The 72,089-nt window shown below is 39.6% G+C and overlaps 1 protein-coding gene across 1 annotated transcript; it reads right to left on the minus strand.

Moving 5' to 3' along the window:
• Positions 1-14,422: 14,422 nt before the first annotated feature.
• Positions 14,423-37,596, minus strand: LOC114661257 (cytochrome P450 3A30-like). The gene is made up of 13 exons (XM_028814474.2): positions 37,382-37,596; positions 30,315-30,408; positions 29,060-29,112; positions 28,479-28,578; positions 24,483-24,596; positions 23,897-23,985; positions 23,571-23,719; positions 21,378-21,505; positions 20,783-20,849; positions 19,128-19,288; positions 18,272-18,498; positions 16,507-16,669; positions 14,423-16,067 (listed from the first exon to the last, which is right to left on the minus strand). The coding sequence occupies exons 1-13, from the start codon at positions 37,450-37,452 to the stop codon at positions 15,972-15,974; spliced, it is 1,512 nt and encodes a 503-aa protein (XP_028670307.2). The 5' UTR covers positions 37,453-37,596; the 3' UTR covers positions 14,423-15,971.
• Between the last annotated feature and the right edge of the window lie 34,493 nt (positions 37,597-72,089).

Consider the following 72,089-nt stretch of genomic DNA (forward strand, 5'->3'; position numbering starts at 1 on the left):
TTTTTATATTGTCATGCTTGGGTCACAGATTTGCGCAGAAACACAGGAGGTTGTAGAGAGACAGGAACGTTATTCAAACACTGCAAACAAACATTTGTCTCTTTTTCAAAAGTTTAAACTGTGCTCCATGACAAGACAGAGATGACAGTTCTGTCTCACAATTAAAAGAATGCAACATATGTTCCTCTTCAAAGGAGTGCGTATCAGGAGCACAGAATGTCACATAGATAGAGAAAACAATCTCTAGCAAACAAATCAATAGGGCTGTTTGGCTTTTAAGTATGCGAAGCACCGCGGCACAAAGCTGTTGAAGGCGGCAGCTCACACCCCCTCCGTCAGGAGCAGGGAGAGAGAGAGAGAGAGAGAGAGAGAGAGAGAGAGAGAGAGAGAGAGAGAGAGAGAGAGAGAGAGAGACACAGAGTTTGTTTTTCAGTCAAAAATCAATACGTGCCCTTCGAGCTTTTAAGTATGCGAAGCACCGTGCACCATGTCGTTTCAGGAAGCAGCTGCACAAAAGACAGCAACGTGAAGATAATCTTTCAGCATTTTTAGACGAGCGTCCCTATCGTCTAGGTTTGCGAACAACCTCCCTGCTCAATCCCCATACGTCAGGATCAGAGAAAGTCAGCGCAAGAGAAAGAGAAAAGTAAGCAATCTAGCTTCTCAGCCATCTGCCAATAGCGTCCCTTGTATGAAATCAACTGGGCAAACCAACTGAAGAAGCATGTACCAGAAATTAAAAGACCCATTGTCCGCAGAAATCCGCGAAATATGCTTTTTAACAGAATGCTACTTTGTGCTAGGTGTATCTGTACACAATGTTCAAAGCTTGCATATTGGAGAGGTTAGTCAGTGACAAACCCGCTTAATCCAAGTCAATGTCACGTGGGGCTGAAGCCTATCCTGGCAGCACTGGCTGCAAGACAGAAAACATTTCTGAACATGATGGCAGTCAATCACAATTACCATTCTTACACATACACACTTATACTGTGACCAGTGTGGAATTGCCATTCCGTTTTACCTTCAAATCTTTGGAGAAGTGGGAGGATATCAGGGTTCCTAGTGGAAAATCAGACCATGGGAACATGCAGATGCCTTCTGGATTTGAACCCAGGAGGACGGATCTGTGAACCAGCAGTGTTAACCGCTGAACATTATATAGATAAATGAACTGAATAAGCTTTGCATTGTATGTTTATAATTACTAATACATTCTGTTGAAATTAGTAATATTTTGTATTTAAAATTGTTTTCCTTTTTATTAAGGTGTCCTGCGCATTAAGCAGAGAACTCTGCACCTGTGTAATCTATTGGTTTACGTATGAACACTATTGGTTTATGAATATTTACTATCGGTTTGCGTGCATACTTAATTGGTTTGCGTGCGTACAATACTGGTTTCATTCATATGAACTATATTGGTTCGTGTCCGTATATTATCAGTTTGTGCATGAACTATATCCGTTTGTATCACGGCCGCTGCTGGCCAAATGGGTGCCCTAAGCAGAAATTTACTTTTGTGCCCCCTCCCCCAAATATTACGGAAGTAAAAATAAAATAATAAAAAAAACACCTACTATAGGGGCCAAAATAGAACTTTATTCAAATAAGGTGTGCTAAGCCTACTCTGCGTTCACCGTAAAATGCAATATATACGCTTATATTTTTGTTTATTTGTACTGTATATGTATATTATTAATATTAATTTATTATTATAATATATAAAAACGATTTTTTTGAGCAGCTGGGATGGTGCCCCCCTGGGAGTTGGTGCCCTACGCAGACTGCGTACTCTGTGTATAGGGAGCGGCGGTACTGGTTTGTATATGCATAGCACTGGTTTGCATATGAACTATATTGATTTGCATGTGTATATCAGTGGTTCCAGTACGTTTGTTATTGGTTTGTGAGTGAACTGCATTGGTTTTCAGTTGTATGTTATCGGTTTGCGTATGAACTATACTGGCTTGCGTTCTGTGCCGGTCTAACGATGGATTTGTGTATGCACTATATTGGTTTCATGCACGTCTTATACTGGTTTCATATGGGTAACATATCGGTTTTGCGCTTGAACTCTATTGGTTGTATGTGTGTTCCATGTCGGTTTCTCGTACGAAACATACTGGTTATGCGTGCGCACACTATTGCAACTCTGTGTATGAACTATATCGGTTGTTCACGTGATCTTCAGTGGAAATGGGCGGGGCAAGAAACAGGAACTCAGGGGCCGGTAGTGTCATGGAGCGTGTAGAGAAGCTGACAGGAGACAGATCTGGGTTTACTTTAAACAGTGCAGTATTTTTTTCCGCACAATAGGTTTGGGAAAGGACTTGGTGGTAATTATTACTATTTAATAGAATCTGCCATTGAGTGTGTAATGAACACAAAGCTGAAGTTAAGTACGTATCTGGTCGTCTTTTTATTCGCTTCCAGCTACATGCTCGCTTGCAACCCACGACTGTACTTTTTCACACAGCTTTTGCAAGCTAGTTCTTATTCTAAAGGCAAAATATTCTACATTTACGACTGACGCCTTTATCCAGTATAACATTTAGTTACTACTGGTTACATTTCTTATGCCCAGCGATCCCGCACCGTGCCGCCTATTCAGGTGAAGTGACATGCTCATGGTCACACAGTGTCACTATCAGGACTTTAACCGAGAAATGTAGGATTTAGAGGGCAAAGCCCTTACCACAATGCCCCAATGCTTGCACATCTGCAATGCGTATATTATTTGACATAATATAATCTTGTCCAGGACAGATTCTTTTGTTAAAATTGAGTGTAACATTTTCAACCCGTTCAAGTCCTAAATCTGGGATATTTATTCTTTCAAATAATGTATCAGTTTGCAGATTAATGTACATGCTGTATAATATTTTGCCATGCACTTAACATTGAAGAAGAAGCTGGTTTGTGAATAAGTTGCTGACTACAAGCATATGTGTAGCTAGGAATGAATAAAAAGCCACCTGAATGTGTACCTAACTTAAGTCCCGTGATCATTTCAGATGTTAAACGCTAATCATCACCAAGCCCTTTCACAAACATTAAGTGGCATACAAATTATTCAATCCTCTTGAAAGTCATAATTTTCTGCAAGACAAAAGATTTATACACATTTATTCATTCAGTATTTTTCTTATGCTGTGACAAAACATTTCCAAAGACAAAATAAACCATTTTCTGTAGACTTTTAACTGAAGAAGAAAAACTCCAAAGTTAATGTTTGCATTGGTATTTAAACCTGTGTGCTTTGGAAGCTCCATCATTACACCAATGACAAATTAATTACAAAGGTGACAGTCGTTTAACAGTCATAATTAAACATGATGAGGTGCTACTTGTGAGTCCTTTCTGTCTCTCTGGATATAAACAGCCCCCTTTGTAAGGGCCGTAATCTTTGGTGGACGGTCACTGCAAAAATGAAAACAAAGGAGCATTCTACTGATGTGAGAAACAAAGTTATTGAAATGCACAAGACTGGGAATGGCTATAAAAATATCAAAAGAGTTTGAATGTCCCATTGCGCGCTGTTGCATTCATCACCAGAAAGTGGAAGGTTCATCAAAGTACACAGACTCTGACTAGAACAGGCTGTCCCTCAAAACTCAACATCAGAGTGAGACATCAACTGGTGAGAGAGGCGACTAGAAATCCAACTGTCACTCTCAGATGTCTGCGACAATCTTTAGCTGGAGTAAAGGTGCAGGGGTCCACAATTTCAAGAATTCTCCATAAAACAGGCTTCTATGTTAGGGTAGCATGAAAGAAGCCATTCCTTAAGAAAGTCCACATAAAACAACGTATGGCGTTTGCCACAAAGCATGAGAAAGACCCAGTTAAAATGTGGGAGAAGGTTTTATGGTCATATGAGACCAAAACAGAAGTTTTTGGACAGACTTAAGAGGTATGTGAAGTGTAACACTAGCATTGCCCAGGCCTCAGGAAACAACATTCCTACAGTGGAATATGGTGGTGGCAGTCTCATGGGGATGCTATGGGGATGTTTTTCATGTGCTGGGTCTGAGAATCTTGTCAGAGTTGAAGGGACAATGGATGGACACATATACTGCACAATTTTGCAAGAGAACTTGTTCCAGTCTGCTATGAAAGCTCAGGAGAAGATTCATCTTTCAACATGATAATGACCCTAAGCATTAGGCCAATGTGACACTGGGATAGCTCAAAAACAGAAAGGTGAATGTTTTGGAGTGGCCAAGTCAAAGCCCTAAGCTTAACCCTGTTGAGAATCTGTGGCACTGTTTGAAAACTGCTGTTCAGAGGTGCCATCTCGCCGACATAGAGGGTCTCTAGAAATCCTGCCAAGAAGAAAGGGGCAGAATCACTCCTGAGCAGTGTGCAGAACTGGGGCCTACTTACAAAAGAACGAAGGCTGTTATGGCAGCAAAAGGGTTCTTGACCAAATATGAATGTGTTGGGCTTGAATACTTAATGCAAACACCAACTTTGGAGTTGTTCTTCTTCAGTTAAATATCTACAGAAAATGGTTTATTTAGACTTTGGAAATGTATTGTTACAGCACAAGAGTTCACATTAAAAAGAATGAATAAATAAACGTGGAAAAATCTTTTGTCATACAGAAAATTAGGATGACTTTTAAAGTGATTGAATACTTTTGCATGTCACTGTTTGTTTCTGAAAGGGCTTGGTGGTTATTATTTTTAACAGTATTTTCCCGTAATTCTGAAATATTCACGGGGCTGACGTGAGGTGCACATTCTGCTGGCTTTTTATTCAGTCCTAGCTACATCCAGTATATGCTTGCAGTCAGCTACTTATTCATACAGCTTTTGCACACCAGCTTCTTATTCTATTTTAACAGCATGGCAAAATATTCTACAGCATGTACATTAATCAGAATCATTACAAACTGATCAATTATTTGAAAATATAAATATTCCACATTTTGGTTCTGCACAGGTCAAAAATGTTAAACACAACTTTAATATAACAAAGGAATCTGTCTTGTCACAAAACTGTGAAAATTAAGGTGGCCGAACGTGATTTAACACTTTACAGTGCCCATTAAATCCTATTTATCAGATATTGGAGTGAAAATACGCAGGTACTCATACCTGGCAGGGCAAAACTCGGCTGCATCTTAAAAAACGCATATGCCTTGTCACAAAACTGTGAAAGGTAAGGTGGCCCAATATGATGTAACTCACATATACTGGTCCTAAATATGGAACATTTAGCTTTTCAAGGAATGGACACGATCATATCATGTCAAATAATATGCACGTTGCAGATGTGCAAGCAGTGGGGCATTGTGGTTAGGGCTTTGTCCTCTAAACCCTACATTTGTAAGTTCAAGTCCTGACAGTGACACTGTGTGACCATGAGCATGTCACTTCACCTGTCTCGGCGGCATGGTGCGGGATCGCTGGGCATAAGAAATGTAACCAGTAGTAACTAAATGTTATACTGGATAAAGGCATCAGTCGTAAATGTAGAATATTTTGCCTTTAGAATAAGTAACTAGTTTGCAAAAGCTGTGTGAAAAAGTACATTCGTGGGTTGGAAGCGAATAAAAAGACGACCAAATACGTACTTAACTTCAGCTTTGTGTTCATTACACACTCAATGGCAGATTCTATTAAATAGTAATAATTACCACCAAGTCTTTTTCCAAACCTATCGTGCGGAAAAAAATACGCCGCTGTTTAAAGTAAACCCAGGTCCGTCTCCTATCAGCTTCTCTACACGCTCCCTTACACTACCGGCCCCTGGGTTCCTATTTCTTGCCCCGCCTATTTCCGCTGAAGATCACGTGAACAACCGATATAGTTCATACACAACATTGCAATAGTGTGCGTTCGCAAACCAGTATGTTTCATACGCAAAACCGATATAGTGCACACATAAATCCAGCATGTTACTTTCACAAAGCCGGCATAGTACGCACACATAAAACCGGTCGAAGACTGACAAGGACTCAATGTAGTGCATACACAAAACCAATAGCGTTCATATGCGAAACCAATATATTACCCACGTGAAACCAGTATAGTGCATATGAAAAACCAGTAGTATACGAACACAAGCCAATATAGTTGATACGCAAACCGATTGCATACGCACGCAAACCAATGCAATTCCCTCACAAACCGATAGCAAACGCACGTGAACCAGTAATAAAGTTCAATTCAATATAGTTCATTTGCAAACCAGTGCTATGCATATACAAACGGATATAGTTCACGCACAAACCGATAATATACGGACACGAACCAATATGGTTCGCACGCAAACCGATAGTAATCATCCGTAAACCAATAATGTTCATGCGTAAACCAATACTTTATGTACAAAAATATATGATTTTTGGCCTGTTTGGCCCCTCATACTCGGAGAGCAACTGGTTTCCCTTTCGGAGCTGGCTTCTGTCTTTCATCCATTGCTAGCATAACAAGCTCTGCGCTGAGCTGGGAAACAAGTTGAATTCCATTTCAGGCCATCAGTCTGTTTAATTTTCTCAAGACGCAGACCAACCTGGCCAAGACGACTCGCATGTGTGCGCGAGCTCTAAGATTTCAACAAGTTACCTCATCCAAGAGGCTGCGGAGAAAACAATTATGTTTCGATAATTTACTTTTTGATCGCCTGAGTATCCTCGAAATACAGATTGCAGTATAGCATCCTAGACAGGCAGTTTAGCCTGCTGCAATTAAATAACAAAAAACAACTCACAAAGCCAGAAGGGTGAATAAGATTACAAGGAGCGTCCACGTCTCAGGTGACAGGCTGGGAAGAAGATTCATTTTCTACAGATCCTTACTCCTCCTTCTAATGCCCGAGTTCACATTCACGTCTTCTTGTTTTACAGTCGTCTGCACATGCCCCTCCTTCACACTACGTAGTTTTAAATGCTTGCGAATAGAAGAGGAGAAAATTCAATTCACAGTACGCCCAGTGTCATAAATGAAACCCTTGACAGTTACAGATGATAGTGACGCCGAACGGGGAACAGTACAAACTTTCATTCCGGAAACGAGGGAAGCGCCGGAGAAAACGGTTTGCTCCATGCATGCAGATTTTGGATAGGATTTCTTACACGCCTCAGTTCAATGTACATAAATAAACACTTTTTACAGATGGGAGCCCCTTCGTTAATGTATCCGTCTGCCCGCACGTTTAATTCCTCGACTGTATACCGACTCTACCTAAGGACAACGCAATTACAAAAAAGTGTTATATATAGGCTATATATATATATTTTTTTTTTTTCAAATAAAAACAGATTAGAAAACGCCGCGATCCTGAGATGCTACAAAGGAAGGTGGCTGTGAAAGTTTTGGTAATATTTGCCACATGACAACTGAGGTAGCGGTGTCGAAAACACCCTTAACAAGCATAGTGTACACTGATCCATCCATCCATGTTCCAACCCGCTGAACCCGAACACAGGGTCACGGGGGTCTGCTGGAGCCAATCCCAGCCAACACAGGGCACAAGGCAGGGAACCAATCCCAGGCAGGGTGAGATCAAAATGTTTAAATCTCAAAAACAAACAAGTACTGAATTTTATTGAGATAAAAGATTCAGCAAATTGTGTTAAATGGTGAGAACATCCAGATTTTCAGTTTAGAACATTCCGAGTTTCACCAGATTCCTTCGAAAGTCAGTTATACAGTATAAATAACTTCAAATATCCGATCAAATCAAACTATTGTTCTGTCCTCTTCAAATTCTGTAGGCTTTGTACGCATGTGCAAAGCCTCAGACCATACCATCAAACACACGACCCTGAAATATATGCGAATCGGCGGTATTTATGTTTTGGCTCAGTCATAGGTATGGCTTTGTTTATATAAGAGCGTGGTTTACAAAATGACTCCACCACCTTAACATCAGTTTAGCGATATAGTACTGCGTGAAAGCGTCGACGAAAGGTGAAGGACTGGCGCGGTCAGCTTCAGATGAGTTTATCAGCTGTATATTACTCTTGCATCGATTCACCTGAGTCAGCAACTGAAATTTAAACACCAGTTTGTACTTCCTCGTCTCCAGCTGATTGCCGCTTTGCGCCGGATGATTCTGGATTGTTCCGCGGATTTCCTAAATCTGCTAAACCCAGGTAACGCAAAGGAATGCCTCCAAAATATTTCCAGTAAAACATGTGAGGCTATTGCTGTATTTTTCAATCAAAAAATTAATGATATTAGAAATAACATAGTATATCTCCCCAACACTGCGGATCCCCCTAAGCCCCAGTATTCAGTTATAAACAAATTAAATTCTTTCACCAGGATAGATTTACCTGATTTACATAGAATAATTTCTCAACTGAAACCCTCCATCTGCGTCCTTGACCCAATACCAACAAGTTTTTTCAAAGAAGTATCGGACGTGCTAATTGATGATATTCTTGACATAGTAAATTCGTCATTAGATACGGGGGTCTTCCCAGACTCTTAAGACTGCTGTAGTTAAACCCCTACTCAAGAAAAATAATCTTGACCCCTCTGCTTTTGAAAATTTTAGATCCATCTCTAACCTGCGTTTCTTAAGTAAAATTCTAGAGAAGGCAGTCATTATGCAGTTAAATGACCACCTCAATAAACATGCTATTCTTGATAAATTTCAGTCAGGTTTTAGAACAAATCACAGCACAGAAACTGCACTCGTTAAAGTAGTAAATGACTTGCGGGTAAATGCAGACAGAGGCCATTTATCTGTTCTCATCCTCCTAGATCTGAGTGCCGCATTTGATACCATTGATCACAATATTCTTAGAAATCGCCTTAGTCAATGGGTGGGCCTCTCTGGCAGTGTCTTAAATGGGTCTGAACCCTACATGGCAGGGAGAAAATTCCTTGTTAGTTGTGGTAATTATAACTCAAATACACATGATATCCTATATGGTGTTCCACAAGGCTCTATCCTGGGTCCGCTACTCTTCTCAATCTACAGTGCATCCAGAAAGTATTCACAGCGCATCACTTTTTCCACATTTTGTTATGTTACAGCCTTATTCCAAAATGGATTAAATTCATTTTTTTACCTCAGAATTCTGCACACAACACCCCATAATGACAACGTGAAAAAAGTTTACTTGAGGCTTTTGCAAATTTATTAAAAATAAAAAAACTGAGAAATCACATGTACATAAGTATTCACAGCCTTTGCTCAATACTTTGTCGATGCACCTTTGGCAGCAATTACAGCCTCAAGTCTTGTTGAATATGATGCCACAAGCTTGGCACACCTATCCTTGGCCAGTTTCGCCCATTCCTCTTTGCAGCACCTCTCAAGCTCCATCAGGTTGGATGGGAAGCGTCGGTGCACAGCCATTTTAAGATCTCTCCAGAGATGTTCAATCGGATTCAAGTCTGGGCTCTGGCTGGGCCACTCAAAGACATTCACAGAGTTGTCCTGAAGCCACTCCTTTGATATCTTGGCTGTGTGCTTAGGGTCGTTGTCCTGCTGAAAGATGAACCGTCGCCCCAGTCTGAGGTCAAGAGCACTCTGGAGCAGGTTTTCATCCAGGATGCCTCTGTACATTGCTGCAGTCATCTTTCCCTTTATCCTGACTAGTCTCCCAATTCCTGCCGCTGAAAAACATCCCCACAGCGTGATGCTGCCACCACCATGCTTCACTGTAGGGATGGTGCCAGGTTTCCTCCAAACGTGACGCCTGGCATTCACACCAAAGAGTTCAATCTTTGTCTCATCAGACCAGAGAATTTTCTTTCTCATGGTCTGAGAGTCCTTCAGGAGCCTTTTGGCAAACTCCAGGTGGGCTGCCATGTGCCTTTTACTAAGGAGTGGCTTCCGTCTGGCCACTGTACCATACAGGCCTGATTGGTGGATTGCTGCAGAGATGGTTATCCTTCTGGAAGGTTCTCCTCTCTCCACAGAGGACCTCTGGAGCTCTTACAGAGTGACCATCGGGTTCTTGGTCACCTCCCTGACTAAGGCCTTCTCCCCCGATCGCTCAGTTTAGGTGGCCGGCCAGCTCTAGGAAGAGTCCTGGTGGTTTCGAACTTCTTCCACTTATGGATGATGGAGGCCACTGTGCTCATTGGGATCTTCAAAGCAGCAGAAATTTTTCTGTAACCTTCCCCAGATTTGTGCCTCGAGACAATCCTGTCTCGGAGGTCTACAGACAATTCCTTTGACTTCATGCTTGGTTTGTGCTCTGACATGAACTGTCAACTGCGGGACCTTATATAGACAGGTGTGTGCCTTTCCAAATCATGTCCAACCAACTGAATTTACCACAGGTGGACTCCAATGAAGCTGCAGAAACATCTCAAGGATGATCAGGGGAAACAGGATGCACCTGAGCTCAATTTCGAGCTTCACGGCAAAGGCTGTGAATACTTATGTACATGTGCTTTCTCAATTTTTTTATTTTTAATAAATTTGCAAAAACGTCAAGTAAAGTTTTTTCATGTTGTCATTATGGGGTGTTGTGTGTAGAATTCTGAGGAAAAAAATGAATTTAATCCATTTTAGAATAAGGCTGTAACATAACAAAATGTGGAAAAAGTGATGCGCTGTGAATACTTTCCGGATGCACTGTACATGCTTCCGTTAGGTCAGATTATTTCAGGGCACAACGTGAGCTACCACAGCTATGCTAATGACACACAGCTGTATTTATCAATAGCACCTGATGACCAAGATTCTCTTGATTCACTAACACAATGTCTTACTTGTATTTCTGAATGGATGAATAGTAATTTTCTCAAGCAAAATAAAGAGAAAACTGAAATTTTGGTGATTGGCAATAATGGATACAATGAGGTTATCAGAAATAAACTTGATGCATTAGGATTAAAAGTCAAGACGGAGGTAAAAAACTTAGGGGTAACTGTTGACTGTAACCTGAATTTTAAATTGCATGTTCATCAGACCACTAGGACAGCATTTTTTCACTTAAGAAACATAGCAAAAGTTAGACCTCTTATATCATTGCAACATGCTGAGAAATTAGTTCATGTGTTTGTTTTCAGTCGACTAGATTACTGTAACGCACTCCTCTCAGGACTACCCAAAAAAGACATAAATCGCTTGCAACTAGTGCAGAATGCAGCTGCTAGAATCCTAACTAGGAAAAGAAAATCCGAGCACATCTCTCCAGTTCTGATGTCACTACACTGGTTACCTGTGTCATTCAGAATTGACTTTAAAATTCTGCTTATGGTTTATAAAGCCTTAAATAATCTCACTCCATCTTATATATCGGAATGTGTGACACTCTATATTCCAAATTGTAACCTTAGATCCTCAAATAAGTGTCTCCTTAGAATTCCAAGAGCAAAACTTAAAAGAAGTGGTGAGGCGGCCTTCTGCTGTTATGCACCTAAAATCTAGAATAGCCTGCCAATAGGAATTCGCCAGGCTAATACAGTGGAGCACTTTAAAAAACTGCTGAAAACACATTACTGTAACATGGCCTTCTCATAACTTCACTTTAATTTAATCCTGATACTCTGTATATTCAATTCATTATAATAACTATTCATGGTGGCTCTAAAATCCGTACTAACCCCTACTCTCTCTTCCGTTTCTTTTTCTGGTTTCTTTGTGGTGGCGGCCTGCGCCACCACCATCTACTCAAAGCATCATGATGTTCCAACATTGATGGATTAAAAGCCAGAAGTCTGCATGACCATCATCATCAAGACCATCATCATCAAGTCCTTCCGTGAGAACCCTAAATACAAAGAGGACCGTTTCATTTATATTAGGTAGAATGCCCAGAGGGGACTGGGCGGTCTCAGGTCTGGAACCCCTGTAGATTTTATTTTTTTTCTTCAGCCATCTGGAGTTTTTTTTTTTGTTTTTTCTGTCCTCCCTGGCCATCGGCCCTTATTCCTATTCTATGTTAATTAATGTTGTCTTATTTTAATTCTTACTTTATCTTTTAGTCCTCTTTTCTTCATTATGTAAAGCACTTTGAGCTACATTTTTTGTATGAAAATGTGCTATATAAATAAATGTTGTTGTAAAGTTGGCTAGACAACAAGAAGTGACTTCACTCAGACTGTGGAAGGGCTGGGAATCTGACCGGTGTTATCGAGAGCCATTCACCGCCCGTGTCAGTCGTGTATTCAGAGACTGGCATTGTAGACACCTTTGGCCATAATAACTGCCTTATGGTTTTTAGATACGTCTTTCTGATAATGACCTCTTTGGGTGTCATTCATTGTTGCACACCACTGACTAACTAACAGGTATAAATTGAAAAAAAAATGTTCTGATTATTTCATTTAATTTTTAATGTTATTAGGGAATGGTTTTAAAAACTATTTTTCTTCATCGTGTAACATTTTTTCACGAAAAAAATTAGCTGTCATTTATAGCCTTTTTATTGTTTTTGCACTATAGTTAAAGCTTGAATTTAATATTTCCAAATTTTTAAATCTGTGTTAAAAGAACTTTAACAATCTTCTCAACAAAATTAACTACAGAGACCACCTTTGGTTTGTATGTGGTAGGGGGCTCAAACTTTTGTGCATTTTACAGGGTCAGCAGTCAGAGTATACACAATTTCCATGTTATCTCTGTGAGTGGGGCAGCAGAGACAAAAAATTCCATTGTGTTCAGAAGGAATGGCCAACTAGAAAAAATCCATAGCTTGGTGTCAAAAAATTCATCAGACCTATAGTGGATCCAGATAAAGTGTTGCTACCACTACTTTATATTAAGTTTGGTTTAATAAAGCATTTTCTCAAGGCACTATCAAAAGGTAAACATTTTACAGCAAAAAAAACAAAAAACATCGCAGCGAGACAACGATTGAAAAAACTGGGTCTTGAGTGGTAAAATTATTGTGGTCCTAAATTTAAACCCCTTCAAGATCTTTGGCAACAATTTGAATTTTGCACTTCATAAGAGATGCCAAGACAACTCCAGAAACACGCAACAGTCAGAAACAATGCTGGCACATACTCTTAAGATGTTAAACTAGATATTATGTGGATAAACCTTATTTCAGTTCCGCACAGTGGCACATTTGCTAGGGCTTCTGGTTCACAGAGCTAATGTTTTCAGTTCAAATCCTATTACCTGTTTGTTGTCTTAGTGGAACTTCTACATTGTCCTTATGTTAGCATTGGTTTCTTTGAATGTATCAGTTTCCTCCTGCACCCCAAAGATCCATGTGCAAGCTTAACTGGCTACAATAAACTGAACCTGAACCTGTATGTGTGAGCCCTGCAGTGAATCGATGCTCCATCTAGAGAGCACCCCTGAATTGGAATAAACGGCTTTGAGAATGTTGTGTTAGCAATTTTTTCACTAACGCTGCCTCCACCAAATATTCAAACGAGGACTTTGAGTACACTACAAATTCAGTTTTTCCCATTATTTGCGTAGATTACAAAATTCACTCCATGTCTTCATGAGTGCCTTTCATATCCTAAAAAGGTTATCTGATCGCTTTTTCCCAGAAGGAAAATTGTTTAACAGGACATTCTGGAGAAACGTGGACAAAAAGATCACTTTATTATGTATATTCTTAATTTGGAAGACATTCCTCTGAAAATGTATTTCAAATGTTCACAGTCACAGAAATTGTATAAATGGTATACTTTTTCCATACTTTTGTACATGTATTTAATATTAAGTAAATATCTCAAGCTACTGCCTTTGGTAGTTATGTGTCTTCTAATGACAGGATGACCCTTAAATGATTGTAACCTCCTTAGCATTACATTTTTTCTCAAAAAAAAGTATAAAGCATTGCATTTTTTGGCATGAATAATTGCATTTTTTGAAAATATCATCTGTAAAACATGCAAAACACAAAAAATACAAAATCACAAGTGTAGAAAGTATAATAACAATAATAATAATGTGAACAGTACAATGCACATGTTGAGTGACGCTAGTGTCATTTTCATGCAGATTCCCAGAATCACTTTCAGTTTCACTGACTGTTTCAATTTCACTACTTGAAGACAGATTCACCTTATCATCACTGCTGACAATTACTGACAATGAGACACCGTTATGAAGCTTGGAGAAGATGTGTCTACACCGTGGCCCGAGTGACGCTCAGGTCTAACACTTAATCTATGCATGTATGTATGTATCAGATTTTCTGTTTATCTTATTCTTCTAGTAAGTATGCAATGAAGGACATTCCAGGAGCTTTTGGTTAGTCTACTGATAATAAGCTTCTGTCGCATGTCATGTGGTAATATAACTTTCAGTCTTGTGTTTTATAATAATATTCATTAATCTGCATATGATAAAAGATAACCAAGCTAATATGTACAAAGATTAGAATGTTTTTAAAAACAAGGATATAACATTGACTAACGTCTAGTCCTTAGAAATTTCTTTAGTTTGTAGTAATGCTACCAATTAGATGTTATCCTTATTGAAATTTCAACATTAGATCTTAAAGTTAAAATAAAGACAAGTCAAGGCAGAACTTTTTAACCTTTAATAAGATCTTGTAACCAACATTATTTAAGTGAGATATAGGTGCATCATTTTTTATAATAATAAAGAAAAAAAACAAAACAAATGCTTTGATTATGTAAGTGTACATCCTTTTAAATTAAGCACCTTTTGCATTGATAACAGCAGTAAGTTTGTCTGTCTGGGTCTCTGCATTCCTGGATTTTACAGTTTTATGTCAGTGTTCTTCACCCAAGTGCACATTTTTTTTGTAAGTTTGAGTTCCAGGACATTGATGGGCCCACACACACACACACCCACATCTCCTCGCATTAACAAAAGACCAATTTGCAATTGGCAGTTAATCTAGAAAGCACAGTTTGAGGTAAGTGGAGTACCCACAGGAAAACCCTTTCAGAAATGGGAAGAAGTTCCCAATCATAAATAGAAAAATAAAGTCAAGTGAGTGTTTAAATTATTTTGCTTTATCTTTAAAACCAGATCAATCTGACAAACATGGTTCTTCTAAATCAACTGGAGATGTTCTGCTGTACGACATTGTATAAAAAAACAACAACAAACAAATAAAAACATTGCTGACTCATTCACTAATAATCACCTTAGTACTATGGATCTTTAGAATCAAAGACACACTGTCTTAAAATTACAACTCTTTTCCAAACAAAAAAATGTCTTGCCTAAATAAGACGAAACAAAAGTAGAATAACTGTGACAGTAAAATGTGTAATTTAGACAGTCTTCTAAAAATGTACAGTAGATTTACACTAAATGTAAAGATTCAGGATTTTTTGAGCCCCATTTTCCTTGGATTTGAGTTCCCCTCAAAATATTAAGAAACAACGTACTGTGTTTTTAAATTATTTGTTATCATTGGATTATTTAAGATGAATGTATTTCACCAAAGTACCCTAAGATTAATACCACTTAACAACACTAAGATCACCGGTATGCCAACAAAATAAGAATATAAAAGTATCATTGTGATGAAGAGAGATGGATGTATTGCTACCAGCCAGTATCAAATTATCTAATTTCTGGCCAGTCTCTGTATCACCACTCATTAAAAGAATTCATTCTGTCATGATGTTGCTGTTATATTTCTGACAGATCATCTGGAATATTTTAGGAGAAAATGAGCAGCAGCAGTATTTAAGGAAACAAAGGAAATATGTTCAGTGCATAAGTACATGCTATAGTTTATATACAGTATATATATATATATATATATATATATATATATATATATATATATATATATATATATATATACACACACACATATATATATATATATATATTTAATTTTAATTTAAGAGGTGAAAGTAATTATCTGTTTATAAATGTATGATTATTATATACTTTTATATTGCTTTGAATGCATGTTTTGTCTCACTGATATTTACAAATGCTTTCCTGCCTATCAGAGAAATTGGACTGATTTCATTTTGTATTGCAATGTGCAACAAATTGGCTAAAAAAACTTTATACATAAACCCATCAATAACATAGTTAATGTACCAAAACACACTACTAGCTCATTTTTCTTCTTCCATCAGTTATTCTTCACTACTCGTCATTGCCCGGGGTACAAGTTTCAGAGTGATGGGTTTCACCGGCTGGAGGAATCCCTTGATGCTGAGTTCAATAGGGTACTGCAAAATATCAGGAACAGATTGTCTGTGTAAGTCAAGTAATAACTGGGGGGAAAGCAAAAACGCTGAAAAACATCATGATTATAAAAATGTGGTTGCCATTATATGGGTTATAGTGTAATGTTAAAACACTTGAACTTGACTAGATTCACTCTTTAATTTAAAATATATATTTAGAGGCAGTATTCATAGCTAAATAACCTCCTGCTCATATTTGCCTTTTTCTTTCAAAAAGACATTTCCAAACCGTTGCTGTTAAATTTTTGTGTTTTATGAGTCACCATAGCATTAGTTCTTGTTGTAGTCCTCCGCCATTTCTATCCATATTAATAAGGGTAATTTCATTGACCATGTCTTATCTATGAACCTCAGGAGGCTTCATTACAGTTATGTTTAAATAAATTAAAGTCATGCATTTTCTTTTGTTTCTTAATCTCACCTGCATATCCTCAGTGGGAACAAAGTCGAAATTCTGAAGCAGCTGAACTATGGCAGCTTTCATGATGAGGAGGGCAAACCTCATCCCAATGCAATTTCGAGGTCCAGATCCAAAAGGCAGGAATGCGTAGGGGTCCATACTTTCCTTCATCTCTTTGCTAAATCTGAAAAAAACCACACATGTATGCAATCAGCTAAATACAGTTACTTCCTGTTTTACATCTTAAATGTGGTTAAATGTACACCATGAGAAAATTAATTCTTCCTCATAAAATCATTTGAAAGCAATTGTACATTGGAAAGCATGTGATAAGTTAACCAACAAGATGACAAGACTGGGGAGTGGTAACATGTTACTCATATCTTGTGCTTGCCAAATAGACTGCTGGAAACACTGGACTTCTACAGAAAATGAATTATGTCAGTCAGTCAGTCAGTCGGTCAGTCAGTCAGTCATCCTCCAACCCGCTATATCCTAACACAGGGTCACGGGGGTCTGCTGGAGCCAATTCAAGCCAACACTTGAACACATTTGTTCCTGCACAAGGCAGGAACAAATCCCTGGGTAGGGCACACACACACACACACACACGCACACACACGCACACATACACACACATACACACACACACACACACACACAGGTTTATTTTTCTTTCACACAAACCTCACACACAATGTCCTGTGCTGTTGTATAACTTTTGTTTCTTTTATACCTCTTGAGGCCGATTGCCTTTTGTTTCTGACCACTGACACAATTGTGGCAAATCACCCTTTCTCTCGCAGCCAAGTCGTCCTCTTTCAGGAAAAGTTATGATTCCCAATAAAATTGTGAGAAGTGAGTTTTTAACCAAGTGCCTGGTTCACTTGTCTTTTCATGGCTTTTACATGAATAATTATTTATATTGTGAATGACCATTGTGGAAAACACAGAAATGAACACCTCATTGAAACTGCAGAGCTTGCGCATATGAAAATCTTACTGGCACTTTGTGTAGAGTCTTGTATTTTCCAGTTGGAATGATTTGTTATTTAAGAATGTTACATTTGTAGCCTTAGAAGATGTGGCCAAGTGTGTGCAGCAATCAGAAAATGTCTAAATTAGCATAAAGGTATTTGAAATATTTAAATGTGTGCATCATTTTAAACGTTTACATTATTTCGATTGTAATATGTCATTTTTCACCCTCGGATGGAGTTCCAAGGAAAAGGAGTAACATTGATCCCTCACATCTCATTAGAGGTTAAGCCCCTGAAGTGGATGGATTCAGCATTTACAGCTTCAAGTCCTTCTGATCATTATTGCAAAGGACACCTATTGTTTTACTCTTTATCATAAGGGTGTAATGTACTGCACAAAATATTTCCCAAAAATAGCCTAAAAATTAATGTTTTTTGAGGTTCAGAATGCCAAAAATGGACAGGAAATCCCCAAAAGCACAACATTTTGCATAACTAGACATGATGTGTTGTACGGTATATCATATGAAGCGGATTTCTGAAAAAATTAATCATTAGGTGCTGGCGAAAAAAAAACATGATTTTCAAAAGTGATTTTGAAGCATTTATATATAGTGAGTAATTCTTACAAACACAATGACAGGTCAAAATCATTTGCTGCTGGTATTCCTTTTATTACTATAGTGATGGTGCCTTCTGTGTGTGAAGTCTTCCATAACTATTATTAGATCATTCCAAAAGCTTCAAAATATTACACACATACTACATTTTTCCATCTTTGTTAAGGCAGAAATAAGAAGCTGTACCTTTCAGGCTTGAAAGCTTCAGGATCTGGAAAGTGTTCTGGGTCTCGATGTAAAATAAAGGCAGGAATCATGCACACTGTTCCTCTGGGAATAGTTACCCCATTCAGCTCTATGGTCTTCTTACAGACTCTCTCAAGTCGTGTTCCTGGTGGATGGAGCCTCAGAGATTCATTGACTGCCATGTCCAGGTATTCCATTTCCATGAGAGCGTCGTATGTCACAGGAGCCTGCAAAAAAAAAAAAAAAACGAGAAAGTGCTCCAATAGACCAGTCTGTTGTGGAATACAGCTCAGGCTGCTGTCATTTCTACCTTTGAGGAGTCTCTCTTATGTCTATGATATGTTAAGATCCTGAGTAGTTTCATGGTTTATAAATTAGAAAAAAATGTAGCCAGACTAATTCCCATTTCCTCATTTTAGATACAGTATGTCCAGAAAGCAGGAGACAGAGCAGGAGGTGGCAGAGTTAAAGATGCTAAGATTTGCCCTGGGTGTGACAAGGATGGATAGGATTAGAAATGAGGACATTAGAGGGTCAGCTCAAGTTGGATGTTTGGGACACAAAGTCAAAGAGGTGAGATTGTGTTGGTTTGGACATGTGCAGAGGAGAGATGCTGAGTATATTGGGAGAAGGATGCTAAGGATTGAGCTGCCAGGGAAGAGGAAAAGAAGAAGGCCTTAAGTGAAGGTTTATGGATGTGGTGAGAGAGGACATGTAGGTGATGGGTGTAACAGAACAAGATGTAGAGAACAGAAAGATATGGAAGAAGATGATCCGCTGTGGCAACCCCTAACTGGAGCAGCCGAAAGAAGAAGAAGAAGAAGTCGGCTACTGCTCTTAACATGTATCTGCTTACCTTGTTTGGAAGGAATTTATCAATCTCCTCCTGGACTTTTTTCATTACATCAGGATGGGTAGCCAGGTTCAATGACATGAAAGAGAGGGCCGTGCTTGTCGTTTCATAGCCAGCAAACATGAATATCATTGACTGTGAGAGAATTTCATGATCTGTCAGACCTATGGGGAGCATACAGCATATTAAAAAGTTACATTCAGTAGGCAGTGTGAATATTAATCAGTTCTTCTTACCAAAGATAACATGTTTTTTTTTTTAATTGTAAAAGCAGGTAGCTTCTGAAACATCTAAAGAGATGATTATAGACAGATCGGAAATTAATAACAATACACAAAACAAAAAATCTGGGCCTGACTTCACAGGTTTGCTGACACTGTCTGTATTTCCCAATACACTTCTTCGTTCCTCTCAACTTTCATCTTTCTATGCATTTCAAGAAGTCTTTCTACACGCAACTCAACTCCAAGCTCACTAGTACATTTCATCTCTGTGCTTTTTTTTTTGCCATTCTAGAAAAGTAATTTCAAGGTCTACAAGATTTATATCTGCATACCAATGTAGCCTTCAAGTTAATCTCCTGACTGTCTACCCACAGTTATCTCTCAAGCAGCTAGTCACATGGACGAAATGTGTCTAGATTTCTACTAAGTCCCTGAGATCCCACACTCTCAGTCTGGTTAGAAGATTCAGGACCCTAATCATGGATTTTCCCTTGTTACTCCTTTTGCTACTGTCAACACTTTAGCAGCCTGGGATACAAACTTCTGGAAAGGTTGCTATACTTTCCCAGTCTTTCTGATATTCCTGGAGTATTCTCTTTTGGAAATCAACCTGCCTACAGCTCCCGAGTGAAATGTAACTTCTAATAAATACACAATGAACTGCCTATCTGCCCGTGTGAGTCTTCACTTCACTTCACTTTCTACAGTTTGATGGACTCCTCACCACTTTATATTTCTGGTGTCGGGTTTGACCTTCCAAACTCTGGCTTGCCATGAAACTGCCTACAAAATTAAGAGCTGAGCAAATAAAAAAATAAGGGTTTGTATACACATATAGATGACCCCTAAATAAAGCTGTGAACACTTTTTGTAAAAGCTAATCGGAGATGGGCAACTACCATCAAATGGATAATGCATAATGAGTAAGCTTCACAGATATATGGCATTTCATAACTATTTTTTTTTATTCATTTTTGTAAAATATTCACTGATTACACGGAGAAATGCAATAACAAGAAATATCTGCTCAGAAACCTTCTACTCATTGGTGTAATGGAATTTAGTAAATTAGGCTGAAAAATTACTAGTGAATGTCCGTAAACAGCATAAAATTACTTCTGTTGTTTGTTTCAAATATTCCATCAGAGAAAATAAGGAATACAAGGAGTGATCTGCACAAGTAGCATTTTTAAAAGTCCAAGTACAGGTATGTCTGCACAGCACCTTGTGTGATTAGGGCAACAGTTCAATCGAAACATAAATGTGATTAAACTTTATATAACCTAATGTGAGCAAAATTGTGTGTTGAAGAAAACATATTAACAAGCTTGTCAAGCTATCACATCGCACACTTTCAGCAAATTATTTTATACATGAAAATGCCATGTGCAGTCCATGATTGGAAACCACGTTTGTTTATAAAGAAAAAGTTACCTTTTTCAGATTCAGATTTATCATTCATTTGAGAGTCGACCATCAACTGCAGGAAATCTACTCGATTCTGTAAAAGTAAAAGCGAAGTTCATAAGCAGCCATAATGGCTGGCTGAAAATGTATTTATACATTGATTAATTTTTACAATGATTAAGAATACACTACCAGTGTTGAGGTCTGTGAAATGTTTAGAACTGAATTTACTGGTTAGTAGCAATTCATTTAGAGTGTTTGCCAATTTGATGCAATGATTTGCCAATATTTTTAACACACACATATTTATTTGGGACTGATAATCTCTTAAAAATAAACTTGTAGGAGTTATGTGAATTAATAATACATCTGCACAGGGTTTCCTATACTTAACCCAAGAAACACTGAAGTCTGTACACTTTCAGTGGTGCAAATGTTGCCAGTGGATTTCCATAGAATTAAAAACAAAAAAATCACAACATCTGTGCGGTCATCTCTGTGCAGAGAAGCATACATGTTATTTCAGTGACATGCACATGACTTTACACAACGTGTACGTTTATACAATACAATGACTGCATTATTTCTGAATTCATATATATTTTTTTTCAATCAAACTTACATCATGCACATCTTTTTCCCTTTCTGCTTTGATCTTCCGAAGATAGTCATAGAAGTATTCCAGCACCGTGGGAGGAAAGAAGCACAGGTTCATTTTCACAAATAGTGGAATTAGGAAAGGGAAGAAAGCTGTGTGAAGAAGGGAGACATGAACACGTCAAAGTTTATCCCACAAGAAAATATTAATTAATATTGAATTAGTGCACTGCTTCTCACCTTCAAAGTAAAAAGAATTGACTCCACATAGAATCTTTACATTTAAGGATGTCAAAATGTAGTTTCTAGAAACAAATTTAGTTCCTTAGTTAATGTAAAAATTGCATTCTTTACACAGCCCTGAAACTTCAAAAAATTTTGTATTTTATAAAACAAAGTATAAATGAGTGTATGCTCTCATTATCAGAGAGGAATGGAAATAACAGAATGTGCTCTAACACTTGAGGATGGACATTTGATGCTTTTACACCAGGAGAGATGGTTTGTTGAGCTGACTAGTTTATCCAGTCAAATGAAGTCACACAATCCAGACTAGTTTTTGAATTTAATCTTGCTGTGTGCCCATTCTGCCCATCCAAAAGCAGCAAACCTGGGACTGTTCTTTGGCAGTTAGATTTCTGTATCATTTAAAAATAATAATAATAATAATAATAATTTATTACATTTATATAGCGGAAATATTATGTTCCAGAGAAGAACATCAAAGCAGCACCCCAGGACAAGTGTTACTCTACTTCAGTGTTTCTCAACCTTTAAGTATTTGCGACCCGAGTTTTCATAACAGTTTTAATTACGCCCCCCTAACGTTTTTTTGAAACTCTAATAAAAGTTATTCCTATATTTTTTGCTGCCAATACAAGTTAAAAATTTCCCTACGAATAGCGAAATTACGCCATATGGCAACATTCGCTCCCCCTTTTTTGTTACTTCACGCCCCACAGGTTGAGAACTGCTGCTCTACTTATATTTATATGCTCAGTCCTCTTTTACTTTCTCAGATATTAAGTATAGGGAAAGTATTGTAATCATCAGAAGATTTGATGTCGAGATTTTGATGAATCCCGATGTTTTAGACCTCACTGACTTTCTCATATATGAAGTATAGAGAAAGTATTGGAATCCTCCAAAAATGTAGACCACATTGAGTCCAAAAATACCATTTTTAGAATTATCTGTGTATTAGAATTTAGTCTGTGTATCTGTATTGTGTGTGCATGTGTGTGTGTGTGTATGTAAACACGATAACCTGAGTACGCTTTCACTTAGGTCAACCAAATTTTGCATACAAGTATTAGATACAAAACGTAGATTTCTATCAACTTTTGGGCTATTTCCGTTAAAGAGTCCGATTTATTCAACTTTGCTTTTATAATAATTGTTCAGTATATTATTAATTTGATTTGATTTGTTGTTGATGGTTCTTTAATGTACATAATATAAAAATATAATCATTGTCTTGCAGTTTACTCTCAAATATCCATCCCCATATCTGAGTATGGGCGGCACGGTGGCGCAATGGGTAGCGCTGCTGCCTCGCAGTTGGGTGATCTGGGGACCTGGGTTCGATTCCCGGGTCCTCCCTGCGTGGAGTTTGCATGTTCTCCCCGTGTCTGCGTGGGTTTCCTCCGGGCGCTCCGGTTTCCTCCCACATTCCAAAGACATGCTGGTTAGGTGGATTGGCGATTCTAAATTGGCCCTAGTGTGTGCTTGGTGTGTGGGTGTGTTTGTGTGTGTCCTGCGGTGGGTTGGCACCCTGCCCGGGATTGTTTCCTGCCTTGTGCCCTGTGTTGGCTGGGATTGGCTCCAGCAGACCCCCGTGACCCTGTGTTCGGATTCAGCGGGTTGGAAAATGGATGGATGGATATCTGAGTATACGAGAAAGTCTAGGGAGACCACTCCCGATTTTTTTAAAGGAAATCTCTAAAATTGCTCACGCATTCAGTTAACACTCACTCTTCCTGTCAAGATATTTTTTTGCTTCAGTTTTTATCTTACATAATTAGCTGCACACTCATTCTCTTGGCTCCTAACAACTGGTGACCTTGTCCCATTCACCTTTAACTGGTTCAATCCATGTTTGCACTTGAACATTATGCTCTTTCCTGGTTCTCTACTAGAAACTTCCTTTTAGCTCTGCTGATTTTTACTGGAACTTTTTAGAAGTTTTATACTAAGATAAAAGTAATTTTTCACTTACCACAAAGTAAAAACAATGGATTAAAAAAACTAAATTTAATCATTTTCTTCAGATTGGCCACAAAAGGGTCTTTAGGATTGTTGATAGAGTCGATGTTAACACTGAAGGAGCAGCTTGCTACAACATCCAAACTGTATGATCCAAACAGGCTGAAAGGGAAATGGGACATATTTTTGTTTCTATTATTAAATTACACATTAGACTGTTATTAAAGTACAAGTTAATTGTTAAAATAATTTTTAACTGAAGCTTTTAAATGTCTACTTTCACAGTATTGCTATACACAGTATGTTGCAGTAGCTACCCTGTTTACTCATTTCACTTACTCCTTCATCAGGGCAGGTTCCTTGGTGTTTGAGATCTTCTGAGCATTCTGTAGAAGATTATCTGCGTAGTGTTTCATGATTGGAAAAATCTGTCAAATAAGAATTTGTAAGAACCATTTTATATTTACTCCAATCATGTAAAGAAAAAGTCAGATTATTTTCATATAAAGTGGATAGTTAATCTGTAAAGGGTAGTAACTTATCCATACTTTTTCTGAATTTACATATTCTGTTACATTATTGCCTAGATGCCAGTATGTAATCCATAAAGTCTATTATACTTATAATAATTTAAAAAAAGACTGCTAAAATTCTGTTTGCATGGGCAAACAGTACAGCTGGAAAAGAGCACAGTTGAGAGGATATCTGACAGAGGTCTTTAAAAATCCTTAAAGAGAAAAAACAAAATGTGCCAGATTCAGTAAACAGAATAAAAAAAATTAGGGTTAGGGGAGGTCTATGATAAAAAAAATAGTACTGTAGACTGTCTTGACTTAAAGGACATTAGCTAGAGACCACTTCTTTCATTCACACTTTTAATATTTCAAGTTAACGCGAAAAACAGAAAAAAATGTGCTGCACCAACCTCTTTGAGTCTCCCACTGGTGAATGTTGGTGACAACACATGGCGGATTCGTTTCCAGATGTCATCTTCAGCAATTGAAACAGCATCGTACAAGGGACCATTCAATCCAAAGTTCTAAATGTAAGCAAGAAATATGAGCAAAATTATTTGTTTAAAAATAAGAACAGGATACATGTTGAATGGAAATGGGTTTTGCATACAATCTCATACTCCTCATAGCTTCCTTGATATATGTCTTATACAAGATCTGGATTTTTTCCCATAGAGCTTCTCCATGGTATTTAGAGGGATGGTCACTTTGACAGACAGACAAAATTGTTAACCAGGAGTGAACAAGTGACTGATTCCTTGCACGGGAGCAAGTAATGAAGAAGGATATTGCTGAATAATGACTGTAACTTGATATTGAGACTGTAATGCAGATACTGTTTGTGTCAGTTTACAAAGACCAGATTTAACTGTAACAAATAAGAGAATGATTTTATTTTTCACATTTTACAGTTCTCTTTTATGGATTTGTATAATGACAAAATTACATTACACACCCATATTGTAAAAATCACATTAACACTGTTGCAGCGGACAACTCCATGAAATTAGAAGTTGCCCTTCCATCTATACATGTTAAACCAGCAATGATAAATAAAAGGAAATGGAGAAACTCAGAGGAAGCAAACCACTAACCACAAACTGTGCAATGTATTCTAAGAACTAATCAGTAATGCTACCGAGAGTATCACTGAATCCTGAGATGTATTTAACAAAACAGAACTCACAAGTGTTCTTTCATACATCGCTAAAAGCTTGTTAGGAAATGAGTTCATTAACATGTGACTAGTGCGATTACTAGCCAGTAAGCCGCATTATCACAGAACTTCTGATTAAATTGGTCCATTCAAAATAGAAAAGACCTATGTGACTGGTGATTAAACATACTGTGTCGATATGCATATTGCTTCTATAGATAGATAGATAGATAGATAGATAGATAGATAGATAGATAGATAGATAGATAGATAGATAGATAGATAGATAGATAGATAGATAGATAGATAGATAGATAGATAGATAGATAGATAGATACTTTATTAATCCCAATGGGAAATTAGGTGCTCAGTGCAGCACAATGGCTGCACAAGTTACAGCAGTGAGAAAATAGTCCTGTATAAAATATAGAAAGTGTATTTTAGGGGCATATGGACCCTGTTACAAGGAAGCAGAGTTCTCTCAAATATATTTTTTAAGTAAAGCATTAATTGTGAACAACTCAGACTCCATGCAACTGACATCAATATGACAATAAATGATTTACTTACGAAATATTTACCTGTACCATTGCACCAATGCAGTTCATTCTTAGTGGTAAACCTTTGACTTGGAATTTGAATTCAGATGTCATTTCCACTATGTATTTGTGGTCTTAACTCTCTGAAATCTTTACCTTTTCCATATTTTTCTTGATAGATACTATACATGAAAAGTTATTTTTCTCACATATGTAATCATTTTTATAGTTATAAAAGGGTAATGGATATGGTTCAATTCGGATACTATTACATTTCACACTAAACTTTGAAAACAGTTTGTGCTTGTAGTTTCATAGCTTCTTTTCAGCTTAAGCATACATAAGAATTATTAAGTCAAAAAGTCAGGAAGTTAAGATAATAAGGTATTGTATATTATGTGTATTAACTGTGTAATATACAGCATTTAATATAAAGCATAAAGTTTTAAGTTTGAATTGCAATCTGATTATTAGGTGATTACCTGCCGTAACACTTGTGGTTGGTCATCCAGTCAGCAAACATTCACCATGTCCTCCCAGTTGCAAGAAGCAGTTCATAGATATGTCATACATATATACATATATATACATATATATATATACATATATATATATATATATATATATATATATAGGGCAGCATGGTAGCGCAGTGGTAGTGCTGCTGCCTCACAGTAAGGAGGCATGGGTTCGCTTCCCAGGTCCTCCCTGCGTGGAGTTTGCATGTTCTCCCCGTGTCTGCGTGGGTTTCCTCCAGGTACTCCGGTTTCCTCCCACAGTCCAAAGACATGCAGGTTAGGTGCATTGGCGATTCTAAATTGTCCCTAGTGTGTGCTTGGTGTGTGTGTGTATGAGTGTGTGTCCTGCCCGGGATTTGTTCCTGCCTTGCACCCTGTGTTGGCTGGGATTGGCTCCAGCAGACCCCCATGACCTGTGTTAGGATATAGTGGGTTGTTTTATATATATATATATATATATATATATGGAAGAGAAGGTCTGTGATACGGTTTGCATATTTGCAGCTGGAGATCCACAAAGGGAGAAAAAATTAATCATGTATCATAAAGTAGTTTTTATTCTTGAGCTTTCAGCCCCTGCCAGGGGTCTTCATCAGAGGGTAATGCTCAGACTTGCAAGAATCAAAGGCAATAAATAGCAAAAAATTACATGGAGGGGTGGTTGTTTTAAGTTATATATAGTTACACTCAGAAAGAAGGCATGCCAACGGGATCGCCGTTATCAGGACTTCTAGCAGAACTGGTAATGCGGCGATTTGAAAACATGGCTCTGTCGCAGTTCACACCCAAAATTTGGATACGCTACGTAGACGACACATTCGTCATACTAAAAAATGACCAGCTGAATGAATTCTACAACCACATCAACACAATATTCCCTGCAATCCAATTCACAATGGAAAAAGAAATTAACCGACACATCAACTTCCTGGACATCTACATCGAAAGAAATAATGACGCCACCCTGACCACAAGTGTTTACTGTAAAGAATGCTACGCAGAGAAAGTTATTACACTTCGCCAGCAACCACCCAGTATCTCATAAACGGAGATGTGTTAAAACTCTATTCAGAAGAGCCCACACCCATTGTAATATGAAGGAAACAAAAATGAAGGAGAGATGCTATCTCATCCATCTTTTCACTTCAAACGGATACTCAAGAACATTAATTTATCGGAGTTTACACAGAAGACGCCAAAAAAACTTAGCAAACAATCGACTTGAATCAGAACCCCCACCCCACCTGGCACTCACTCCCTTATCACCACAAGGTGTCTGAAGGTACAGCGCGCATCCTGGCCAAGTCAGGCGTTAGAATAGCACACAAACCCACAAACAATTTGCGCACGGTCCTGTTTAATGCTAAAAACAAGAAATCGACAGCAGAAACACGAAACGCAGTTTATAGCATTCCATGCAGTTCTTGCTCAGCGTTAAACTTCAAAAAGAATCGCAACACGTATACAGGAACATCGCTACGCCATCAGAAGAAAGGACTCACTATCATTGATCTACACGCATACTAAATCAACAGGACATACATTTAACTGGGACAATGTACAAGTAAAATTCAAGGCCAGTACTAGAAGTGCCAGAGAGCTGGCCGAATCCTGGTTATCAAATGAGAACGCCATCAACAGACACTTGGACATAAATCCAGCATATGCAAACTTAAGAAGAACATATTCATAATAAACAAGATGTTACACCCAATACCCCCCCCCCCCGTCCACACAGACTTAGCCACCTCCCCCAAAGTAATCTTTTGCTATATATTGCCTTTGTTTCTTGTAAGTCTAAGCATTATCCTCTGATGAAGACCCCTGGCAGTGGTTGAACGCTCAGGAATAAAAACTACTTTATGATATGTGATTTATTTATTCTCCCTTTGTGGATCTCCAGCTGCAAATGTGCAAACCGTATCACAGGCCTTCTCTTCCATATATATATGCAGAAATAACAGAAGCTTGCAACTCAAACTGCAGGTGCTTCCACTAATGCAAAGTTGGACTATCTGAACAATTAAATTTTGATTTCCTGGCTCTTTGTAAATATTATGTTGTTACTGGGAATCTGAAGATAATGTCATTTCTTGAACTCAACAAAGGAAAATACAAGTAACATTTACACCTACAATATATGCAAGTAAATATCTGAAATGCAGAAGTATTAGAATAGAATAATTTCCATACCCGTCTATTTGTGAAAACCGAATAACACTCTTTCACTAGAATAGTTTTTATCATTGAAGTATCCATGATTCCTAAAACAGGTTGCCTTCCATCAAAAATTCTAAAAAAACAAAGCAGAAATAACAAATGAGGAGGAAAAATATATATTTTTCTTGACACATTTCTGAACCTAATGGTTTAGGAAGTTGGACACATTTGAAACAATGAAGATAATTATATTGGTGGCTCTGATAATCTGCTTGAAGCTGAGCTCCTGGCACTTCATATACAGTAGGTGCTGAACAATTCCTGAGAACACAATAAAGTAAATGAGCATCCCACACCATTCTACGGAAGAATCTTAACTCTACTAATGAAGCAAATATCTTTTTGTTCCTTGTGCAAACTACAGTAACACTTTATTAATGATTAAAAGTTTTTTAAAAGAAAAGTATTCATCCATTGTCTTATTTTCTGAACCTGTTTCTTCTAATACAGGGTCACAGGCATTTGTGGTGTATCAATGAAGCATTGGGAAAAAAAGAAGCAATCTGTTAACAAAACCTAATTTGTAAAGATCATCTTAAATTATTCACACTCACCCCCAGAACTTTCCGTATTTCTGAAAACACTCGGTATCAAATTTGAAGAAACCCTAAATGAGAAATAACAACAAAACCTTTGTTACTGATCAACAAACGGTAGACATGTTGCCATCCATTTCATGTCAATGATGGCAGCCTCATTTTTTAACTTGAGAATCTATTTACTGCTTCTTTGCACAAAACACAGTTGTTGAAAAGAAATATAGAACCAAATGAAAAAAAAAATATTCAGAAACAGTTTATCTTCACAAATAAAATCATGACAAAATGTACTGTTACATCACATCTTAAACCACGACCCCAGTACTGCAGCTATGTTGCTGCTTCATTTATCAAGCATTTTGAGATTGAACCTCATGCGTAGTTCATCTGTGAGAGCAGTATATGACAGACAGACAGACAGACAGACAGACAGACAGACAGACAGACAGACAGACAGACAGACAGACAGACAGACAGACAGACAGACAGATAGATAGATAGATAGATAGATAGATAGATAGATAGATAGATAGATAGATAGATAGATAGATAGATAGATAGAACTTTTATGTCCCCAAGGGGAAATAAAAACTTTACAGAAGCCCAAGAAAATATAAATATTATGACATACCACAACCACCCCAAACATACACAAGAACTTCTGGTTAGATATGTGACCCTTTGCAAGACACTTGCATCTCTAAAAAAATGCTCCATTTTAGAACAAAATATCTCATGGTAAATTCACATACACAATTGTGGAAAAAATAACATTGACTTGAAAAATACTGAACTTATGATTTAACCTTCTTGTGTTCCCAATGCTAAATATATATGTAGTAACACTAAAACTACCACATTAATGTAGTATTATTCATTTATAGTAATTATTCTCCTGCTCACTTAGTACACCCACCTGTTTTTTTCTTTCCCCAGGGAGACTTCACACACATGTAGTACAGTTACATTGTATGTGATGAAATGGAAGCCCCCTTTAAAATGCCACACACCCCACAGTCTTTTCACACCTCAGTCATATATTTTTGGACTGTGTGTAGTCATCAAAACAAATGATTTTTACAGACTAACATAGAACATCTTTATGTTAGAGTATATCTGAAAATTCTAAAAGATTACAATATATTCCAGTTAGGGAAAAGTCTGAAAAAAAAGCATTTAAAATTTAGATTGGTCAGGTCTTCTGAGACAAACATCTAACTGGTATGAATGGAAAAAAAAGCAGTGAAAATGCAAAGAATAATAAAATTACCTTTCTATAGTGATGAAATGTTCCAATAAAGGGTAAAGGCTGAGGTCCAGGAATGCCTAATTTTTTAAAGAACCGGAATGGCCACAAGCCATATCTGGAAAAGCAACAGAAGTTTGTCTTTATTAATCTCACTGGTTTCAGACAGAGTGCAGTCAAGCAGCTGATATGGTCACTTACTGGTGAATTATTCTTTCATTGCAAGCACTGGCCAATTGATTATATTTACTTATTTGGCTGACATCTTCATCCAAGTCACTTGCAACATCTAAAACACTTTTGATTATGTTGCTTTTGTGTTTAAATTGGAGTACAGACAGGTGAAGTGACTTGCTCATGGTCACATAGTGACAGTAGTGGGATCTGAACCCTCAGCCTCAGTGTTTGCAGTCCAAATCTTAACCACTATGCCACACTGCCTGAGTAACAGTCCTGCTTCATGAACAGCCCTTGATTTCAGTTACATGCAAAGCCATAATAATAATAATCTTAACATGACCAATACTATGGGTGATAATTCTTACTTTGTTAATTCAACTAGAACACATGTTTAGCCAAAAGAGTCAATTGCTATAATTGCTCAATGCATACACTGTATAAGAAGCACATCACTACTACACAGTTTCTAAAGAGAGGCTACTCACATTTCTGTAGATCATTTTAAAATGAATTCTTGCAAACAGTGGCCTTCTTAGGGGATAATTCTGTTAAAATATTCCACTCATCTATTTCCCGACACCCCTCAATCCAGTTCATGTCTATGGACGTCTTGGACGTCTATCCCTGCTGTGATAAGTAAATGGAAGGAGACAGCTCTGGACGGGGTGCCAGTGCATCACAGGGCACAATCAAACACATTTCCACAGTCACTCAAACAGGGCTCAGAGTGACCAATTAAATGACATCAGTTTGGGGATGAGAGAGAAAACCTGCGATATAGGCAATAAGTCAACAAGGATTTGAACTGAGTTTCCTGGAGCTGTGGGGCAGCAGCACAACCACTGGGCCACTGATCACAGTGATACCCTGGATCAGTGTGTCTGAAAACCTGGCATGAGAGAAATAAGTAAACATGTATACTTTTATTTTTCTTTCCTCTCTTTTTCAGGGGCATTGTTATGGTGGAATATTTCAGAAAATCAAATAAATAAATAAGTGTATTGTGAAATGTGCAATAAATAAATAAAACTGTTATATGTGAGTATAATTAATGAAATGGATCATGAAATGCATATTTTTATTGCTAATTACTTTATGCATTTATTTCCTTATTTCTTCTTTTATTTATTTATTTCAGTGACAACGAACACAGCAAGAAATATAGCTTCTCATTTTCACCCATCAAATTTGATTGGGTGGGCTTCCAACCATTGCTGTGTTTTGATAGGTGAACTGTCGGTAGAGGGGATGCTCAGAGTCTCAACTATCCAAAAGCCTAAGAGCCACAGGATAACCAAGGCAAGCAAAGAAACTGCTCATATTTTGAGACTGTGGATAGTAGTGCAAGAAAAAGTTGTCCAGAATTACTCCATGAAGCAGGCGCTTCAGTTCTAAAATCTCTAAAACCATCATCCTGCCGGGAGTCTTGCTAGAAATGTGGTACTTCATGGCCAAAGATTTACACTCCACAAATTAAAAAACAGTACTCACTAAACCCTACCCTCTCAACATTGACAGGTGAAAATGATGGTTTTCATTTCAAGGTAAATTTCATGTTTTTATTTATTTAACGTCACATTGCATTACAAATGTATTTATTTATCTATGTATTTAGCTTTAAAGTATTCCTCCTTACACATCTAATAATTAATAATAATTCATTACATTTATATAGCGCTTTTCTCAGTACTCAAAGCGCTATCCACAGCATCTGTGTGGCTCCATTCCAGCAGCCCAGCCTAACTGTTACATAACATTCTCAGACTCGCCTAATCCAGTTCAGAGTCATAAGGGAATCCTCACTTAACCTACACTGCACATTTCTGGGTGGAAACCCAGAGTCCCAGGGTCATTCAGGGCGAATGTGCAGATCCTACCTACTGTAGGCAGTGAGCAGGCAACAAATTAAACTAATCACTGTGCCACTATGCCATCCCAGCTAAACAATAACCTAGCAAAACCTCACTCACACTGCCCAGCTAATCTGATCATTACGGTAAAGGGCCAAGTCTAACACAAATCAATATTCTTCTTCTAAAAAACTTGCATGCTTGTCCATAATTTAAAATGTAAGAAGTGTAAACTATCTAATCAGTCCTTATCGAGTGTCACCAGCAAATGCCAACTAGGTAAATATCGCTCGCTGAAAGCATTTAAGGCTGGTTATGGGACAGATAAGCCTGTACATTTATAATCTTGTTGAACTGGCATATTAAAAACAGCGCTCCTGGGAACTTTAGCCTCATTTAATAAAGTAACAATGTAACTTGAGATAAGGCTATAAGGATTTAACTGCATCAGTGTGATTGTATAGAGATATGACAATGGTAGTCCTCACCACGGTGGATGTAGTTTCATTAAATACACGGGTCTTTATCCATTTATCCAGTGGCGGACCGTGCATTTCACACCTAGGCCTTCAGTAGTGCTCCGTCTGAATCAACCCGCCCCTCAAAAACTAATTTATGGTTATAAAAACCATCTTAATATGCAGAAATACAGTATAAAGAGCCGTTGCATCGCAGATAGATAACTCCTGTAGCCACAATAAATGCCTTTATTGAATAGACAGCCGCAACACACATAAAAAACATCAATAATAACTCATAAACTTGCAATATTATTTAGGAAAATCGCAACATTTTACTCACAAAAAATTCGGATTATTTGTAAACAAAATCCATCCTCCTCTCTTTCCTCAAAAACAGTTCAATTACTCTGTCGTACAGATTATCCGTGCGCTTCAGTTCCATCACGAAGTCCCTTTCTATCGCCATCAAAGCTAATGCTGAAAGTCGAACCTGCCCTGCCGTATTTCTGGCATAAGTTTTAATTCGCTTTAGGGCTGAAAATGTCCGCTCGACAGAAGCAGTGGACACGGGAATGGTCACCGCCAAACATACCAATGTGTACAGCTGCCCCAGGATGCTCTCATTCAGATCTTTCTGATGAAGGAAGTCAAGGAGATCAGTGGGAGATTTTCCTGCAAAATCATTCATGGCATACATTACAGTCAGTTCTGTTTTTAGCCAAGACAACTGGAGAAGGCTGCATGCGGGAAATTTTTCTTGTATTCCCGAAACTTCTGGGGGTCGAGGAGCATGACAAACATCAGTTTTTTGTGGTCTTGAAATCTGGTCTGTGTCTGGCAAATAATATTGTCCAGAATCTTGCCATGGAGTTGGCGGTAGTGCGCGTGAGGATCTTGCGCTTGACCTCTTCGTGCGTTCGGAGCGCCTGCGGTGCGTTCAGTGGCCTCGTAGAGTTCCTCATATCGGCTTCTATCTCGCTCAACGGTGTCACGGAACTCCTTTACCCTAGCCAGACAAAACTGCACATCCAGTTTTTTGTCCTGTAGTATTGAAAAGAGCACGTCTGAATACTCAGAAATGCCATTGAATGTGTGAAGCAAAAAACAAAATTCAAAATCATCCAGACGTGTTTTAAATCCATCAGCACAGCGCACTGTGTCCTCATCATACTCGTCATGATGCTCCAGAATGTGATGAAACAGTTCCTTTAAAGCATCTCTCTTCTCAAAGAACGTATTGACCACTCTGGAGGTGTACTGCCACCATGTTGGTGCCACACAAGGGAGACGCCGTTGGCAGATTTCATCCAGAAGTTGCGTGCGCCGAGGCAATCTACTAGAAAAAAATGCAGTAAGGCCATTGAGATGGCCGAAAAAGATCTTGCATTCTTTAAGCTTTGAGGCCCCTTGAGTCAGTACTAAATTGAGCCGATGTGCATAGCAGTGTATGAATAAAGCCAAAGGTGCTCTCTCTTTAACTTTAGCCTGCACCCCATTTAATCTAGAAGACATGACCGCTGCGCCGTCAAAACACTGTGCCACAACTTTACCCAGACATTCATTTTCCAACAAAAATCTGATGATAAGACCTGCAATGTCATCGGCTCACTTCCCACAGGTAACATCTTCAAATCTGACAAATCGCTCCTTGACACCAGTGCCCATTACATAACGCAGGACCGTGCTAGCTGCGCTGCGTTACTCGCGTCTGTCGTCTCATCTACCATAATAGAGACGAACGGTGCTTTTTTAACGTCACTTCTTATCTCTTCTCCCATCACTTCAGCAATAGCAGTGATCAGGTCGTTTTGTATTTTACCCGATATCCCACTAAACACTTTATTGGTGGACAGGTGGTAATATAAATCCGTGTTGCTCTCAGCAGTGAGAGAAAGAAGCTCCACATAGTTCCCTCTGTTATTGGATCCCGTGCTTTCATCGTGTCCCCGAAATGAAAGTTCCTGTTTGCCCAAAAACATGACACAGTCTATCAGTCTTTTAAAGATTTCTCTGTTTTTCTTCACCTTTTCGTTGTGGAGCTCCGTTTCCCTGCGCACTTGCTCGTTCAGCTGTAGATCCACTCTGGATTCCCCAAAGGTTTTGGAAAGCACCGTTGCTTGTAAGTGTCCGGCAATGCTTTGATGTCTCTTTGCCACCTTGGTTAGGCAAGTCAAATTTACAAACCCAGTGTGGCTCCAAACACCATGGCAAATAACAAGCACTCCCAGCAATATAATTTGCAGTGTTCCTCGGACCCTGTGAGCCAGGGGTACTGCTTGTAGTTGGTAACCTGAAAGTGGCGGACAAATCCTCCTCCTGGTTGTGACAGGCTAGCTAGCTTCAGAGTTGTCCGACCTTTCTTAACAATGTCCAGCTTTTCTTAAAAAGTCCGTCTTGAAAATGGCCTTGAATGTAAATCTGCCACCAAATCTATTTCTTCTCCTCCTTCAGCCATGGGGTGACAAAATAGCTATTACACCATCCTATCCAATCAATGGGTCCGAATACGGTGACGTTGCCGTACACCTGCTAGAGGGCCCTAGTGAAACCAACTCAAAATCTGATTGGTTGAAGCAACAGTTTAATCAACATTTATGTCGTGTTAGAAGGCCTGTAGAACGGATTGTGAAGGCCTCGCAGGCAGACTTCTTTGACTTTGACCCTGCCTGGCAACAAATGATAGCTGACATGTGATTGGTTAAATGCTTTAATACGAAAATACATGTCTGGAAGCAGCACAACCATCGGAAAAGCTATGAAAGGAAGCGGACAGACTATTTGGAATTATTTAATAAGTATTCATGGACAAAATATAATTAACATCAGTTTGTGATTCGGATATTTTTTTAGGCCAGCAGAGAAGGCCTTGCAGGCCCTGACGGTCCGCCACTGCATTTATCCATTCTCTGATCTCATTCCAACTGCAGGGTCACTGAAAATTAGAACACGTGTAGAACATTCACAACAAACTGAATAAAGAATTGGCAAGCAAATCAGAAGAACATACATTACATTACTACGTACATTACTAATTTGGCAAATGAGCCCATCTGAGGATTACAGGCACCTTATTATACACCCTTCAGGATTTCCTTACGTTAAAAATCAGGTAAGCAGCATAGAGACTTTATCGTGTCCTCCAAAATTTTAACAAATAATAAAACAGCTCTTTTGGCCAAGGCCCATCATCATCATCATCAGTGCTTTTTAATGTATTAGACCTTCATGTACAAAAAATGTAACTTAATCATTATAAAGATTATCTGATGCAAGTAACTGTTATTATGTTTAAATGCCTATGCCTGGAAAGTTAATCCATTCATTTTCTGAAACAGAATCAGGGGGCAAACTCATGCATACAGCTGCTCTTACTAAATCTGTTTGAAAATATGAAAGAGAGACAGAATGTTCAGTGAAAACCCACACAGAGATTGTGAGAACATTCAGACTCCTGACAGACAGCGCCGATATGGGGCTTGTGGAAATAACCACTCTACTAGCATGCTACTCCAAGATGATTATAACTGAATTCTTCTTTCTGCCTACTCATTTTTTTGGAGGACACTTCATCATTCCAAAGACATTCATGTTAAATTACTCAGCAACCCTAAAGTGGCCATCTATCGGTGACCATAAATTGTGTGGCGTTTGAGCAATAGAGTGCTGCCCCAGTCCGGTTTGGTTCCCATCTTGGGGCCAGTGCTGCTGGGATGTTCTCCAGCTAACCTCAACCTGTAATGGATCCAAACAGGTTAGGAGACAAATGGAGTCTTATTTATTTAAGTTTGCATTGGTATAATAACATTAAGAATTATATTCCCAATGTTTGTTGGAACAGGCTCCAGCTTCCCCTCGACTTTACTCTGGATAATTGGATTAAGAAAATGGATGGATGAAGGAAGGATAGATGAAAAATACAGAATCCTGAACAATCAGATTAATGATAAAGCCATTTTCTATTACTAGAGGTTTCACAAAGAAGTAGATCTCTGTAGGTTAACTCATAACATGAAAGCTGCCAATGTGTCAAATTTAAAATGGCATAAGTTTTGGCATAAGTCTTTTGTCTAATTATTAGAACATTAAACCAAATAAAATCACTCACTTCTAAAAAGTAAAAAATAATGCCTTCTTGTGCTCCTTTTCAGTTGTACTGCCCCATGTGAACTTTTAAAATTATGATGACTATCTAATGTGGCTTTATAAATCGTTTTCCAGCTGCGATTTGTAATTGACTAAATGGTGTCATGAACAGACAGAAAAGCTGGAACTGGACTACATAAAGTACGAGATCTGCAACATATCCAGACGAAACATTGCTTTATAGTCTTGTTATATTTTCGTTTCCTCCCTAAATGATTTTATTGGGCTCCGTGTCGTGAGCCCACTTCTCTTCCCCGGTCTCTGGTGTTCGTGCTGTCCACAGGTGGGCGTGCCCAACCCCGAGGCCAGTCGCCAAGCAACAAATAGATCGATCACCAGCTACGCCACCAGATGCAGAACATCTGGTTGAGCTTCATTTTAACCCTTTGTATCACAGTGTAACAAACTGGACTATCAACTTTTTTCGACCTTTTTCGGAGTATCAAAGCAAACTCACATAATAAAAAGAGTGAAGAAGAGGACTAGCAGGGTCCAGGTAACTGCAGACCAACCGGGCAAAAACTCCATCTTAGCCTTCACTGTACTCTTCTCTCTTGTCCTCTGTTCGCCAACACCACTTTCCGATCCTCTCTCCCAAAGTTCACCTTTCCTCCGCTTTTTATCTGCTTTCTTCCCTCGTCGCGAAGCAAAGGGGACAGGTCGGCGGACAGGAGACGTCAGAGAGGCCGGCTTCAGCGGGGCGTGGTTATTGCATAACCCGGTGACTCCAGGCACGGCTTTGCGCAGCTGTAAGCTAATAATGAAATGCCCAATACTGAGTGTAAAATGGGGCACTCCTGGGGCATCGTGAAGACGGCAAGCCCCATTGTAGATGGGCACATTCACTCACACCTGGCAGCTTACCAGCTTTAGAGCGACCTCGAGAAAATACATATAGTGCGTATAAACGACATGCAAAGGGAATCACTGCCGGTAATGGACGTAGATGCAAATACACCGACCCGTTCCACAAGCCGAACGGTTTTTAAAAAAGGGTAAACGGTAGAATAGCAATGTTTACATTTAGGAATAAGGTACCATAATGAATAGTTAAACACATGCTAATGACAAACGAGGGCATCATATAATTTAACAACTTCAGGAAACAGTCCATAGTTAAACAGAATTGAAAAGGTGTAGTTTTAAGAGCTTAATGAATGGCTTTGCTGCCTCACACAAGAGATGGAAAGCCTTTGACACTCTACAGTAGTTTCCCACTCTGAAACTTTAATGGGATAGAACTGGCATAGTGATCAGTAGGAATGATGCTATAAGGCGTAAAGAAAGGAAGACTGGACGGGTATCTGAGATAGATAGATAGATAGATAGATAGATAGATAGATAGATAGATAGATAGATAGATAGATAGATAGATAGATAGATAGATAGATAGGAATAATTAGAATAATCAGACCTGTAAAATTAATACATAGATGGCACTTATCACAATATGAAATAGTTTGATTAGTAATTCTAATTAATCGCATAAATGTAATTAATTGTGATTAATCGCATCTAACATTAAAACGTGTAATTATAAAATTAATACATAAATCATGAAGTAAATACACATAAATTTAATGTTGAATGAACAAACAGGAGTTAAAAATAATAATGGCATAGTTTAAACTTTCAATCATGACCTTAGGTTTAAACAAAATACTACTTGAGCAGGTACAATCCGGATTTGAATGCCTTCCTAAAAGGCAAGTTGAAAAGAAGGCAAAAAGAAAGCTAGACCAACGTATTAATGATCAGATTGGCATAGCATATGAGACAAAGACGTGTCAAATTAAAAATGAAACGATCCAAGAGACTGTTGACTTTGAATGCACTGCTGAAGACTCATTTGTTTATTTAACACATTTTAAACAACAAGAAGTGCTTTACATAGAATCAAAGGTAACAATATGAAATAAAAGCCAGATAAAGAATTATTAAAAAGAAAAACAAAAAGGAAACATTATACATACATGAACACACATATACCAACACACAAACATAAACAGCAATATAAAATTATGCCAAATAAAAATACATATATAGTTAGGTCCATAAATATTTGGACAGAGACAACTTTTTTCTAATTTTGGTTCTGTACATTACCACAATGAATTTTAAATGAAACCACTCAGATGCAGTTGAAGTGCAGACTTTCAGCGTTAATTCAGTGGGGTGAACAAAACGATTGCATAAAAATGTGAGGCAACTAAAGCGTTTTTTTAACACAATCCCTTCATTTCAGGGGCTCAAAAGTAATTGGACAATTGACTCAAAGGCTATTTCATGGGCAGGTGTGAGCAAGTCTGTCGTTATGTCATTATCAGTTAAGCAGATAAAAGGCCTGGAGTTGATTTGAGGTGTGGTGCTTGCATGTGGAAGATTTTGCTGTGAACAGACAACATGCGGTCAAAGGAGCTCTCCATGCAGGTGAAAGAAGCCATCCTTAAGCTGCGAAAACAGAGAAAACCCATCCGAGAAATTGCTACAATATTACGAGTGGCAAAATCTACAGTTTGGTACATCCTGATAAAGAAAGCAAGCACTGGTGAACTCCGCAACGCAAAAAGACCTGGACGTCCACGGAAGACAAAAGTGGTGGATGATCGCAGAATCATTTCCATGGTAAAGAGAAACCCCTTCACAACAGCCAACCAAGTGAACAACACTCTCCAGTGGGTAGGCGTATCAATATCGCACTGGGACACTAGTGTTTATTGATGATGTGACACAGGACAGAAGCAGCCGAATGAATTCTGAGGTGTTCAGAGACATACTGTCTGCTCAAATCCAGCTAAATGCAGTCAAATTGATTGGGCGGCGTTTCATGATACAGATGGACAATGACCCAAAACATACAGCCAAAGCAACCCAGGAGTTTATTAAAGCAAAGAAGTGGGAAATTCTTGAATGGCCAAGTCAGTCACCTGATCTTAACCAAATTGAGCATGCATTTCACTTGTTGAAGACTAAACTTCAGACAGAAAGGCCCACAAACAAACAGCAACTGAAAGCCGCTGCAGTAAAGGCCTGGCAGAGCATTAAAAAGGAGGAAACCCAGCATCTGGAGATGTCCATGAGTTTAAGACTTCAGGCTGTCATTGCCAGCAAAGGGTTTTCAACCAAGTATTAGAAATGAACATTTGATTTCCAGTTATTTAATTTGTCCAATGACTTTTGAGCTCCTGAAATGAAGGGATTGTGTTAAAAAATGCTTTAGTTGCCTCACATTTTTATGAAATCGTTTTGTTCACCCCACTGAATTAAAGCTGAAAGTCTGCACTTCAACTGCATCTGAGTTGTTTCATTTAAAATTCATTGTGGTAATGTACAGAACCAAAATTAGAAAAAGTTGTCTCTGTTCAATTATTTATGGACCTAACTGTATAAGATGAATACAATATTAAAAAAATAGATTTAACCACTCAAACTCAGAAGCTAAAATGCAAGTGGATAAACATGCTTTTTTTAGCCAACCTTATTACGAGGGGCAGACTGTTCCACAGTTTAGGACCAGCCACCGCAAAAGCGCGATTGCCCCTCAGCTTCAACCATGTGTGTGGGACAGTGAGCAATAGTTGATCTGAAGACCTCGGCTGCCTGGCTGATGAACATGGAACAGTAAGATCAGCTAAGTACAGTGGAGCTGACCCATGTAGGGCTTTAAAAATAAACACTAAAATCTTAAAATTCACCCTGTAGCTAACAGGGTACCAACGAAGAGAGGCCGACACCATGGAGAGATGTGATCCTTTTTTATTTTGCTGCTTGTCAAAACTCCAGCAGCTGCATTCTGCATCATTTGCAGATTTAATTGTCCCGCCGCATCAGACAGTTTGGCACCTGTATAGATTTACAGTTGTGCTTGAACGTTTGTGAACCCTTTAGAATTTTCTATATATTTCTGCATAAATATGACCTAAAACATCATCAGATTTTTCACTCAAGTTCTAAAAGTAGATAAAGAGAAACCAGTTAAACAAATGAGACAAAAATATTATACTTGGTCATTTATTCATTAAGGAAAATGATCGAATATTACATATTTGTGAGTGGCAAAAGTATGTGAACCTTTGCTTTCAGTATCTGGTGTGATCCCCTTTGCAGCAATAACTGCAACTAAACGTTTCTGGTAACTGTTGGTCAGTCCTGCACACCGGCTTAGAGGAATTTTAGCCCATTCCTCTGTACAGAACAGCTTCAACTCTGGGATGTTGGTGGGTTTCCTCACATTAACTGCTCGCTTCAGGTCCTTCCACAACATTTCGATTGGCTTAAGGTCAGGACTTTGACTTGGCCATTCCAAAACATTAACTTTATTCTTCTTTAACCATTCTTAGGTAGAACAACTTGTGTGCTTAGGGTCGTTGTCTTGCTGCATGAGGACAGATGTCCTGACATTTTCCTTTAGAATTCTTTGATATAATTCAGAATTCATTGTTCCATCAATGAAGGCAAGCCATCCTGGCCCAGATGCAGCAAAACAGGCCCAAACCATGATACTACCACCACCATGTTTCACAGATGGGATGAGGTTCTTATGCTGGAATGCAGTGTTTTCCTTTCTCCAAACATAATGCTTTTCATTTAAACCAAAAAGTTCTGTTTTGATCTCATCCGTCCACAAAACATTCTTCCAATAGCCTTCTGGTTTGTCCACGTGATCTTTAGCAAACTGCAGACGAGCAGCAATGTTTGTTTTGGAGAGCAGTGGCTTTCTCCTTGCAACCCTGCCATGCACACCATTGTTGTTCAGTGTTCTCCTGATGGTGAACTCATGAACATGAACATTAGCCAATGTGAGAGAGGTCTTCAGTTGCTTAGAAGTTACCCTGGGGTCCTTTGTGACCTTGCTGACTATTACACGCCTTGCTCTTGGAGTGATCTTTGTTGGTCGACCACTCCTGGGGAGGGTAACAATGATCTTGAATTTCCTCCATTTGTACACAATCTGTCTGACTGTGGATTGGTGGAGTCCAAACTCTTTAGAGATGGTTTTGTAACCTTTTCCAGCCTGATGAGCATCAACAACTCTTTTTCTGAGGTCCTCAGAAATCTCCTTTGTTCATGCCATGATACACTTCCACAAACATGTGTTGTGAAGAGCAGACTTTGATAGATCCCTGTTCTTTAAATAACACAGGGTGCCCACTCACACCTGATTGTCATCCCATTGATTGAAAACACCGGACTCGAATTTCACCTTCAAACTAACTGCTAATCCTAGAGGTTCACATACTTTTGCCACTCACAAATATGTAATATTTGATCATTTTCCTCAATAAATAAATGCCCAAGTATAATATTTTTGTCTCATTTGTTTAACTGGTTTCTCTTTATCTACCTTTAGGACTTGAGTGAAAATCTGATGATGTTTTAGGTCATATTTATGCAGAAATATAGAAAATTCTAAAGGGTGCACAACTGTAATGCCTTATTGGTTGGTAGAATTGTGGTTTGCCTTGGGATTATTTTTGTCACCGCAGAAAAACGGTTGGAAACCACTGCTCTACCTCCACCTTTGCTCCTGGGATGCTAAAAAAAAATCTCTGTAGCTTTTATCTCGCTTAAAAACTCTCACCGTACATTGCTTGGATGGTAATGTTTGTGTTCTATGGTTAGGGATAATCATTACACTTCTATTTTGTTGAATTTTGACATTATAGTATTAGGGTAGAGAGCACTGTAAGCTGTCTGGCAGACTGGCGAGTTAAATACAGAGGTGCTAGACTCCGAGAGACTTGTTTTGGTTTTAGTGCTACTCAAAGGTAACACATTTAGCACTTATGTGATGTGACATTGAGTCGATTGTCTGACATTAACATGGAATAAAAAAAAATACTTTTCTGTAGCATTACACCAGGACTGTTACTAACCCACTCCCTTTCCCCTATACTCCTATGTCAGTGCGCAAAAATTAGGAAGGTGCACCAGTGCACCGTGTAATACGAAGTGTTAAACCTTTAAATGAAAATTATATTTCATAAAATTTTTAAAGGTATGGCACTGGATGTGTATTTAATTCTTTACGTACACACTTATTTGTATTGTAATAAAAAAAAATGAAAATGCCGCCCAGACCAAAGCACTGACAGAGGCGCTTGCTTTGTTGCCAGGCCGGGATGCAACAATATTTTTTAATGGGTTAAATAAGTCGCATTAATCGTCAAAATTAACGCGTTAGCGTTTCCTAGGCCTAATATGTGACTTTTTTGTCACGCTTTAAACCGGGCTTATTTTAAAACCTACATATATAAGTTTGGTTTCATTCTTTTTAGAGTTTATCGAACTTTAATGTGATGTTGTTAGATTTTCAGATTATTCCGTTCTTAAATTATAAACTAAAAAATATCAAGAACTCACATCCTGCAAGACTAGACTTTGTGCCAAAAGATTTAATCACGCCTGAGGACAAAGAGTAGGACAGCTGCTGTACAGGCTTTTAAATGTTGGAAGCGCTGAGCAAGATGCAGATCAAATGGCAGGGCAGCAATTCAGCAGCTGATCAAGCAAAGAGGAGGTAAAAAAAAAACTGTATTTGTTTCCCATTATATCACCATATAAGAGGGGGTTTCGGAGGAGCAACCGCGTCTCCTTGGGGTGTGTTCAGCCCCCCTCTTCACAACGCAAGTGGCAGAGACGCAAAGTGGCTGGTGTGTAGAACAGGCCTTTTTTGGGGGTTGGCAAGCGAACCCCCTAGTATATATATATATATATATATATATATATATATATATAGAGAGAGAGAGAGAGAGAGAGAGAGAGAGATGCTGGTCCTGTTGCAATAGAATGAGGAAACCCTTAAAAATAAATGTTTTATAGATTCTCTAATTTATTCAGTGTAATTCATTATAATATTTCCAAAAGCGTGGCTACCTTTGCTCTATTACGTATCTTTGGTGGCCTCTTTTCCTGTTACTTCGATTCTGTGTTTAAGTAGACCCACTGAGCACTTCGAAGGCATCCTTGAGCCTGAACCTGAGAGATGTGTTTCATAATAAACATTTTAATATATGTGCATTCATTTATTAGAGTGGATTTCTTTGATAATTTTCTTTCTTAGTAAGCCCTTCATAACTGTACACTAAGTTTGACACAGACTCAGGCATAAATATAACAGGAATGTTTTGACATAACCTGTGTCCATATTACCAGCAACAGGCAAACAACAGAATGAGGTCACCTTTATGGGATCTGCACTTCAGGGACAAGTTCACAAAATTGTGGTGCTGCTCAACTGAATATTGCAACACATCCTGGGCTTTGGCTGGCCTATCAGGTTTCTTTTATTTGAAGTCATTATTCAGCTATGCAGTAATTTTATGCCAAAGTTTCTTTTTTACTGCTGGGCTGTTATCAGTTCATTCACATTGTGCTGTTAAAGTGCTTAGTCATTGTTTTCATTGAGGAAGTGAGTTCTGGTCTCAGAGGTATTCACTTACCTAAAAGGAAATGTAGAAAAGATGGCAGGAATAACTGGCTCTCAAACACTGATGATAGGTAGATGTTGGGCCTGTAAAGGTTTAATTTCTCCAAACGTTGAGTTTTTCATCTTTACTTTTTTTCCCTTACTGCACCATTATTACTAATTTAAAGCAAACAGTAGGCTGGTCATGTCTGGTTGTGTGATGTGGTGTGCTGTGAGTTCTGCTGTTACTGTTTGATACTTGTACATCTGAGCAGCACTTGCAGCACATCCACTGAGGAGACCACTTCATAAGATCAAAAGAAACAGCAAGATAAGACGACCTGGTCTATTGGCGGTTAGGACTGCTGTCACACAGCCACAGGACTCTGTGTTCATCTCTAAGCCTGATCACTTTATGTGTGGACTTTACACATTCTCCCTGTGCCCATGTTTGTTCTTCTACAGGTACATCTGTTGCATTTCACATGTCAAAGATCCATCCATCCATCCATCCATCCATCCATCCATCCATCCATCCATCCATCCATCGATCCATCCATCCATCCATCCATCCATCCATCCATCCATCCATCCATCCATCCATCTTCTAATGAGGGTATCCAGTTCAGGGTCATGGGAGGCCAGTGCCCATCCTAACAAGATTCACCCAAACACCCCCACTTACTCATGCCAGGCAACATACTCCTGCGAATATACATACGTTATGGATTCAGTAGGAAAAATGTAGTATTCAGAGAAATATGTATGCAGATCCAGGGAGAACATGCAATTGGTGCACAGATCATGCCTGAAACCAACATTTGAACCCAGGACTCTGGGGGTGTTGCAGCAATAGTTAGTGCTTTCACATCACAGCTCCAATTGTATGACCTCTGTCTTAGTGTGGTTTACATGCCCTCCATGTATGCATGTGATTGTTCAGCAGGTACTCCTGTTGCCTCCAGCATCCCCCAGATTTGAAGACCTGATTGATTGACGACTCTAAACTAATGTGGTGTGACATGGTGTCTCATGAGTCCTACAGCCTGGTCCCAGTCATGATATGTGTGATGTTCATATGTTCTCCTTATGTATGGATCGGCATCCCTAAAAACACTCTTTGATATGCAAAGTTAAACTAACAAGTGATGCCAAGATCGCCCTGTGGGGGGTGTAAGGTTGAGTTTACCCCGAGATAGTCTGGTGCCCAGGTTAAGTTTGATCACTGCATTGCACCTGATAGCTCTGAAACAGGAGAGTAGGCTACCCAGCCATCTGTAATGGAAAAGCAGGTCATAGTTCAAATGATCATATTGGCTTAGCAGATAGGAAAGGCACTATTTAAGAGACAGGTATGAAAGGCACTACATATACAGATAGAAAAATATGATAGGAACTATATAAAAGAAATGGGAATGAAAGAAGATACTAGATAAATAGATAAGAAAAATACTATAGAGATAGATAGATAGATAGATAGATAGATAGATAGATAGATAGATAGATAGATAGATAGATAGATAGATAGATAGATAGATAGGAGAGGCACTATATAACTGTTAGATAGATAGATAGATAGATAGATAGATAGATAGATAGATAGATAGATAGATAGATAGATAGATAGATAGATAGATAGATAGATAGATAGATAGATAGATAGATAGATAGATAGATAGATAGATAATGCCATTTCATGCATAAGTTTCACTTTCCGTGTCAACATCTGATGACCAATTCACATCACCATCATTATCACTCGGTTCTAGCAATGGTTCAGTTTCAGTTCATTCTAAAACTGCCTTTATACCTTCTTGTTTGTCTTTGTGTTTTTTGTTGGAGGCTCCATCCCATTCATGAACATTAATGAGTTACCATAAAGCAGCAGACAGCACAGAAGTATTCATGCTTTTTTGCAACATGATGTTATTTTGTCCACGAGATGGCACCAGAATACTTTTCCAACACTGTAAAAGGTATCATCAAACGTCAGCCTGAACCTGACTCGTGGTTAACCATTCTAGCATAAAATTCCTAGCCTGAGTAACACTCGGGATTAACACAGAGGAGGTTAAGCATCCAGTATGCTTAGATTATCAGGTGTCTTTCTGTCTTAGTCTCTGGCCTGGCTTGGCCTGTGTTTTCAGCCTGTTGTCTGCACAGGGCAGCAGACATGTCCTCTCCTTAGGATGGAAAATAGCAGAGAGAGCATGGTCCTGCCTGAAGTAGAGATGTTTTGCCTTTCTCTTATCTCTTAATTTAAGTGCAGTCTTGTTATACTTGACATACTCCTATGTCAGGCAGACTCAGCTCCAATTTTATTCCAGTTACGGATGGTTTATGTCCTGTCACTCTTTTTCTCCAGTTTCAAAGGATGCACAAATGTAGCTTCAGGCAAACAAGAAAGAAAGGATACATAGATAATTAAATCATAATCTGCCTCCTCAAACCTGTTAACATTTTGAGTCATACATTTTACACCACCCTGCCATTCTAGGCTATGCTGACCTGTTATTGTCTTTCCTTGCAGCCCACCTGTATTCCCCCAGGCTAGCTGACAAATCATTTTCTGAGATTTCATCTCTACCAGTTTTAACATGTAGTAAGTACAACAATTGGCTTCTAAAGTACATGTTTTATCATATTATTATTGCATCACCTTCATGACACGTCACCTGATAGATAGATAGATAGATAGATAGATAGATAGATAGATAGATAGATAGATAGATAGATAGATAGATAGATAGATAGATAGATAGATAGATAGATAGATAGATAGATAGATAGATAGATAGCAAATGCTACATGGAGCTGAATTGGGCCTCATTCCAGACTTTCTCTGATTCGCATTTTCAGAGATGCCTGCTTGCCTGGCACACAGGAATCTCTAGTGAATTAAAGAGCAGAAGCAGTTTTTTACTCAGAGGGTTGTGGAGCTGACATGAGAGGCAGTTGGAGAAGTTGGAAAAGACCCCAGCACAATTTCATCTCAGTTTACATTACTGGGAGAGCCAGGTTCTGTGGTCTCCTCTCGTTTTTTGTTTCACAAAACAACAGGCCGACTGTTGCCCAGGAGCAAAATTCCACAATCAAAACAAGGAATGTAATTTGGTCAAAGTGTCAAGTTCTGTTTTTCTACAACACATGCCAAAAATACAACAAATGTGAATAGTTGATATACCATTTTATAGTGCCTTTAATAATGACAGCTATCAGACACCTCCTGACCTCAACTGCTTTTCATTGTGTAACTCCAACTTGAGAAATGTTTTGCAGGCTGGGGTTTTCCCACTGTACTTAACAAGCTGATGCAACCATCTGACATACAGTATGAAGTCACAGCTGGTTGAAATAAAGCCACTTGAGATTTGTGGATTTCACAATGCATTTCCTTTCCAATGAATGCTCTAAAAGAAGTACCAGAATGAGATTTATGGAGGTGCACAGGAGGAGTATGAGCAGCAGAATAAGGGCCTGATAGTCAAGGATAAACTCACATTGGTATTGGAGATGAGGAGCCTGTCCGTGTGCCAGAGGAAAACTACAGAGGATGCCCTGTAAATGCATAACCAGCCTTTTACACCAGTGCAAGGTGCCAGTTAAGAAATGGGGCATGGTGCCTACAAAGACAGAGTCACATGATTTACACTTCTTTTCAGCAGACTGTTGTTAAGAAAATCCTCCATGTTACACTCTTGTCTATGTCATCTCCATATGTGAATCTGATAGTCCTCAGCCCAAAAGAGAAGCAGAAATCATCTCTGGAAAATGAAATCCACATGGGTGTTGTGAATCTCAGAATAAACAATGTTCAAAGTAATATCCATGTTCAGGGGTGGCACCATGAGGGGAAGTTTGGGGACATTATCCATTCCAGGAATTTTCCAAACTACCACATATCCCTACATTTTCCACAAACCTACACTAGACCACCACAGGCACAATTAAACATGCATGTTCATGCATGTCAAGGTGAAATTTGTTTTGTTTTGATTGAAAATAAAATAAATTTAACTCTGCCTTTAGCTTTTTTTCTCAGCCCCCTCTTGAAACTATTTTTGAAACCCCCCCCCACCCCAGTCAACTCTATCAAAACCTACTGGAGCCACCCCTTGTCCATGCTCGTCCCTATACCTCCACAGATGGTGAAAAGAGCAATCTCATCACTTCACAACTGCCAAATGCATTGTGGAAATGTTTTGGGTGTGCTGCAGCATGAGACAACTGAACCAAAGGGACCATAATGTCAGCCTGAATGACTTCCAGTGGAAAGTACAAGTACAAGGAACATCTAATCTTTGGAAAAGCTTTAGCTTCATTTATGGTTACTGTCACGTGTACAGAGTACATGTCGGTTTGGGCAACATCCGACAGCATATATGTCCATGGTCCCATAAGGTTATAATAAAGTTTAGAGATCCTGATCGGAGAATGGGACATAGCAGATGTAGCAAATGTAACAGCTAACAACATGTGCGTCTCATCTCTCTTGTATATAATAAATGATTGCACTACCAGTAGTGTACAGTACTTGTTATTGTTATTTTAATGTGAACTTTTTTTTTACTTACAAATGATAAGTTTACAATATAGCTGTGTATGTTTTCACTTGTAGGAAGAAACACCCAGTATCACATACCACACATCTCTGGAGCGTTATAGCATTATTTCTTTGTATTGAACTAAAACAGGTACACTATAGTAACCCATAAAACAGTGTTGTATATAATGTGGTGTTTGCACAACATCCAAATTGCTTAACGTCCTATTTCACAGAACGTATGGTGTATGTTAAGGGGGCATACATATAGATAGATAGATAGATAGATAGATAGATAGATAGATAGATAGATAGATAGATAGATAGATAGATAGATAGATAGATAGATAGATAGATAGATAGATAGATGTACTAAATAAATAACCTACTGTTGTATTTGTAAGATTGGTTAGGATAAGAAAGCAAATATTTCTGTGTTTTTTTAAAAGTTGACCCTTCTGTCATTGCTGGCTGAAATACAAGTGTTCCATCCATTATCTATGCTATCTCTCTATCAATGTCTCTGCTATCATGAGTCAAGAAGTTGTTCTTTTTGTGTCAGATTGGATTCCATGATTGCAGTAACTGCTTGCTTGCGTGGGACCATGAAGGCTACTTCTTTGTTTTGTTTTGTGTGGTTTCATGCAAAATTCACTTCTTCTTCTTCTTCTTTTTTCTGCTGCTCCCACAGGGGTCGCCACAGCGGATCATCTTTTTCCATATTTTCCTGTTCTCTGCATCTTGTTCTGTTACACCCATCACCTGCATGTCCTCTCTCACCACATCCATAAATCTTCTCTTAGGCCTTCCTCTTTTCCTCTTCCCTGGCAGCTCTATCCTTAACACCCTTCTCCTAATATACCCAGCATCTCTCCTCTGCACATGTCCAAACCAATGCAATCTCACCTCTCTGACTTTGTCTCCCAACTGTCCAACCTGAACTGACCCTCTAATGTCCTCATTTCTAATCCTGTCCATCCTCGTCACACTCAATGCAAATCTTAGCATCTTTAGCTCTGCTACCTCCAGCTCTGTCTCCTGCTTTCTGGTCAGTGCCACCGTCTCCAGCCCATATAACATAGCTGGTCTCACTACCATCCTGTAGACCTTCCCTTTCACTCTTGCTGATACCCGTCTGCCACAAATTACTCCTGACACTCTTCTCCACCCACTCCACCCTACCTTCAATCTGTTTTTCAGCTCTGTTCCACAATCCCCATGACTCTGTACTGTTGATCCCATGTATTTAAACTTATCCACCTTCACCAACTCTACTCCCTGCATCTTCACAATTCCACTGACCTCCCTCTCATTTACACACATGTATTCTGTCTTGTTCCTACTGACCTTCATTCCTCTCCTCTCTAGAGCACATCTCCACCTCTCCAGGGTCTCCTCAACCTGCTCCCTACTATAGCTACAGATCACAATGTCATCAGCAAACATCATAGTCCACGGGCACTCCTGTCTAATCTCGTTTGTCAACCTGTCCATCACCATTGCAAATAAGAAAATGCTCAGCACTGATCCCTGATGTAATCCCACCTCCACTTTGAATGCATCCATCACTCCTACCGCAGACCTCACCACAGTCACAGCTTCCCTTGTACATATCCTGTACAACTCTTACGTACTTCTTTGCCAATCCCGACTTCCTCATACAATGCCACAGCTCCTCTCGAGGCACCCTGTCATATGCTTTCTCCAGGTCCACAAAGACACAATGCAATTCCTTCTGGCCTTCTCTATACTCCTCCATCAACACCCTCTCGTGCTTTTTCTTGGTATGAAACCATACTGCTGCTCACTAACCATCACCTCCCTTCTTAACCTAGCTGTCTCTGCTCTTTCCCATAACTTCATCCTGTGGCTCATCAATTTTATCCCCCGTAGGGTAAAACATTAAGAAGTTTTTCTTTACACAATGAATGATAGACACTTGGAATAAGATACCAAATAGTGTGGTAGACAGTAAGACGTTGGGGACTTTCAAAACTCGACTTGATGTTTTTCTGGAAGAAATAATTGGATAGGACTGGCGAGCTTTGTTGGGCAGAATGGCCTGTTCTCGTCTAGAGTGTTCTAATGTTTTCAATCCTGGGCAGGGCACCAGCCCACTGCAGGGCACACCCACACACACACTAGGGACAATTTAAGATCGCCAATGCACCTAACTTTCATGTCTTTGGAAGGAAACCGGAGCACCTGGAGGAAACCCACGCAGACACAGGGAGAACATGCAAACTCCACGCAGGGAGGACCCGGGAAGCGAACCCAGGTCTCCTTACTGCGAGGCAGCAGCGCTACCACTGTGCCACCGTGCCGCCCTATATATACTGTGTAAATAGATAAATTCTTACATTTAAGATTCTTTTTGTGAATAAATAACACCAACAACCAATACAAACATCCTCAGCACTGCCGCAAGACAAAGTCAACTGGTTTATAGTGAACTGCCAGCCAGCCTCTCTGACAGCCTTCAGACCCCCTGATAACAAGTGGGCTTCTTCCCGTTTATATTAAGGTTTATGTCTGCTGGGTAATAAAAAACATCAGAAATGCTCATCTTGTAAACTTCAAAGCAGCGCTGGCACTGCCGCTCACTGAGTAAACTGGCCGGTGCAGCAAGAGTCAAAGGTCAGGGTTAGCTCAAGAGCAACTGAGTCTTACATAACTCCTCCATTTGCTTACTTAACACTACAAAGAATCCAAATATGGTCATGAAACTGTTGTTAAGATAAACAGAGTGGTGTCGGCCGCGTGACATGTGAGGCAATCCGTGTTTCTTTGTTTAGGCTTATTCTGTGAAAAACTTACATCACTGGGCCATTTTCTGTGTCTGCTTAATCTAATTTTGAGGGAGCTGGAATTTATTTTGCTAACAAAAGACTCATGGCAGGAACCAAGTACCAGTTCATCACACTCACGCATACTAGACCAACCAAGAGTTGCCCATTTTCCTGACTTGTGTGTGTTGGGGATATAGGAGTTTATCTAGGCTAGAGGGAGACATGGTGAGAACATGCGTTTGGAGTTACGTGGCTTTGCACTAAACACTAGACCACTACTGCCCCACTGGGCATCAAACAATCTTGATTTTATTTTGTGGCCCTCTTAGTGAACAATTGATACAGAGACGGATTTTTCTTTGATTTTTGAACTTCTGAGAACCTCCTCATGGTCTCATAGTGAATTTAGGGTTTAAAAAAACAGCTCCTTAACTGATAGACCTTCCTCACAAAAAGCTGGTATAAAATAATCATCTGTTCATTCCTCCATTTCTCTTCATACCCACAAACTGAGAAGCCTATCCTGGCAGCACTGGGCACAAGGTAGGAACCAACCCTGTGTGGTGTAACTGTCCATTGCAGCAATCTTTTCCACATACGCCCATAGCTGGCCAGAATGGAGTCACTGTTTAACCTAACATGTGTGCCTTTGGGATGTAGGAGGACAAACCATATATATGCGTCCTCCAGGGACACACTGACTGGGCCGAGAATTAAACCTGGAGCAGTGAGACACAAATGCACAGCACTGTGTCACCAGATAAAATGACATTTGACCTCATTTTACTGAAAGGACTGTGAGTATTTGTAGTTTGCCGTGGCAAGAGAGTGGGTTTTCCCATTTACATTTATGGTACTCTCTTTGGCCATCATGAAGTAACAAAACCAGTGGAACACAAACAAGCTGAGGCCCTTATTGAACAAGAAGGAGGGGCACATGAGACCAACAGCTTTGTACAAAGCTGATAAGGACAGAAAGAGTGTCAACACCAGGCTCAGAAAGGCAAACTAGAAATCGTGGGATAAAGAATACGGTAACAGTGTAAAAGCAGCCAGCCCACCAGAGCTAAATTAACAAGGGAGTACGATAAACCAGAGGAAGCAGTACACAAATGGAGATTTTTTTATTTGAATGTGATTGTTTTTCTTCCCAATTCCATCCTTCCATCCATTATCCAACCCGCTACATCCCAACTACAGGGTCATGGGGGTCTGCAGGAGCCAATCCCAACCACCACAGGGCACAAGACAGGAAACAAATCCCAGGCAGGGCGCCAGCTCACCACAGGACACACACACACATCCACACACCAAGCACACATTTGGGACAGCCAATGCACCTGACCTGCATGACTGTGGCAGGAAATCGGAGCACCTGGAAGAAACTCACGCAGACACGGGGAGAACATGCAAACTCCACGCAGGGAGGACCCGGGAAGTGAACCCAGGTCTCCTTACTGTGAGGCAGCAGCGCTACCACTCCGCCACCATGCTGCTCTCTTCCCGATTAAGTGCAATTTAATTAAATCTAAAGAACCTGATGATCCCTTCTTAACAAGTCCGGCCACTTGATCTGCTTATCCGTCTCTCTTTAGATCTACGTGAGCCCCCAAACACTCCTCAATGCTCTCCTGTAATCCTTTACTCCCACTCCTGGCCCCACAGAGGGATGGCCTTTGATAGCTCCAGGAGGAAGCCATCTGACTGGCGTCTCTGTGACAACCACAGCACGCTTCCTATTACCAGAAATCAGCTAACTACATGGCCTCAGGCCAAAGGGAATGCTTTATGGAGTACAGAGTTCCACGCTCACCACAGCAAGATAATGACCCCTGGCGGCCTCAATATTTCATTACTTGACATATCCACCCATCCTGCTCTTATTCTAGTGCAGCTTTGTGGGGTCTGATGCCTACCCCAGATCCAGATGGAGCGTCCGTATTACCTTGCACAGTGACTGTCAAATGCCAGTCACCCATCTGTGGTAGTCTACACGAGCCAGCATCAGGAGTTGTGCTGGCAAGCTGACATTTTATCAGTGCAATAGGCAGCCTACTCAACATTTTATTTTTCAGTTTTCATATATTGTTCCACTTGTGGAACTCTAGTATATATGTAGTAGAATAAAAATGCAAAAAGCTAATAAGAAGTGAAAGACTAACTCTCTGTGACCACATTCACATCTGGTGGTGTTTTGGAAGGCACAATGTATAAAACTGACTATTTCTGTAAAATCAATGTAGTTGTTGTGGTACCATGATAGAAACATGCAGCCCTCCAGTCCTGTCAAGATGTGTCTGCTGTTCTTTTTCTCTCTGCCATGTCAGCTCTTGATTGGCTTGACTATGCAGTTTGACATAAGAGAGATGTGAGTCCTGAGAACTTCACAGAGTTCGCCGACAGCCATGTGTGGCAGGTTGCATGGAGCCAATGCTGAGGCAGTCATTCTTCTTCTTCTTCCTATCATGTAATTGGCTTCTGCAATTTGCTTCATGCTCAGCAAATGTTGCCGCTCTTCTTTTTTTCTCAGCCATGTCATCTTCTTGATTGATCTGACAATCCAGTTTGGCATAAGAAATACACAAATCTGCAGAAGCTGCTGCCAGCCATGTGTAGTGAATATCAGCAGGTTGTATACAGCCGGTACCAAGGTGGTCCTTCTTCTTCCTATCGTGTAAGTGGCTTCTGTAATTTGCTTCATGCTCAGTAGATGTTGCGATTCTTCCATATCACCTTCTTGATCTGTTTGACTATACAGTTTAGTGTAAGAAAGATGATCAGCTACTCTGTTTGCTTTACCAGTGTCAATCACATAAGTTTTTGATTAAGACCAAGTTTGAGGTTCTAGCCCCAGTGGTTTGTGAGTAATTGTGTAATAGAGAGAGACGGCCCTCAGCATTTTATAGATTTAAATGTAGCATTGCCTTCTATATATCAGTTTCGTTTAATAAACAGTATTATTATTATCAATATCAATAACTTCAGTTAAGTAAGGAAGAAAAGTCTTACAAGAAGACTTGAGGTTTCAGGCCCGAGACCCCCAGCTACTGGTCTAAGGTAATGGAGGTCACAGAATGACCTGAAATAAGGAGGGTCACTGGTGTTCCCATGATTTATCACACAGCAAATCATTTTGTATCTTAAGTTATTAATTTGAGATGAAATGTGAAGGGTGCCAGTATTGACCCTGGAAGTACTGTACCCCTCTCCCACCAAAAGCAGACTCCACAAACATTTTATAAGAAACTCATTTCTTTTTTTGAAGACCGTAGCCATTACAGCTCAAGCCAATAGCTCCAGCAGTACTCTTTTCCTCTTCTGTGCCTCAATAATCCAATGAAGACATCCAAAAAGGGCTGAGGGTAGATGTAAATACGAGCTACTGAAGATCAGCAATGACCTTCGTCATTCAGATATTTTGACTATTCTTCATTGCTAGCAGAAGCTAGGGCAAGCATCAGCACAATTGGTTTCTTAGGCTTCAGTATTCAAGTGATACCCAGCTTGGGGGGATACTATAAAATTAAAAAGTCAAAGTGACAGTTAACTAATGGGGAGCAATGAAAGAAGACAAGGGCATAAGCATTTGGTTTTCATTACGCCAAAAGGAAATTTGGAAGTATGAGGGGCTCAAGAGTTTGGGAGGGCCATGAGGTACGGCTGTCAATTCTCTGGATAAGGATGGGACATACTGGACAACTCAATGGCGTGGAGCTATCATCTTGCTAGGAGGAACTGAGATAATGTGTCTGATAGGCTGAGCTTGCTACCACTGGGACACTAACCAGAAAAAGCACATGGAAAGTTAATGTCTTTAAAAATGTGAGACTAAATGTGTAAAATGTTCAGTGAGAAGTTACTGAAAATATGGAGGGGCACAGCTCCAGGTAGCTGAGTTAAAATCCCAGGATGCTCTGTGTTAGTATGGAGTGGTCACTGTTCCCATGCATCCTTGTGGGTTCTCTTCATGGTGCTCTGAGTCCGGGTCATAGAGAGATCAGTGAGGGCAACAGCAGCAAAGAGTGGACCCCTTGTGAACAAAAGATCTGAAAGCCTGGAAGCCCTCGAATTACCTCTCTTCTAGATAGGCAACAAAGAGAAAGTACTACCCACAACAGGTGTAACCGTGGAGTGAAAGCATTCCCCTCCAAAACTGTAGAAAAGATATGCTCAGATGGAACTGAACAGTGGAGATTAAGGGGACTTTTCTGAAGCATTCCAGAGGGACTACAAAAACCTTTAGAAGTTTGTATAAGCAATTGGAGTTTGAAGTGCAAAATATCTATTGGTGACTGTGAATCAAAAACTATCTTTATGTAAAGAAAGGAATGGCTTAAGATGTGAGTTCTTTCTTAATTTTCTGAGTACACCCCTGAGGTCATAACACATACATTATGCTGGCATTCAGGGCTCTAAAGTTTTGTGAAAACTCCAGGCCATCCATTTATTTTCTATAAAGCCCATGTGATGCCTTGGAGGCTGAATCCTAACCTGGTATCACTCAATGCAAGGCGTGAGCCAACACTGGATGAGGAGCCAGTCCACACTCACACACACACACATACACACACCACCATACTCATCTGTACCAGGGCAGTTTAGAACTGACAATTATCCTGTAGAAGGAAAACCATTTTGAAATGTAGAAAAAAAAAATAGACAATTTATTCAAACTTAAAAAAAAGAAAAAAAAAGACACCGTGCTTTGGCTGTGTGTCACTGGGTAGGCTTTCTCAAGTGTGTTATATACAACCAAAGTGTTGTGTCTTCCTTTCTGTTTTCATTCCTGTGAGCATTTTCAATTTTCACAGATGCTGTTTGGTACAGCACTATCACGAGAAATGTAACAATAATAAATCTTTACATTTAAATAGCACTTTTCTCACTACTCAAAGTGCTTCAGTGAGTGGGGAGCCACTACAACCACCACTAATGTGTAGTATCCACATGGATGATGCGACGGCAGTCATTTTTGTGCCAGTACACTCACCACACATTAGCTATTAGGTGAAGTGTTGAGAAAGATAGCCACTTAGAGACAGGGGATGATTAGGGGGCCAAAATGACTAGGCCATGGTGGGCAATTTATCCTGGACATCAGGATTTGATCCATGCACAAATGTTCAGGCCAAACACAAATTTCTCCAATGTAGTAAAAAGGTAGTTCCATTCAACCATATCAAATGCTTTTTCTGCATCCAACGATAATAATATCTCTGGAGTGTTTAACTTTGTGGGTGAATATATTGCAGGTGTTGAAGATTGGAAACGAAGTATCTGCCTTTAAAAAATTCAATTTGGTCTTGTGATATTACTGAAGGAAGCACTTTCTCAGTCCTTCAAGCTAGGACTTGGGAGAGTATCTTAACATCATTATTCAGAAATTAAATTGGTCTCTATGATGCACATTGTAATACGTCCTTGTTTTGCTTAGGAAAGATGGTAATTAATTCTTGGTGAAAGGTTTGAGGTAGAATTTTATTGACTCTAGCTTCTGTAAATGTTGCTAATAAAAGGGGAACTAGCTTAATTGAGAATTTGTTTTATAAAATTCGGCAGGGTAGCCATCTGGGCCTGTTGCTTTCCCATTCTGAAGTGAGTTTATAGCATCTAGTAATTCTGATAGAGCCAGAGGTTTATCCAATTCATCTGCACTGAGAATAACTAGTAGTTGTATCTGTAATGCATTCAGAAATTCATTAGGTTTTGTCATGTCTTCATTAAACTCAGTAGAATATAAGGTCTTATAGTAGTCTCTAAATGTGTGCATTATATTATGGTCAATGATTTTGTCTCCATCTGGGTTGGTGATTGCTGGGACTGCATTGTGAACTTCCTGCTTGTGGATTTGTTGAGCTAAGATCTCATTAGCTTTGTCTCCATGTTCATAGGAATGATGTCTTGATTTAAAAATAAGTTGTTCTGTTGCTTTAGTTGTCAAGCGGCCGAGTTCTAAAAACAGAGCCTGTCTTTTCATATGAAGTGCCTCACTTGGACACCTGGCATGTTCTTGATCTATTCTGGTAACTTTGCTGATTAGCTCTGATACCTTTTTGATTTCCAATTTACTTCTGTGGGAAAGATATGAGATAATCTGTCCTCATAAGACAGTCTTCAGAGTTTCTCAGAGTATTCCTGCTGAAACCTCTGAGGTTGTATTTGACTCTAAAAAAAATTGATTTGCTTAGATATAAATTCTGTACAGTTCTCGTCTACTAATAAAAGTGGGTTAAGACGACAGCTGCGAGTTGAGTATGTGGGGCATAATGATTTTAGGTCCATGATCAAAGGGTTGTGGTTGGAGTTAATAATAGCGTCATACTTACAAGATTTAATCGTAGGCAAGAAATTGTTATCTATAAAGAAATAGCGAGTACAAGGAATATACTCTTGAGTTTGGATTTAGAAATCTCCAGGGGTCTGATAAGTTGTGGTCAGTTACAAACTGTGTTATTGTCTTTTCAGTGTTAGATATCATCACCCTTGTGGCAGGAGACCTATCTAGGTCTGGATTTAAAACACAATTAAAGTACCCAGCCATTATAATTTTATGAATGTTCCATTGGGAATGGATGCAAATACGTTTTGGATGAAGTCCCTATCATCCACATTGGGCACGTAGATATTTATCAAAATCACTTTACAGTTAAATAAATTACCCGTGACGTTTGCATATCTCCCTTTAGGATCAGTTACAACATCTGATACTACAAATGAGATTGTTCTATGTATAAGAATTCCCACACCTTTAGCTTTCTTTGTAAAACTGGAATGGAACATTTAGCCAGTCCAGTCTCTGTGCAGCCGAAACAGATCCTTGCTTAATAAGTGGGTCTCCTGTAAAAATACTATTTTAGCGTTTAAACCTGTTAGGTGAGAGGATACTTTCTTTTCCTTTAATTTGTGATTTATACCTTTAACATTCCAGCTCACAAAGTTAACTGTTTGATCATGGAGACATTGCTTGTGAACATTTGTTGTCATTTTGTAGTCTAAACTTAAGATAAGACAGCTTTGATCTTAATTTCCAATTTTCCCAGGAGTTATTGCCATGAAGCTTATTTTTATGTTGGCACTTATAATTATAAGGATTAAAAGGATAGATTAGAGATAGCTTGCTCTCTTTCTTTCCCGCCCCTAGTCCCCCTGCCCCCCCCATTTTGCCACCCCACTTCACAAAAGTCCCAGTCCTCTCACAAAAAATGTTATGAACAAGTCAGAACATTTAAGTTGGGGCTCATACAGAGGACTGTCCCGGGAAATATGAGATATCTGGTCACACTAAGAGCAGGCCACACTGGAAGGCATAAGGGCTTGAGTTTAAATGTCACTTCTGCTAAGCCTGTGTTCCTGAAAAAATCAATTCACCCCATTTAAGAATATAGTGTATGTAAGAAAGGTGCTATAAATTTTTTTTCAAAATGTAATAAAAAAATTCTATGAATGAAACCACGTATATAGCACTGATTTTAAAAATGGTTACCATAAAAATGAAATGGAATGATTAAAAATCAATCTTAAAAAAAGTAATTGGCTAATGAATGCAATTTTGAAAATTTGATTTCAGTGAAGGATGAAAAATCACAGCCAGACTAGTGAATGATTCTCAGACTGGGGAGTCATCAACATAAAAGTTTAAAAGCAGGCAGTGATTTCTGGGAAAATAAGCATCACGTGTATGAGTCCGGGTGGAGATGCTGTTTTCTAGGACAGTGTTTCTTCTGAGGGTACAAACCCACTTTTCCCCATGCAATTGTTGCGACCCACATTTGTCAGTGCCTGATTGCTATAGTGGAGGGGTCAGAGGGAGGTTCCCACTTGGGGAGTCATGCATGATTGTCAATTGTGGATAGGCCTTTGGTGAATCAAGCGCAATTGTTGGAGTATTTCCCTTTAGGTGACTAGAGCACAATCATCATGGTTGTCCCTCTTGGTGACTCGAGTATGGTCAGCAAAGTGGTGACCCAGCCCTACTTATTGCGTGACCCACCATGAACCTCTATAATGATAAACAATAGCAACTCTTGCTGAGGAACACTGGCCTATGAGATTGATGACTAAACAGTTAGGATGGAAAAGTTAATTTTCATTGTCTTTCCAAAGATACATATATAAATAACCATAAAGTGCCATCAAATTTCGTAGAGCTGAGTACTGAACACAAAATATTTAAAGATAAAAAGGCACATGGTCTTGAGCTCTCGAAGTTGCCCACTGGTGAAGGCAGAGAAGAGCACACCACGTATCCACTTCCACTATTCATCTTTTGCCACTGTGATGGCAACTTTCAGGAGGCCATTTAATCCAAACTTCTGTGGGGAAATATGAGACATAGACAGAGCATCAGGAAAGAGTCTGCTGTGGGAACTTTTGAGTGTTTTTCAGTAGCGCCAGTAGGTTTAGGCTGTATTTTTCTGGAATTATTGCACTGGAGTCCAAATACAGTCAAAAGGTCTCCTTTCCTATTGCTTCATACATCCACAAAACAGGTTGTCTAGTTGCCTCTGTTCACAAAGCCTTGTTTTTATTGGTTCAAAAGCCTCAAGATGACCCATCCAAGTGTTTCTGTCACTGTGTGACCCTGAACAAGTCACTTAACCCGCCTATGCTCCAATTGGGAAAAGAAAAGAAATGTAATCAACTGAATCTCAAATGTTGTAAGTCACTTTGCATTAAGGTGTTGGCCAAATAAATAAATGTAAATGTAAATGTTCTGCTCACATCACTATCTAGGTGTTTCTGTTTAGACTGGAAAAATAAGACTCCAAAAATGAGGATGATATTTTATGGAAAATCCAAAAATACTTCACCAATGTACCCGTCTATTGATGAAAAGTGTGTTACACTCCTTGATCAATACAGTCTTGATGGTTGCGATGTCCATGACAGCTAAAACTGGCTGCCTGCCGTCATACTTCCTATAAGAAAGGAAGAGAGAAGCAAAATGAGGAAGTAAGCAGGCAGTCACAACTCAGCAACACTGACCTTGGAATTTCCAAAAACAAATTCAATAATGCAAAATTATTTAAAAAAAATCTCTTTTAATATAAGAGAGTTATATAAACATTTTACATTTTTTCAAGTCTTTATATTGCCTGGATAATGAGAATGATTTTGAGAAGAGCCTTTTTTTAGCTCAGAGTCTTTCTTATTGTGCAGTATTTATAGATAGATAGATAGATAGATAGATAGATAGATAGATAGATAGATAGATAGATAGATACTTTATTAATCCCGATGGGAAATTCACAATGCATACATTATAATGCATGTGTCTACGCTGAACTGCATTTTTCAAGTGTTTGTCTGGTTTTGAAAATGTCCTTAAATTTCTAAATAGTTTTGCCGTTCTTTCAATTTTAGTGTCATCTGCAAATGTTGTAAATTATATATTATTTGTGACGGATGGCCGGGGATAATGCCTGGCCGGGATGTCCCTTCACCAAATCTGCCAGGGGTACAAAGGTGGGAAGCCCAGTATCTCCCCCTGGACGCTAGATGGCAGCCTCCCTGGGTTGCAGCGGTGCCTCAGACTCTCCCAGGGCTTCATGGGGGTTGTAGTTCTGTGCAGCTCTGTGGGGTTCCACAGGCATTGCCAGGGGTTGCTGCAGCAGGAGCTGCTGGCCCCTTTTGGGCACTGGTTTCGCCTTACCTGGAAGTGCAGCCGGATGTCACCAATCTAGCACTGGGTACCCAATAAAAAGGAGCCAGCAACCACCACTCAGCGGCCAGAGTCAGGTGGAGGAGGACAAGGTTGCTTGGGAGGAGTGGTGGTGCCAAGGAGAAGAAATTGCTTTTACTTTACTGGTATAAAGGGACTGTGTTGTGTCTGTGGGTACAGAGAAGGCGTAGCCCACAGATGAAGAAAAATAAAAGTTCTCTGCTTATTTTACACGTGCCTCCCGTGTCCAATCTGTGTGGGGTCGGGCGCTATATAGCATTCTCTTATATATTACATTAACATAAAATAGAAAAATAACAGCCTGGCCACTAATCCTTGAGGGACCCCATGGATGATCTTCAGAAATTGTGCCATCTGCTCCTTGTGCTCCTTTATGCACAAAATCTAACATACAGGCCAGTTCAAGGCCTGCCTCGGACCCTGAGCAAGTCACTCAACCTTCTTTACTCTGTCTAAAGGGAAGAATTACAAAAATGCAACTAGATACTAATATTACGCTGAGAATTAAACAGTCTGACACATTTCATGTCATCCAGATTTGTAATTTTTTGTTTGTAGGCACACTCACATAAAATGTGAAAGGCACCTACTATTGTTGTCATGTCTGTCTGTGCGCATGAAACAACTTCCAACAACAAGCTCCCTGTGAACTGATTTCATTGAAATTCAATACACTTATTCTTCAATTACATTTGTCACGAAAGACCAATTTTTGTGGGGATCTCAAACAGAGCACAATGTAGACATTTTTTAAATTAGAAAAACTCATTTAAAAGCTTTGGGGAATTTTCAAAATCGCTTGTCTTAAAACTGAAAGATATTGTGTGTGACATCAATTACAGATTAGTTTATGGTTTTAAATTTACCTTTAGAGAGGTTATTTTCACTTATATATTTTGCATATCTTCCTACTTTACATGTCATTTAACTACTCAAAGTCACTAGTGAGAACTTTGGGAGCTATAACTCGCCACTTCTACTGCCTGAAGTCATACCAGGCAGGTTAAATGACATTCAGAGATGTAAACGTAAAAAGTGCACACATAAAGGCACTTCATTTATCTAGAAATGGATGGAAGAGAGTGGGACTAACATGAGTGTGGCTCAGTGAACATGGACCCAGTATTTATGAAGACTCGTAGAATGATTCAGCATTTCTCTGACACTATCATTTATTAATTAGACCACCACGATTATATGCTAGCCATAATGGTCAACACTGAGCATCCAACAGTTTTACCTTGAGAACATTGGTTTTAATTCTCATTCTGACACTTCTTTAAATAATTATACATTTAAGAATTCCAGACTACAAATTAGTCATCAGACCCTCCACAACCAACAACTAACAATCTTACAACAATCAATGTCATGTGGAATCTCCTGTTTCTGAAAGCCATGGCAAAGGGCAGCACGCATTCACATAATCAGCAGAGTGAAGAAGAGGATCAGAAGAGTCCACATGTCTGCCAAAGAGCTGGGAAGGAAAGTCTCCTGAATGTGTCCAACTCAGTGGTCACCATGCTTATCTAGAGCTGGGGTTGAGTTGGAGGACCTGCTTGTAGTGTTGGGTGCAGGTGAACATTATACCAAGGATGGAGCAATTGCAGGTTAAGGGCCTTGCTTAAGGGCCCAAAGAAGTGGAATCACTTCAGGCATTTATAGGATTCGAACCAGCAACCTTCTGATTGCTGGCACAGATCCCTAGCCTCAGAGCCACCACTCCTCCTTTTTTATAGAAAGTATATAATTAACAGCTGTGGTATATGGCCGGCAGTGTATCCCGGCCAATACCCCCACGCCGCTAGGTGGAGTCCTCCCTGCAACATGGAGGTGCCCTGAATTCCCGCAGGGCATCATGGACATTGGAGTTTAATTCACAGCCCTGCTGGATACCATGGGGGCTGCCAGGGGACACTGCAGGGAGGCACAAGGATGTATATTTTCATTATAGCCCGGAAGTACTACCTCGTCACGAGGACAGAAGAAATGAAGTACAGTAATCCCTCGCTATATCGCGCTTCGCCTTTCGCGGCTTCACTCTATCGCGGATTTTATATGTAAGCATATTTAAATATATATCTTGGATTTTTTGCTGGTTTGCGGATTTCTGTGGACAATGGGTCTTTTAATTTCTGGTACATGCTTCCTCAGTTGGTTTGCCCAGTTGATTTCATACAAGGGACGCTATTGGCAGATGGCTGAGAAGCTACCCAACTTACTTTTCTTTCTCTCTCTCTTGCGCTGACATTCTCTGATCCTGACGTAGGGGGATTGAGCAGGGGTCTGTTCGCACACCTAGATGATGGGGACACTCGTCTAAAAATGCTGAAAGGTTATCTTCACGTTGCTCCCTTCTGTGCAGCTGCTTCCGTGAAGTGACATGCTGCACGGTGCTTCGCATACTTAAAAGCTCGAAGGTCACGTATTGATTTTTGATTGTTTGTTTTTCTCTGCTCCTGACGGAGGGGGTGTGAGCTGCTGCCTTCAACAGCTTTGTGCCGCGGTGCTTCGCATACTTAAAAGCCAAACAGCCCTATTGATTTTTAACTGTTTGCTTTGTTCTCTCTCTCTCTCTCTCTCTCTCTCTGACGCACACTCCTTTGAAGAGGAAGATATGTTTGCATTCTTTTAATTGTGAGACAGAACTGTCATCTCTGTCTTGTCATGGAGCACAGTTTAAACTTTTGAATAAGAGACAAATGTTTGTTTGCAGTGTTTGAATAACGTTCCTGTCTCTCTACAACCTCCTGTGTTTCTGCGCAAATCTGTGACCCAAGTATGACAATATAAAAATAACCATATAAACATATGGTTTCTACTTCGTGGATTTTCACCTTTCGTGGGGGGTTCTGGAACGCAACCCCCACGATGGAGGAGGGATTACTGTACTTCTGGGCTGAAGAAAAAGAAGAGTTTTTGATCTGACCCAGAAGTGCTAGGAAGTCATGTGGACTGAGGGACACAGGCATTTCCGGGTCAAGGACTTTAAAAGGACTATGGGAAACCTCAGCAGACTGAGCAGGAGTTGAGTGGGAGTATGACGGAGCTGCTGGGAGGAGAGGAGGATTTATTGTTTAGTGTATTGTTGATTATTGATTTATTGAATATTGTGGTGGTGGAGGTGCTTTGTGCACATTATTATAATAATAAATTTAGTTTTGGGACTTTTACCTGGTGTCTGACCTGTGGTCTGAGGGTTCAAGGGGTTGATAGTGCCACCTATCTGTCACACAGCTAAATGAACAAACATAATAGACGTGACATAAAAATGAGACACAAAAACCCCCAATAACACAGAAAATAAATACAACACTGGGAAAACCCCTAGTTGTAACACATGCCTGGGGCTCCTTACATATTTCCCATCATTCTCCTCTACATGTACAGCTAAGTCAGATGCAGGGTCAGCCAGCTCTGTCACACACTGAGTTGACTACCTTCTAGCATTGTGGAAATGTTGTGAATATTAGTCTTATGATCTTCCAAACGATTTTGGCCAATTATTTTTTACTATTAATAAACAATTCACATTGTTGATGACATTTATGGGCTTTGTGCGTGTGGTATAGAAAAGTATATTCTGAAAATTGATGATTTGCATATATTCAAAGAAAATTGTGAGCATATATGAAAATAAGCATTATATCTTAGTGCATGTTAGTATAGTAAGGGTTAAATCACAAAAAGTCCTGTGCCTGTAAATTTAATAAGTCAAGGTCAGTTATGCAGAGAGGTGCTGACAGTCAACAACCCCCTCTATGTGGTGAACGTGAGCTGGGGACTGGAAATAATGGTGGCAGGTACTGCATGGGTGCAAGGTGGGGAGAGGGCCTGTCAAGTGGGCATGATGGACAGAACAGAGTGCTACACTCATTAGCCTGGGAAATATTGGTGGAGCTAATTAGAGGCAGGACCAAGGAGATGGAATGTTGGGAGTTAGAGCAGGGTGTCAAATGAGCTAAGTGAGGTAAGCTCTTGATAAGAACTGTAATAAAAGTAAGATGGCCCCATTGCTGAGCACTCAATTCTCTTGAATTGTGTTTGTAGGTGCATTGCACACTAAAGCCAGATTCTGCTGCCTATCCAGAGACTCCGAGTGCCTTCTTTGAGCTAAGGGTGCCCATCTCCTCTTTGACAGTTGCAGTGACACCCATTGGCTGGACATTTGCTCAATGACAGTACTGCGTGTGACTTGACAATTGCTTGTGCTATTTAAGATGGTTTGGTGGCTTTTAAGTTTCTGGATATGTGCAAAAAAACTTTGTGAAGTTTTAGGTAATTAGGGAAAGGGTCTGCAGGTAGCAAGGACCTTTCTGCTTTGTTTTTTGATTCTCAAATCTTTGCTGATATGTTTTGTGCTTTCGCTGCATTCACATGCTATGGGACAATTTGGAGCAGCCATTTGTGACGCTTCACCTTCCCAGTTCAGTGCATTCATGTGAGTTTCCAGTTAGATTATTTGGAGAAACACAAGGTCACTGTTGATTTGCTACTTGGTCTCCAAACAAAATCAATGAAATATAAAGTGTATTTTTTTTGTAGGAACAAAGAGCAAACTTCTTTTTCTTCTTTCGACTGCTCCCATTAGGGGTTGCCACAGCAGATCATCTTCTTCCATATCATCCTGTCCTCTGCATCTTGTTCTGTTACACCCATCACCTGCATCACCACATCCATAAAACTCCTCTTAGGCCTTCCTCTTTTCCTCTTGCCTGGCAGCTCCATCCTTAACATCCTTTTCCCAATATACCCAGTATGTGTCCACTGCACATGTCCAAACCAACAAAATATCGCCTCTCTGGCTTTGACTCCAAACCGTCCAACCTGAGCTGACCCTCTAATGTACTCATTTCTATTCCTGTCCATTCTTGTCACACCCAATGCAAACCTTAGCATCAGGAATAAAGAGCAAACTAAACATATTAAATGTGTATCACTTCACTCCAATGCAATTCGATCAAAAAGTGGGATTTCTGGCCGATCAGATTATATAGTTATTATTATACAATTGGTTAAGGTGAAAGGTCAACATTATTTCACAGCTAAGAGAATCTGTTTGTTTACTCCAAATTGCCCAACTTGTAGGTCTGAGATTGTTCAGCGTTCACATGGAATGTCTGACTCAGAAAGTCATACTTACTCTTTGCCTGATAGCATGTGAATGCTGCATTTGGTGAACTTTTCTGTGACTTCCTGGTTGAGATCTAAGCCTCATTCTTCATTGTTCTGCCCCCTCTGGTATCTTCCTTTCCCAGTCTTTAGTCATACAGTTAAGTCCTTTTGCTCTTGACAGAGGCACCCAGCACTTACCCACCCAGTTCTCACTTCATCTCCATCTTCAGCTGTACTTCTGCTAATCCTTATTTTAATTAGAGGTCATAGTAGTCAACATACACTGATTAGCCACATAAACGGTCATTTCAAGGATTGTATAAACGTATTGGTAGCCCTGGGTCTGAATGGGCTCTCCTCAATACTTTTGATTGTACTCTGAAAATAAAAAACTCTGACTGATCAAACATAAAATGAACAAGAATTCAGAGATGTATTGTCGTAGGAGTCTGATTCTCTTTTATATTCTTTATTAAACAGATCTTAACAGAATTCCCCAAATCCTCATATATTACACTTCCTTTTACATCTATGACCACTTGCAAACAGACAGAGTACCAGAACAGGCAAGAGAAAGGTTACACATTTATTCATTCATAGATTAAATTGAGATGTCTGTGACGATCTGGGTTGCCTCCATGCTCCCTGGTTGCTTCCAGAAGCCTCTTGAACCATCGAAACCATAAACTGAAATGAGCCAAACAAATGAGGACAAACATTGTCATCAAGGAGTTGGTGCAAATGTACCAAGTGCTTTTAACAAAACAGTCTTGTAACTAGGGGCGGGCGGAGAGGGTGGTCCACCCCGGGCAGCACATTTTTGGAGGCGGCATTATTGGCCAAAAGGCTCAGTATAATTTATATGTAAGCAGCAGGGTTCGGAAAAATATCACTCATGAATGAAAAAGTAAAATTCTCAGAGTTTTGTTTGATTTGTCTCAGGGGTTTGATTTGTCTTCAGTTTTGTTTGGCTATAAATTGATCTATTTGTATGGAATGAATACAATAAAAATTAATAAATAAAATATATATAAAAAAAAATTCTCAGAGTTTTATCCACAAATGCTTCAAAAATAATTTTCAGACTGTCCTTCTGTGACTGCATCAGATACAGCAGTTGAAATTTAGGAGGCAATAACAAATAATAAAATAATTTCTAGGAAGATAAACAACTAATATACAATTTATAATTTCGTTTTGTTATCAATCCGAATGCGTTCTTGCTCTGCGCAGAAATCATCCCCACCTATCACTTGTACACTACTCTGGTTCTGGTCTTCACAGCATAATTATATTAAACTAATAATTAGAACATAGCTTATCAGTGCGTCTGTACTATATTCTTGTCTAGTTGATGCTTATCAATAATTATATGTGAAAAATTATTGCTGTTTCTCTAGGTATATATGAATAAATCTATGCAAAATATATCTTAATTTTTCTCTATACGTCATTTTCATTTTCTATTTAAATAGGTTAACATATTCAGATATGTTGGAGGGCGGCAAATTGAAGCACCGCCCTGCCACGAGCGGCACAAACTTCAGCTACGTCACTGTAACAAAACCAATCAAAAATGTTCTAAAGTGCCATGCAAGTTCTTCAATAAATAAATAATCAATAAATAACCCATAAAATCCAAATGAACAGCCTGTAAGTTAAAACTAAAAAATAATCCACAGATAAAAACCAATATAAAATGCAGTCCTTGGGTCCTTGATCTTTCAACCATTCTTTGACCGAGCCCAGCGTAACTTCCTCTCAGTTGGTAGAGACTCCAGCATCTGTGGTCCTCCTTGCTGCCCCGCATCTTGGCTGTCTCCATCAATGTCTGTCAGACCACTTGGAGTCAGCTATCCTCCCATCTTCCTTCTCGCATTCTTGGCATCCCTCGGCTCCCTAAGGATGACTCCACCACCGTCGTACCTGTGCCTCCATTTAAATCATCGGGTAATGAGTTGCTTTGTGGAGTGCCGACCGTTCGCTCCACTGTGAGTTTACCGACCACTCTGCCTCCTTTCTCTTGCACGCTCGCTGGCTCTCGGGCATCCAACTCACTTACGGTCCTCCCGTTTTGTCTCTGTTTATATACTGATCTCATCTATTTTATTATTCTCATCTGAACTGATTCTGATCCCCTCTTTCTACCGTGCAGGCTCCTCTTATACCACCTGATTGGGTGCGGGTTCTATCCTATCTGAATGACGTGAACGTGCGATCAGCCAAGCACCCCAGTCAATCCTGGAGCAGCGCACGCATGCCACACCATTCAGAGCCTACACACTCCATTATTTATTTAAAAATCATGCATCTCTATGGACCTCTTATCACAACATCCAGTTGAGCACATATGTAATAAAGTAAAAACATATGAGTATGACAATGCTAAAATTTCAACCAAAGTAACAGTTCATCTTGCATCCATATACTTACTACCAGGTGGCTGTCTGTCAATTGGTTTCTAGTCAGGCTTAGTCTTTGATCCCACATTCTGTCCACATGGGGCCGGGCAGCATGGCCTGTCTGAATATGGCCGCTGAGAGAGATGGTCTCCTCAGGATGGAAAATGGCAGAGAGATTGTGGTTATGTTGCCTCCAACTCACCATTAAAACAGCTCAGGCATAACCCTTCCAGTCCACTGTTGTTGTTGTTGTCAGCATTTTCTCCAGTTTCAAAGGATGCACAAATGTAGTTTCAAACAAATAGGAAAAAAATGATATACAGGTAATTAACTGGTAAACTGCCTTCTCAAACCTGCTTCACTTCAGAGTCATAAATGAACTTGTCCCTTCCAGTCCAATTATGGTTCATAGAAGTTAAAATGTCTCGATACCCTTTGTCAACTCTCCCCCTCCCTGTCACATTAAGAAATAGCCTTATCTGATCTAGTAAGCCATTAATGACTCAACAACTGGCTCAGACAGCTTCCCTTCATTTTTAATGTTAGGCATTAATAAAAAAAAGAATCACTACTAACCTCCAGTATATGCTAGCTATTATTCTTCATGACAAGAGGAACGTCACCTCCCTGTCTCCAGTCCCTTTTCCCAGCCCAGCCCAGCCAATGAAGCATTTTGTCACCACACATGTACTTACTGCACTGGATAGAAGACGAAAATAAATGGAGGCCATTCAAAGAAACCAAAAGTTTAATAAATTTGCGATACACATGTAGTTCAAAAAATGTGATCTTTTAATTTTAAGCAAGAGTGCTAAATAATAAATAACAAGGTTTCTGTAAGCAAATAAAAAACAAAGTGTGGTCAAGGTGATTTAACATCCAGATACTACTACTACTAATCATAATAATAAAAAAGTACCCGCTAGAAAGCAAACACTCTTAAATTAGAACAAGCATTCACGTTGTAAAGGAAATGAAAATACTAAATGTGCCAGAAAACATGGGATAATTCTGGGAGGCAAGAAGGATGATCACTCACTCGCTCACTCACTCGCTCACTCACTCGCTCACTTGCTCACTCGCTCACTCGCACACACACTTAAATAAGAGGCAGCACATTGGCACGAAGATGATGGGTGGGCAGGAAGGCTGGGACCCCCTGCCCAATGCTTAGCCCATGATAAAATATGACCTCTGGCATTACGGGGCAATTTTATTAATTATTATTAATGCAGGACAAAAGCCCTGACCTGAACACCATGAAAATCTCAATGCAATAAAACACAGAGCACACCTCAGAAAGAAGGGGTTTTCAATCCCATAAAAGGTCAGAATCACAAATGGCCGAGGCAGGGAGATCCAGCCCTCAGGCGCTCACGTGTTAGATTTGACACAGGTTCTTTATGTTCTAATGTCTAATCTAAAAAATAAAAAATAAAAAAATGAGTCTTCAAAAAATTCTTGACATGAACACACAAGTGGATGTTGTGAAGCTCACAGGATGAGAGGGAAAAGTAGAGGATGTCATATAGCCTGAAGAACATGGCGAAGTTCAGGGATTGCAAGGTGTTAGGAATGACCGGGTTAAAGCTCAGGCTGCAAGTGGCATCTGCAACTTTTTAATCCAAATAGAAACCATCTATGTGCTTGTAATAATGGTCTTTCCTTAATTAGGGGACACTCTTTCGTGTTTCTGGGTGGTGCAGTGATTAACACTGCCCCCTCATGAAGCCAAATCCTACACCAGGTTACTGTCCATGATGAGTTTACGTGTTCTTCCAATATCTCTGAGGGCTTTCCACTTCCATCCACAAGGATGTACTGGTTTAGTTAAGTGTGGTCGTGTGTGACTGGCCCCTCCACGCTGGGCTGTTTCCTGCCTTGTACCTGTTGCTGATTGGCCTGACCCTGAAACAGACAAAGCCGGACTGAGTGTTAAGTTGTGAGTGTCGTTGTTTCGGGGTGACTTAGCAGCATTGCCAGTGTTCAAGGCAATTTCCCAATGTCTTACTTCATAAGCACTGACTTTCTACTCAAGACCCCAATGACATGCAGGTTAGATTAACTGGCAAATCAAAAAACAAAAATCAAAATTAACCCCCTGTTGATGTGGGCATTAAGGGGCATGTGATGCACTCGGTTGGCTCCTGCTTTTATGTCTAATGCTGCCAGAACAGGCTCTGCTCCTCTTGACCCTAAATCAGATCATGCAGGTTTGTGAATATCTTGTCATGCTCCTGCTTTTTGCAGTCACTACTTAAATCCTAAAAAGATTTAAATTTTATAACAGTGATTGTTTTCATTTACTTTTAAATGTGGTGAAAAAGTATACAATGAAAGGGTACATTGACAAAATCATCATGCCCATGGGCACAGCAACATTTTCAGTCACACAGTAACTTGAAGGCTTCAGCTGAGCCTTCAGCCTTGGGTTTAAAACTGTTCTTAACCACTACACCACACTGCCTGCAACGACCGCTGCTGTGCCCACTTCTGTTGTTTCCCATGTCATAAAAGGGATGGCAAGCAACAACTCTGGTCTTTGGTAAATTAAAAAAGTAAAACATAAAGGGCGTACAGTATGGCCTCCTGCTTGTAAATACACTTTTGTACAGAATGGCATACATCCATCCATCCATCCATTTTCCAACCCGCTGAATCCGAACACAGGGTCACGGGGTCTGCTGGAGCCAATCCCAGCCAACACAGGGCACAAGGCAGGGAACCAATCCCGGGCAGGGTGCCAACCCACCGCAGGACACACACAAACACACCCACACACCAGTGTTAGGTTATTCTGCTATCAGAAGCTCTCTGCACGAGTGAGGACATCCTCCTGATCTCAGGACCCTCTCTTGGATGTTGAGTGTTGCAGAGAACTCTGAAGATGAGACATCTTACACTGCAGATATTATAAATAAGCTATAATATGACACCTAGTGTGGCAGTGTCGTAGCACTTCTAACTCGCAATAAGGTGATGGGTGTTCAAGTCCTGCGTGTTCCCTACATGGAGTTTGCATGTTCTCCCTGTGTCTACTTGCGTGTGCTCCAGTTTCCTCCCACAGTCCAAAGACATGCAGGTTAGGTAGACTGGCACTGTTAAATTGAAGTGCATGCGTGTGTGCGTCCTCCCTGTGGTGTAATGGCATCCTGCCCAGGTGTTGTTCCACCCTTGTGCCCAGTGACTGCTGGGATAGCCTCCAGCTGTTCTGGAAAAGCAGGTT

The sequence above is a fragment of the Erpetoichthys calabaricus genome, chromosome 11, assembly GCF_900747795.2.
Source record: "Erpetoichthys calabaricus chromosome 11, fErpCal1.3, whole genome shotgun sequence".
NCBI lineage: Eukaryota > Metazoa > Chordata > Cladistia > Polypteriformes > Polypteridae > Erpetoichthys > Erpetoichthys calabaricus.

Bases quoted from the DNA above. Each gene is read 5' to 3' on its own strand.
- LOC114661257 (XM_028814474.2), bottom strand. From the start codon at position 37,452: ATGGAGTTTTTGCCCGGTTGGTCTGCAGTTACCTGGACCCTGCTAGTC. The intron at 23,720-23,896 runs GTAAGTGAAATG...TTTCCCTTTCAG, and splicing joins GAACCTGCCCTGATGAAGGA to CCTGTTTGGATCATACAGTT. The intron at 20,850-21,377 runs GTAAGTTTGATT...TTACTTTTACAG, and splicing joins GGGAAAAAGATGTGCATGAT to AATCGAGTAGATTTCCTGCA.